This window comes from Mytilus californianus, unplaced genomic scaffold (genome assembly GCF_021869535.1).
Source record: "Mytilus californianus isolate M0D057914Y unplaced genomic scaffold, xbMytCali1.0.p SCAF_5, whole genome shotgun sequence".
NCBI lineage: Eukaryota > Metazoa > Mollusca > Bivalvia > Mytilida > Mytilidae > Mytilus > Mytilus californianus.
In genome coordinates this window covers 120,982,017-121,054,105 of record NW_026262701.1, presented here as the reverse complement: position 1 = coordinate 121,054,105, position 72,089 = coordinate 120,982,017, and the positions used below count along the sequence as shown (strand labels likewise).

Genomic DNA, 72,089 nt, shown 5'->3' with positions numbered 1-72,089 from the left:
AAACAGCACTGGCGGTGGTTTTGACTGTACAATATATCTTCTGTCTCACTGTCGTCAGTATGCTCATCTGGTCTACGATTGATTTCGGCAGGTTGCACTTCTGGTAAAAAAAATGGTCTGACGCTTCAAGTGCATGAACATATGCAACTTTAAGTCTATCTAAATGTGCATCAATTTTTTAGAATTTTGCCGGTAGACGGTTCCCGAAGATTCAAAATGTGAGGTGATTTAATAGCGTGCACAATAAAGGGTCTACTATATTTCTGTTGAAATTTGCGGCCTGCCCGCTTGGGTCTTTAATAATATACCCATAGTCTCCAATAGATAAATCCGCAATATGCATAACCCAATAACTGATTAAGGAGAGATAACACTCTTAAAAGTATGCTTACTTAACCAAACGTCAGAACCATACCAAACTGATATACCATTGATATATTTGACATTCTAAAAAAGTGACCCATACCAGCTGGACTCCTGTGTTTACCTTTATATATAGTGACCTAATTTTGCATGGATGCTATCTTACTATCCCAGATGCATCTGTGTACCAGTTTAAAATACCCTTATCGGAATAATAAGTCTGTGAAATTAAGACTCAAGTTATTTCTCAAAGTTAACTTATTATCCTAACATTTATTTACCATTTACAACCATGTATATCCTTCATTTTTCTGTAAAACTGCTGCTGATAACCTGCTGTTAAAGGATGATGATGCACTATAAGATCTACAATTGATAAGAAATATAATAAAAAAACTTTTTTAGTGTAAAATTGTATAATTATAGGTTTCATAATGAGTGAGACTTTTATATAGCTTGTTATCAACTTGGGTTATTCAATTACAAAATAATGATAAACCAGCCTCTGGAATCTTTTAGTTTATAATTAAACAACAAAAGTTGATAACATGCGATATACAAGTCTCACTAGTTGTGAATTCTATTTCTTTTATGATAAACTATTTTGATTTCTATGGCCTATTTCTTGTTCAACATTTCAATGCAGAGTAATATCTGTTTTTGTGTTGGAAGTTAATAGAGTAATTTAAAACATAATTCTTACAACAATGATCTTTAATTTGAATCAACTTTATCAATCAATTTCGGTTATTTGTCATTTAAATTTTAACACATATTACAAACGTATTCCTTGTGATGAAGACAATGAGACTTTGAATCCGTAATGGGGAATTGAAGAAGTTGTCATATGAAGCCACAGATAAAATTACGAAAACACCAGCATTGCCACATAACAAGTGAAACTGCGAGCTACTGCTCACTGATGATACCCCCGCCGCATCTGGATAATTTTAATAGTGTAAAAATATGTAAGTGTTCGGTAAACAGGGAGTTGTTGAGTGATGAATCTGAAAACGCATCACATGGTATAGCTGACTCATATAAACCCTGAAACCAAATTTCAGAAATCCTTGTAATGTATAGTTCCTGAGAAAATGTGACGAAAATTTTCAACTTGGATGTCATGTGTAAAATGATGTAAGTGTTCGGTAAACAGGCCGTTGTTGAGTGATTAATCTGAAAACGCATCACACGGTATAGCTGACTCATATAAACCCTGAAACAAAATTTCAGAAATCCTTATGATGTAGTTCCTGAGAAAGATGCGACGAAAAATATTCATGGGACGGATGGACGGACTGACGGATGGACAGACGGACGGACGGACAGACAGAGGTAAAACAGTATACCCCACTTTTTTAAAGCAAATATTCATGGGACGGATGGACGGACGGATGGATGGACGGACGGACAGACAGAGGTTAAACAGTATATCCCCACTTTTTTAAAGCGGGAGTATAATAAACAAATATTCATCGCACTCATACCAAAATATATTTATAGGTTGCATTTCTGTAAATATTGACAATGCAATTTCCCATAGGAACTCCTTTTACTGCTAAAACTGTACCACTTTTACTATGAAGTTTTGAAAAAAATCATATCCTAGAATGGAAAGTTCATATGTACTACTATTTTTTTCAAAGGTCAAAATATAGGGCTGTGCGGCATATTTTCAACGTTTATATGCCCCGAACTTCTAAGAGTTTAAACTAACACTAAATTTCTTAACTACCCCTACCTTAACTGTAGGATTACCACATATTTCAATATAAACAATATGCATATGTATATTTACTGGCAACATTCCCCAGTTATGTCTCTATGAGATGAAACATAGAGATCATAACTGGTAACCAGTATGTAAACAAAATTAATTATCTATGAATATTCTATATCTCCTTAAAAGAGGCGTGGTTTGAGAAACAGCTGTATTTACAAAGTGCAACCTATACAGACATTTATTCAAATAGAAAACTCTATAAAAACACTTTTTCTCACATTAATACTTATTTATCAGAATTATAGCCTTTAAGAAATCACTGCATATACTCTAAGTTTTCTTTTAATGTACATGTTATACCCTCTCCCCTGTTTCAATTTATTAAGAATTTGAAAACAAGACTTTAGTTATTGTCAGCTTACCCTATTTGCATGTTTTCTGACATGAAATGCCTAGAACCTGTTTAAAACTGTTCTGATAAGCATTTCAGAATACTGTTAGTGTAATGTTTAGCAGTCAATCATTCCAACATTCAAGATTATATAAAGTATCCAATCCTACATCTGTCTCCAGTCCACATCTTACTGTATGCCTATTTTTCAATGAAAGTTCACAATTTCTGCTTCAAATGGTCAGTTTAGAATTTGTGCCACAACAGTATCATCTCTAACCATATATCTGACATAATTTAGCTAATATATGAACTAGAAGTGTTAAAACAAAGCCATATTTGCAATAGTTGTATGTATGCAGATACCAGTCTGATGTACAAATTCACTTAAAATTTTATAGAAATGACTGCTAACATCTGATTTTTGCATAACTTCCAAGCACAGTTATTGTTTTCAATATAAAAACCTTTAAAATCATAAAATCATAGCATTTACAAGTTAAATTATTTGTTTTATGAACCAGGGGGTCGGCAATTTTCTCTGTTTTTTGCCCCTGGGGCCTCAAATTTTCTAAATTATTCTGCTGTTTCTAGCAATATGGAATATTTAGTGCATTTTCAGGATAGGACACACTATTGTAAGTTTTGTTGAGATATTTTTGTATTTCTAGCTTGTATTTTTTATGTCGCGGTGACAAAAAAGTAGATTTAGGTTGTACGGCTTACTTTTGGGTTAATGACAGGACAAAAACAACACACCAATAATATTCAGGAAGGATCTATGAGTTTCAATGACTGCGAAGAGTAAATATAAGCACTTCTTATCAATTTAACTAACAAATATGCATATATTATGAATTTATTTTGCATTCAGGGCTTTAAGTAAAACTATGCATACTATTAACTGTGAATTTATGCTGAGTCATCATAGTTAAGGCCAGGATTTTCTCAATCTTCATGAAATATTTATAAAACTTCATATTTGAGTTAATTTCATTAAAATCTGTGAGATAAACCAAATTTTGTAAAATTCTGTATGTTCTCTTTTTCCACCCAATATAGTTTTATCACTTTATTAAGATGAGAATTGATGGTGAAAGAATTTTGCTGTTCAATAATGATTGTACTTTGGTGAATAGTTGAATAATAATTGTACTTTGGTGGATAGTTGTCTCATTGGCAATCATACTACATCTATGTTTATGTATGGCATTCTTCATTTGTGCAGTATATATATTTTAAAGACTTAAATAAAAGCATTTTAAGATTTACAAAAATAGGCGATAACTCTGAACGGGGAAATCATACTTTTATGTAACATGAACTCTTTAATAAATTTTTTGTTATGTACTATTTTGTCCAGCCTTTTATGGTTAAACACCTGTAAAGTCTTAAACATTTCTCTAAGTAGTCTTTATACAATTCGATCAACAGAAACCTTTGGCAGCCACCCACTAACCAACCAAACATCACCATTCCAAACAAAAGTTGTTTTATGTATATTTTTTTCGAAAAGGGTGGGGGGGGATCTTGTTTACATATTATGTTTAAGTAATCATTTCTTACCTTGCTTTTAGGCATTTGCTTCCAACAATTTAGTTAAAATTTTCATTGGCTTTTGTAGATCTCATATTTTGTAAACTCTCTGCTCTTCTGTTGTATTGTTGGACCAATTCCCTTAATTCACTGTTTAAGGCATCATTTGACAAGCACTTTCCACCATGCAAACTTTTATACCGATAATAAACCAAGAGACATGCATGTCTGTTTGCAAAAATATTGAGTAGCTACATTTTAGGTGAAATAATAAATAAGTAGTGTTTGAATTATAAAAAAAAAAACACATAAATTTAGAACAAATGCTAAAGAGCAATAGTTCAAAAACCATTTTATAGATTACATGAAAATTTCAGTGTATATAATCCTGAAAGTTTTCCCATTGTCAGGTTTTGTCCATCTTTTTACAGTTTTTTTTTTTTGGTAATCTTATAATCTATATTTAGCACTAACAACCATTTTGTTCATCTGAATGGAACAAAATGTGCATCAGTTGTGCAAAGATTCAAAACATTCTGGCGAATGGTTTCAGGGTAGAAGATTTTTTGGAAAAGTTAAAGAACTGTAAGAAGAAGGATGCAAACAGATGGCTAAAGCTCACACTGACTTTAAGTCAGGTGAGCTAAAAACTGTTCAGGAAAAGTTATCTAATGATTTTGTTTTAACAGAAATTTTTGTATGTTCCTTAGCCCTTACTGAAAAATCAGCCATTCATATAATGGTAAAGGCATGCTATAAAGTTTGCGGCGAAGTTCCAGCAAACTTTGGGCCTGCTGTAAAGTCTGTTAACAAAGTTCCTTCAATTTTAAGAAAGCTGAGAGCTTGCGGCAAACTTGCAGCAAACTTTAATACTTGTTCGCCGAAAGGTTGCTGCTAGCGGCGATCCCTGGTGAACAACTTTCAGGTCTTCTGGCGAAATAAAAAGATTGCCGCAAGGTTGCATCAAACTTTCTCTTTTCATAAGGGAGTTTATTGATTAACGTCTAGTCGCAAATATTCCATGCACATTCAGGTTGAAGGAATTTTGTAGAGTTGTTTATAGTATTAAACACTATTTTTCCAGAGTTTATCGACAGGGTCAGTGCACTCAAAAACCAAATAAACGACTGATTGACTTTTATGTCAAGTTTGTGAGTGCATAGACAACTTCCATACATCAATGAACTTTGGAAAAATAGTGTTAAATCCTTATAATTCTTTTCTTGTGTCATTATAGACGAATTTCTTTTCAAACAGATGTCTCTTAAGATTTTATATTATTGTTGTCTATGAACGTTAATACGACCAGTGGAAGGATAAAAGCGTTCAGCATGTAGTTCCAGAGGAACAGTGTTCATTGAAAAAAATACTGCTGTCTAATTTACGAGAGTATCAAACCAATATGCACAATTTTGGTGATAATTAGAATTATTATAATATTAATCACATAAGTCCAATAAAAAAATGCTTATTTACAGGGTCATCCTTGTAGGTACACCATTCCATATCTGTGCATATAGAGTGGTCCCCTGAAACATGGGGAACTATTCTGTCTAAGCCCTTTCTCATCCGTTGAACCTTCATTCTCCTTGATGGCATACATAAAACATCTGACAAGATAAGGGATGACATCAGGATGTTTCAGTTCCTTATACTTCTTCGAAAGCTCATAAAATATTTTAGAGAATCCTTTTTTCACATGGTTTTTGTCATCTTTCTTTTCTAGGTCTTCAAAATGGACTTTGAGTCTTGAGGTGGTCGTAGAGTCATTATCTGCATGAAGAACATTGATTTGGCACCCTGAATCATTTATTTTGTGTGTCATTTCTACAGCCAATGTCTGGTTCCCATCCTTTGCTGGCACCATTCCAATTACGGCAACAATCATGAGCAGGGACATTTTCCTTTCTCTTCTCATGAATCTCACAGACTTTATAGCTTCTACTTCTGTATGCATAATCCATTACCTTGCCTGTTTTAAGCCTATCATACTAGCATGTCCTTTAAATAAAAATATAACATAGATTAAGAACTTTTCTAAGTTTATTATTGGAATGAAGTATTGACAACAGTGTTAAAACATCTCCATTCCAAGTTTTGTTTCTGTGAATCATACCTGGCAGACATGTACACATTGCAAGGAACTCATATACCAAATATAGTTATTCTACTACTCATAATAATTAGTGAGCATTTCACTTAACAAAAACAATTTTTTTTTCAAGCAGTCACTGAACCATAAAAATTAGGTTAAGGACAGTGGACATATGACAGACAGAAACTTTTTAACATAAGGTATCTGCACATAAGGTATGATCGAAGTATTCAAGGCTTCTACCTTCTGAAATATAAAGCTTTAAACAAATAGTTTACGTCATCGCCACCGGATGGTATTATACCCATGTCTGTCGTACTGCAACAAAACGACTTTCATCGCAGGCGAGACAAACATTTCTTCTACATATATTTTTTTTCCAATAAAAGTATGAGCACTTTTTTTGTGGCGCAACGACAGCCTTTCTCAAAATAACCGTCGTATGAAAACAATTTATCATTAACATAATTAATTAAGGTGTTAGATTACCCCTAATATATATTTTCATTAATTTTTGATTTCTTTTGGTTTTTGGTGATTTTTTTGCGATATATATTTTACCAACATAAATCTTGAGATTGGTAACTGATAATTTTAAAAATTAATATACTTTTTTTTTGTTGCAAAATAAACCATATCAACAGTTTTTAATTTATCACTCACACATATATGTGATCCGCAAGCATAAATATGAAACCACACATATATGTGATCCGCCAGCATAATATGAAATCATACATATATGTGATCCGCTAGCATAAATATGAAAGTCCTTTTTACTATACCTGTATTACTGCCATATTGCCATCCAGTGCAACGTTTTTGCCAGCCTCCATCAAAACTTGCTTCTACTTATACACAAAATAAAAAAAAAAAGATATATTAATTAAACTTTCAAGATTCGAAAAACGTTCCTTGAAAAAAAAATATACATTATCTTGTAATATAAAATTCATTTTCATGAGGCTTAGGAATAAGTAAATTCCAATGCATATTCTGTTTATCCTGTGTCAAAAAAATCTTTTAAAGTTGACCAAATAATTAAAAATTAAGCCAAAAATTAATTGTAACAAAACACCACAATATCAAGGCCTCACAAGTGAAATTCCAATGTTTTTTTTATAGTAAATGCATAACACAGAGTAATAAACTGTCAATGTATTTTACTTGCTCAAATAGCACAGCTGCAGGTTAAAAGCATATAGCTAAGGTGAACTAAAAAAAGTGAGGTGTGCAATATAATAGTATTTTAAGATTTGCTGTGCATTATGATGTACTGACCTCATCAATCTGAAAGTAAAAGGGTTGAACCCATCCCGCAAGTCCACCCGCCCCCCTCCCTTTGTGTACAAGCAGTTTGTATGCAGTATTCAAACCATTTATAAGTAGTGGGAAATCAGGGTTCAGATGACAGTCTTAACACTCAAACACAGACCCAGCAGCATAGACTTGTAAAATTGCTGTCTTGCCTGCATCTCATCAGGCCAATAGAATGTAACTAAAATTTGAGCTCTGGGCCTGTAGATTTTAAAGTGTATTGTAAAGACTGAGATGGAAGAGGGGATAAACCCCCAAATTGGTATGAACACAAGCATAAAATAAATAAATATATTAATTTTACCTTTTGCTCAAATCCTTTTCCTTTATTTGTACAGCTTTGCATGATTCTGTAGCAACTTCCTGTATTTTCTTCCCAATTTCTCTCTCCTTCTTCCTAATGGTAAATGACTAGACAGGAGGCACATTCAAACCAGGTAGGAAATTATTCACATGTGTTGCACCCATTCCTGCATGTATCATACCTAAAAATGTGAAATTTATTCTTTTATAATTATTTTTTATCAAACCCCGACAAAAAGTACATATAGGCCACAGGGCTAGGGTAACTTGTCTCAGTATTAATTTAATTTTTACCTCAAATTCTGGAAGCATATCTTAATCATGTTAACAGGGTTCATACACCCTTTTTGTTCATTTTCAATAACTTTTCTAGGATTTTTTTGAAAATACCCAACCCAACCCAAAGCATAATCCATATCAGACAAACGTGTATTGTTTTACATGTTTAGGAACTTATCAAACTACTTTTAACCTAATCACATTTGTCTGCCTGTACAGGGGCCTGTACCAAGTCAGAATATCAGGAAATAATTTTTTCTGCATGTGTCTAATATATCAAAAGTATTAACTCGAATGTGCGGAACACATCTCTGGAAAAATCTATCTATTGGGATCACTGTTTTATGTTAAATTTTATGTTTGTAAAGCATTTTATGAATTAATCATGATTTACCTTTTTTTATACATCATATGTAAAACTGATATTCTATCTTATGATTCAATCATTTTTTCGGCCCTTAACAAAAAGTAAGTCCAAACATGTGAAAAATTTCGGCAGCACGGCTCCTAGAAAGAGTGGTTTTAAGCACCTACATGTACTACTGTCGAGACCACAAGTTTGGGCTAAAGAAAGAAAGTAAACATAGAAGTGAGGACAGTTCCCCTTATCCTAAAGGAACATACTTCTATGCCAGAAGATAGCTTTTAAAAACATGAAATATGTTCAATCAGACATCTTACCAATAGCGGCCTTGGAATTCACTACAAAGGCTCCATTTGTGTTCCTCTTACCTGTTTCTACACTGTTACTGGTAGTACAACTTCCACAAGAACGCTTCCAAGTCCACATTTCCGTGCACCCACAGTGTCAATCAGATTCAGAGGGCAATTGCACATTTGGCAAAACAAATTTTGAGCCAGCTGAAATAGTTCATCAACACGCCTCCCTTCCTTCCAACTGTCATTGTGAGACGGGTCGGATGATATACTGACGTCTAACATAGAAATAGTGTCTAAATCGTCGTCTGCCTCTGGTATGGCATACTGATGTTCTGAATAATCTGTTTTTACGGTGTTTCTTCTTTTTAAAAATGATGATCGAAAATAATTAACTTTTTTGGTAAACTTTCCACGGTTTCGCGAACGAAACGTCATTGTGGAAGTTGTTTACCAGACGACAGACTGTTCTCGCTTCATGGTTTTATAAGGGGAAAAAACGGTGCGTTCAGCAGGAAACCAGTAAAATAGAGTTACTTCCCTTAGTATCAGAAGTCACCTTAAACCACTGTGCAACATTGCGTTGAACTTACAAAATTGAAGAATTCAGTAAAACTGTCACATGGTGTCTTCTCATGCCGTATTGATAATCCGATTACAATGCATGTTATTGTTCACAGTTCTGAATTAATTTTCACCATCCGTAATAATTATCTAAAATGTAAACTTAGCATGCAATACTTGATAGAAATGCGGACGTGAGAGATTGCACTCTTCTCCAAAGCTTCAACAGAGATTACATTCCACGGATGTTTCATTACGACAATTCAGTTATTTATCAAACAAAAAACATGGAATCTGTAGCTGTTGAGTTTTCCTACGTTCGTCGAAACAGTGTCAAGCTTTAATAGATTTTTATCAAATTCGTCAAGACGACCTAGTTTCTGATCAAGACCGTTCAGTCGGCTAAGTACTTCCGTTAGCAGCCTACTCACATCATTAGGTTGTTGATGAGGTAACAACGGCGGAGACTGATGTGTTTGAAAGGGGCCTTGGAATAGCATCGGTACATGATTAGGCACATTTTGGGGTTGGGGTGGCGGATACTGTAAGTACTGTGCTGGATATATTGGTGTACTAGTAGCAAGCTGATGCGTATAACCGGTAGCTTTGTTCGGGGTTGCATAGGTATGTTCATTTAAACTGTTCATACACGATGAAGCGTAAGACATGGTGTTCGATATTGATTCCTCCTTATTGATATTAGCATCTTCACTGTTGTCAAGACTTAATGCAGATTGGGATGCACTACTATCTGAAACCTCGGCTTTTTTGCGTTTCTTTTGTGGATTTGAAGTGCTACTTATCTTTGTCGTGTCGCTTTTTTTGTGGTAACGTTGCTGTGTCGTTGTTTTGTGGTAACTTTGTAGGTCATTATATTTTGAAGAGTTAATAGTTTTATTTTGACCAGGATGTCTGTTATTTGTCATAACAGTTAACTGTATTGTATTTTGTATATGTCAACACTAACTAAAAACTATAGTTTGAACTATACGCATGTGTCTGTGTATACAATGTTGTTTACCATTTCTCTCGATTCATCTACTCATAACAATGAACACTTCTTTCAGCGACAGTGTTTTTGCTAATATGCACATATAGTAATATAGAATAATCCAAGTTGCACAAGTTAAGTCCAAATATATTTCTGATATATTCCATCATATGATTATTTTAACTACAAGTTGAACAACAGACCCCAGATGAATTGCCTGTAGAGCTCAATGATGAGGTAACACCCGAAAAGCTAGCACAATTACAAAAAGAGGACTTAGTGTAAACATATTTAATTAATCAAATTCAAGTTAAATTATTACACAATTTGGCATTTACATATTAATACAATTGAATAATAAATAGAATCCGGACACAAGCTTATATTAATCCGTTTCCTAATTCAAATAAGAACATTTCATATTGTTATACTCAAGGAGTAGAATATATAAAATTAAACAATGTTACACTAGATGGAAAACAAACAAAACATATAATAAGGTTGTGAAAACAAGAAGAGAGAAAAAAATCGGATACATCGAAAATACAATAATAAAGTGCATGTTTCTGAAAGGACACAATTATTTAAGATATAAATATGCACTGTAGACTTGTTGAACAAGATGTTTGAAATCATATGACAACATTTTTGCTACTGAGTATGAAGGTTTGAACTGCCAAGAATATTTCAATGTTTTATTCGTAGTTGAGTTCCGTTGAACCGTATAGCAAAATTTCTTCTGACAAGAAATGTATGATTCTGATGTTATAAAAATGTTGTTCACGCATGATGTGAAATCGGGGACAGTGCAACAAAAATGCGCTGTTGTTTCTACAGCACCACATAAACCAAGTGGTGAGGCCTCTATATTTTTAACAAACAGATGTTGATTTAGAGAACTGCATTGCATTCGAAGTCTTGAGTGATAATTTGACCTAATCGCTTACCAATGTAATAAAAATTTGGAGGTTTAGTCACCCGAGATTGGACACAATTCCTGAAAACCCCAAAAGAAGTGCTATTCTTAGCTTTCTCAGGGAGGAGATTCCATGAACGTACATTTGCAGGTAAATAATAATTTGAATAAAGAGCTGTTCTTGTTCGAACAGGGGGATTAGTGACGAGTTTCTCGTATTATGATTATGTATAGTTGCATGGGTTTCTGGAACTAAGTTTGAACAATATTCCGGAGTAATGTGATTTTTCATCTTGTAGAAATAAATTAAATTGTGGGCCTCCCTTCGATCTTTAAGCTTTTCCCAACCTGTTTCAAGATATAATCTTTCTAAGGACACCAACCTAGTACCCCCAGTTACGATCCTGGCAGCCTCTGTTTGTACTTAATCAAAAGATCTGTGGTGTTGTCCCAGATAACATCAGCATATTTTAATAATTGTCTTATATATGTTAGGTATATTGTCTCGAGTGTTCGTCTGTCAAAGATGAATTTGAATTTTCGTAGAACATTCAGTCGTTTGTATGCCTTAACGGTTATTACATCAATATGTTTATGCCATGTGCCATCGTTTGAAATATATAATCCTAGGTGTTTATGGGTGGATACCTCAGTTACAGTTACGTTATCCATGTTAAGTTTTGGATGATCAGGTTTGTGAAGTTTCCGTGAAATTGTCATGGTCTCGGTTTTCTGAGGGTTAAGGGTCGCTAGCCAATTTGAAGACCATCTATGAATTTTTGCTAGATCACTATTCAAGTTGTTAGCTGATTCTGGGGGTCATCTACTATCAAATATAAACTTTTATCATCTGCAGACATCTTAATAGTGGACTGAATATCAGATATGATATCATTGATAAATAATAAAAATAACAGAGCTCCCAGGATCGACCCCTGGGGTACTCCAGCCTTTATGTTGCCTCACTCAGAGGATACATTATCAATAACGCCCTTTTGCTTTCTATCAGAAAGAAAAAAAATTACCCATGCCAATAGCTTCTACTTTTCTCAACAACAACTTATGCCAAACTCTGTCAAATGCCTTACTTATGTCGAAAAAAAAATTCTCTAATTTATTTCCCGTCATGTAATGCCTTCCCAAACTCATTTGTAATATTACGCAATTTTAATTAATGGCTGAGTCCCCTTGTGTGAAACCTGATTGGTTGTGTGTAATTATCTGGTTCGACTTTTCCTATAACGCTTATCAATCAGATCGGTCTGTACTTTCTATAGTCACTTGGAGAGTCTTTCTTAAATACAGGGGTAACATTAGCACATTTCCAGTCGGAAGGAAATTTGCTAAGTGATAAAGACAGGTTAAAAAACCTGCACAAATGGTATTTCAAAATTCCAGATGCTTCCTTGAGAAGTCGTGGGCTTATACAATCTGGTCCCGAAGCTTTTGATACTTCCAAAATCTTCAAAACGTCTGCGACATCGTTATCAGATATTACCATATTGCCAAGTCCCTCTGTTCGTGTGTCAGGAATGTCTGGCATTTGTGTGTTAGAGTCATCAAGATTTGATTGACTACAAAAAAATCATTAAATATTCTTGCCTTTTTTGTATCTTCACAGATCAGATCATCGTCTATCTGTAAAGGGGGAATGGCGTTGTCAGTTTGTTTTCGATCTATGAGTTTGACTGGTATCTTCCGTCCCTCTTTTGCGACTGTCACTGGAGTCATATTTCATCAAAGATTTAATAAGACTCCAATATTGTTTACCACCATGAGTATCAGATATAATTTTGACAGTTTTGAAATAATCAGTTTTTGAGTTTAAAACTAATTTATTACATTTATTCCTAATTAATCGAAATTTTGACCAGTCCGGAGCAGAATTTGTTTTTTTTAGCTCTTTTATGGCTACGATTTTTTTACGAATCATTCTTTTGATATCAGCGGTAAGCCATGGTGGTTTATCTTTTCTGACTGTAATAATTCGGTTAGGAATGTTTTTATTTGCATTGTCAATAAGTTTGTCCGTTATAGCACGTGCTATGGCTTCAACGTCATTTGTAATAAATAAAGCGTCCCAGTCAACAAGTGATAGCTGGTGTCTATATGATTTTTAATCACTTCTATCATACATGTATACTTGACGCTTTAAAACTTGGTGTAATTTGCAGGATTGAGCAAGGATACCTATAACAGGTAAATGATATCGTATCTGCTCCAGTAACGGGGCCCCGACATCAGAAAATAGCAGGTTTACTTGTATATTAACTAAAATAAGGTCAAGTTATGAAGAACTTTCTTCTGTAATACAAGTTGGGTCGGAAATAAGTTGGTGTAGACTGAATTGTGCTTTTATCATACTAATTCTATCATTAGTGGTATTCCTTAATTGGTTGGTGTTAAAATCGCCTGTAAATATAATATCTAAATTACAAGGCAAGGTCGATAGACTGTTCTATGTTGTTCCATACCTGTGGACTACTGTTAAGTGGGACGTAAAGGGTCCCATAAAAATATTTTTTGGCCTTGAAACTAGCTTCGAGCCATATGCACTCAAGATCACAGACTACTAAGTCTCGCCTTTCAGAGCAATTCAAATTATGTTTAACATATACTATAACACCTCCCCCTACCTTCACCACCCGATCTTTTTGGAATGGTGTTTTATAACCCGGTAACAAAATGGATTCATTGCTTACTTGCGGGGAAAGCCAGCTTTCAGTAAAAGAGAGTATTTCATGGTAAGAATATTCAGCGGCAATCAACTCAAGCTTCGGAACAATACTCTGAATATTAAGATGCATAAATGAAACAAACAGCATTCTTAAAAACATCATCGAGGATACTATACTATAAGAGCTTGACTCTGCAGTCAACGGACCTGGATTTGGTTCAATGCCGGATATCAATAACAAGATACAAATTATTCTAAACGAGCAAGCTATGATCAGATCACAATGATCATGTAATCGGTCGTGTGTACATTTGGAAATCCTAGTGGCACATTTCTCAACTTGCAGTGAAATGATGCTACGTGTATATGCTTGGTGTAATACAAAATGTAACAGAATAGTAACTGGTAATACACGAATATCGTACTTTGCGAAAAGTGAAATGCAGATTATATCAAGGAACGATAATCTCTTTCCCTTCTTTACAGTATGCGCAGCACATAAAAACCGGACAATACTCTCTCGGTAGCTCGATACGTCAACCCCTCATTAGGTGACTCCCGAGGTATGCACAAAATTGGCGCGAGAGAGCATGACCTGTACATATGAGAGGATCATCCTGTTCGTTAGGCGAAATTCTTCGGTAGCGCATGGTCCGATTTGAAGTGTGTCACAACATTTAAAAAAATGTAAAAAGAATGAGAAAAATCAAGGAACAAAAAATATATGTGATCATGACAAGAACAATATTTTATGAATAATATTGCTCGGGGGTTCTGAATACAAAATAATGTAAAAAGTATGACAATGCATGAATAAGACGTGGATACGTACTTACTAAATTTGTGTGTGTAGGTTTAATAAATTTGACTGTTTTTCAACAATATTGAGATTTGTAAACGTTATATTACTGCACACATTTTGTACTTGTAATGTATACATCTAAATTGTTCACTACATTTTTCTCCTAGAATAATTTGACCGACCCAAATATGATTAGAAAAGAAATACGCATATACCACAACTATAACTATAATGCTATAATTTTATTTCAATTATCATGTTTTGAGATGTAAAATTCTTTTCAGAAAAAAAAAGAAAAGAAAAATCAATGTATACCATAAAAAAAAGAAGTAAACAACGTTTCATCCCCATAACTCTTATATTTCTTTAAATATCTGCATATACGCAGGTAAACAAATTTAAACCATATATACTGAAAATCAATATTCTCATATGAGGTGTAGAAATTGACATTTACAATTGCCGTGTGAATTCAATTGCATATTGGCCAATGAAAAAGAAGTATTTGACATGGTCAACTTGATTGGTTTTAAACAAAATAACCTTCACCTCAATGGAATTTACTATATGTCTATTGTAGTAGTAATTTGTTTGATTTGTTTGTTTACAAAAGAACACATTCAAAATATTAAAAGATATCATCAAAATAGGTTAATCAAGAACAACACAATGAGTTATATTAGACTACCATCAATCTGGTTATTGTAGGCCGGGTCTACCTTGGCGACTGTTTGGACGAATTTAGTTGTTGTAATTACATCATAGAATTGATCTTGTTTGTCAAGCATACAAAGTTTACCATTTGTTGTCCATAACTCTTTAATTTTGTTCTTTTTCAACAGTTTTTCTGCAGTGATAGAGCATACTGTTGCGAGGCATAGTTAGATCTTCATTGATGTAGACTGACTTAAAGTTTGCAGTTTCTTTCAGATTTTTTCTGCATTTGAGTATGCTGAACTTGACAACAGGTTCTGATAATCTAACAATGATTTGACGATGTTTTGGGTTACTATTTTCATCGGGGTTTGATAGTTTACCAATTTGATGTGACCTGAGAATGTCACCTCCCTTAAACTCGGGATCAATATCAGAAATAATTTTGTGAACAACTTCTGTTGTGCTTCTCTCTTCATTTGGTTCAGGGACACCAGATATGCAGATTAAGCTTCAACGCCCATATTGCTCAACTGCATCTACATCTTCTATGAGTTCTTTGTTTTCGTGTTTCAGTTGGTCAATTTGTTCAAGTAGTGGCTCTGTGTGCGACCTGATTAATTTGTAATGTCAGTAATAATATTTGACTTTACAGCATCTGCTATTTTTGTATGTCTTCATCTGAGATGGTAAATTGTGGTAAATAAAGGCAACAGTAGTATCCGCTGTTCAAAAGTCATAAATCGATTGAGAGAAAACAAATCCGGGTTACAAACTATAAGAGGAAAACAACGAAACAACAGAACACTGAAGTGCAACAAAAAACAAACGACAATGCAACATACATAGAAACGAACGTTTAGATAACAACTGCCATATTCCTGACTTGGTACAGGACATTTTTAGAAAAAATGGTGGGTTGAACCTCGTTTTGTGGCTTACCAAAACTCGCGCTTTATGGCAATGTTAAATATGCCGCTAAATGACAACATTTCATGACGGGAATACAGTACAAATAAATGCAAAAACACTCAAGACAGAGAAATTGTACATTTCGACATGTTAAACACAGAATAACAACGAATAACTAAAATTAATTTAGAACAGTACACAAAAACAGCATAATAGAATAACGAAAAGTGAATGTACCGCATCAGCAGTATGAGAACTAACGTCTAAGTAATTTTGATCCATTACTTCTGTACGTGATCTTTTGTCTTCACGTTTTTGTGGGGTAGGATTACTTGTGCGCATACGCCTTTTATTTGTGGTCGAACTAGGACATCAATTTATGTTGTGAAACAGTTCAATGAAATTGCGTAAATTGAGTATGGATTACTCAGTATTGTTAATGGTTTGCGTACTTGTGTGTGTAGTGCTTGCAATATATAATGTCAAATGTAAACAATCTACCTTTAACTATGTTTTAAAAGTCCTCCATTTTGAATGATTGTCCGAACTAAGTCGATGACCACAACACAGTATTAACCAACAGGATGGCAAGACATCAAGGTATGGAAATAAAGTCAAGACATATTGGAATCAGTGACATTCGTTAAAAAATAAGTTTAAAAATTATATTTTGTGCAGAAAATTTTAAAGTTATTGAGGAGATGAAATGATATGACAAATAGTCCTACCAAAGCGCTTATAAGGACTGTAATGGAACAGCTTCATAACAATATCACAAATGGTCACCTTCAGATAAAGAAAACACTGGTAAGAATAATAAACTGATTTTATTGGTATGGTTTAAGGTTCGATGTTGAACAATGTTGTAAGGCTTGCGACATTTGCGCAAGTAGAAAGACTCCACAGCGAAAGGCCATAGCTCCTATGAAGCAATATAATGTCGCAGCACCATTAGAGAGGTTTGCTATTGATATAATGCGGCCATTACCGCAAATAAAGAAGGCCAACAAATATATAATGATCGTAGGCGATTGTTTTACGAGGACGACCCAGGCAATAGCAATAAAGAAAATAGATGCAGTAACAGTCACGCGTAAACTTATCAACCATTTCATAAGTGTAGTAGGAGTATCATTACAAATACATTCGGATCAAGGCACAAGTTTTGAGTCTGAAGTATTTCAGCAGATGTGTAAAGTTCTAGGTATTGAGAAAACAAGAACAACATCAATGCATCCATCGTCAAATGGCATGATAGAAAAGGTCAACAAAACAATACAAAATATGCTGTCTGCATTTGTATCATCACACCAAAAAGACTGGGATGAATATTTACAACCACTTATGATGGCATATAGATCCTCAGAGCATGCAACAACAGGAGTTTTGCCATGCAAGATGATGTTTGGCAGGGTGATTACGATGCCCTGGATTTATTGATAGGTAGACCTAAAGAAGACAGTGTTGATGATATGAATTATTCTACTTACGCAAAAGATTTGCAAGAAAAATTAGAAATTATACACAGCTTTGCTAGAAAACGAATTCATAAATCAAGTGATTTAATGAAAAAGTGTCATGACAGAATCAGAGACATATTGGAATCAGTGACATTCGTTAAAAAATTAGTATACAAATTACGTTTTGTGCAGAAAATTTTAAAGTAATCGAGGAGATGAAATGATATGACAAATAGTCCTACCAAAGCGACGCCGTATGGTTGTACGAACCTCGACGCAGAGTAGGATTTTGTCCGAAATTACATAGACCATGGAATGGTCCTTTAATTATAACAAAGAAATTAAACGATGTCATTTACAGAATCCAAAAAGGATTGAAGACCAAACCAAAAGTTATACATCATAATCATTTGAAAAGGTATAACGAGAAAGAGAGAGAGAGAGACCTAAATGGTTTCAAATTACATAATTGTTATATTCATTTTAATCCCCTATAAAAATGAAATATCCGTCAGTTGCCGTAAAACACAGTTATTTATTATATGTTTGCTGTGTTGTTGATGTTTACTTATTGCATATAATTGATTTGAACATATTTGTAATTTTAGGGACTGTAAAATCATTCCTTCAATGTCAAAATACATAGATGGTAGAGTAGCTTTAGATATATATTTATAGTACAAGTATAAGTATACATTCTCAAAAACTTAGAAATCAGGCAATTTTAAGAAAATTTCAAGCAAAGAATCTGACAGAAAATCCCTGACAACAAGTTTGGTATGAATTTGTTTAAGATAAAACAAATACAGAAGGAGAACGAAAGCAAAATTCAAATTAAGTTAAAGGCTATTGACTGAAGTTTGACGTCATACTAAGCTTTAAGAGGAACGTCAATTCAGTACTGATTTAACGTTCGATACTAGCAGCATGAATTTAATAAAGGAGAAACAGATGCTCGTTTGTAAGATTTGCGTTGATAGAGAGTTCACATTTAAATGGCAGATAGAGAAACACATTATGTAACTCCACAGTCCATATGGATTTAAGTACACAGTGTGCAAAAAGATTTTCGAGAAAACGACGCCAAGGCATGGGGCATGTGAAGCAGGAGATGCCAACCAAATACTTATTAACAAACAGACGGGGAAAATAGGACTCAAGATTAGGGAGGAGTACACAAAATTCAAAGATGAGCAGGTTCAGCGGAAAGGTAGGAACACCTACGAAAAAGAAGTCCATTTGTATCCGCTGATAGGGGACGTTCCCCAAGGAGAAGCTTTGCCAATATGGACAGAAGACAAAGTAAGTCGCCCTTAAAAAGAAGAAGAAAGGAGTCCGGGCCGTCGGTGGTGAGGAAGGTGGACGCGCCCACCAGCACTAGTCGGACTCGTAGCTGTTCACCAACCGAAAAAGGACGGGACGGTCAAGACGCCAGGATTGTCCTTAGTGAATCCCCTAGAGCCGATATAGCCATTAATCAATCTAATGCTTTTTGAATTTTCCTCGGAGTTCAGTATTTTTGTGATTTTACTTTTTATGCTACCATCACAGTGAGAGCAAGGTCTGTACCATCCAGTTCATCATCGAGCAGTAGCTCATCAGAAAGCTCGCCACTGTCGATCCATGCCAAAGATGGGGGCGTTTCCCCTCCGGCAGAGGTACAACAAGGTTTGGTCCCGTCAGTACTAACCCAATCCGTGGCAGACGAGATGAAAAGAAGAATGCAACAGGTGCGCCGTTCACATGAGAATAAGATTATTTTTAACATAGGGGGAATGAAAATTGAAACGTCTAGGAAGACTTCAACTACAGTACCTAGGGTTCTGTATTCCTGGATAGAGACCCCACACACTTTAAGATGGTCTTAAATTTCTTGCGCAATAAAGACAAAGGTGACTATGTTCAACTTGAGATAAAGGATTCAACAGATACAGTTAAGTCTGCCTCATATCTTGACTTACATCTAGAAATTGAAAATGAGGGTCGGTTGAAAACAAAACTTTATGACAAAAGAGAGGATTTCAGGTTCCCAATCGTGAACTTTCCATTTTTATGTAACAAACATTCCAGCACCGCCTGCATACGGAGTATATATCTACCAGTTGATTCGATACTCCAGGGCTTGTATTTCTTATCATTGATAGAGGGTTGCTGCTCACAAGGACGCTATTAAACCAAGAGTTCCAAGTGGTGAAGTTGAAATCATCCCTTCGTAAATTTTACGGACGCCATTACGAGTTGGTTGACCGTTACGGAATATCCGTTTCATAGATGATAGCGGATATGTTCCTAATGTCGTAACTACAATCCCGCCCCCTTTTCCCGAATGTAACCTACCGAATAAGACTTATTACCGTTTTTGTACTAACATGAGCAACACGACGGGTGCCCCTAAATAATCTTGTTGTCTTCGTATAAATCCGTGGTAAGTTCTTGCGGTGTAAAATGGCTTTTCATCAGAAATTCTAATAAAACAAAGCCTTTTTCACTCAGTAAGATATATATATATACGAATCCGTAAACTAAATAGTCGCATATTCCAACAACAATAGTCTAATTGTACAACCATTTGTGGTTCAAATGCCGAATGTTGAAGGAGGCAGTGTCACGGTCAGGTACCTTACGCTCACTATTCATAATTCAGATAACGTACACATAAAACAAAGACCCTGTGGAGTTCGAAAAGTAATTTATGTAGAAAATATAAAAACACATTAGGACAGATAGGTTGTTTATGTTTATTTTCGTAACAATACACATTATATATGATTGCAGTTGAGGAAATTCACGATAAGAGAGGTTATGTTACTACAATTTAATGTATACAGGGTATTGTGTAATTTTACACAAGTCTATGTCATTGTCATTCTTTGGAATGTGACGTAAACAAACACTTTTTAGGACATTGGCAGATAGAGGCCGTAATCGTTGTTATCAGCTTACACAAGTCTTACCAGCTTAAAGGGATAGTCCATAGAATCATCATAATCCATAGTATGACTTCGTTACAATTTTAATAAACGACGATGTCTGAATAAAGAAATATGTTGTCTTATGTTGATAACAAACTACGTTATGTTGATCTAAATTGAGACGGCACAATTCATAGCTTTTTCATGAGGTTCTCCACTTATAAAAAATGAAAACAACATGTTATAAATATCATGCCTCCGAAGCGCTTTTCTTGATTTACCTACATCAGGAACGCTCAAAGCCGAATATTTGAAAGCCAAGGATGTATAAGAACCGAAACACTTGAAGAGCTATATTACCAAAAAGGACATAAAAATTAGCCAAATCCATCTAAAGTCAACTTTGCCAGAGGAGTTGAAACTTTAGTTTCTAATAATTTCTAAATTTATTAACGGACAAATGTAGAAAGGTTTGTTATAAATTATGTTAATACCGAAGAAATGACTACTGGGCTGATGATACCCTCGGGGACTGATAGTCCACCAGCAGAGGTATCGACCCAGTGCTGTAAAAAATGAAAACAACACCTTATAAAGTTCATGCGTCCGAAACGCTTTTCTGGATTTACCTTCATCAGGAACGGTCAAAGCCGAATATTTGAAAGCCAATGATGTCAAAGAACCGAAATAGTTGAAGAGCTATATTACCAAAAATGACCCCAAAAAAATGGCCAAATCTATCTAAGGTCAACTTTATACAAGTGAGAGGTTTAGCTAGCTATAAAACCAGGTTTAATCCACCATTTTCTACATGACAGTTGTTATCCATTCGTTTGATTACGGACTTTCCGTTTTGAATTTTCCTCGGAGTTCGGTATTTTCGTGATTTTACTTTTTTATAAAACTCGCATCATGGTAAACAAGTAATGTTGAGATTCCTATCAATGTCTAGTATTAAATTATACAGGTTTTACAAAGAAGTAAATGCGGAATAAAGCCATATTTACGAAAATCTGTTCAGGTAGGAAACAGAAATATGACGTTTCCCGTAAAAATCGATTTCTGATTGGATGACTGGTTATTGAGGTAACTATAGGGGACGTCGGGAAAATGCACGAGGACAGAGCACGAGAAAATGAGGTATAAAACAACCTGCACATGGGTGTTAGTCAGTTTAGCTGCAGGGCTCAAATCGGAAACGTAGCGAGAAATAAAAAGAACTGCTAGGCGGAAGGCAAGAGCAGTTTTTAAATACTTGTTAAAAAGAGAAACAAAGAAAGGTTTTAAAATATAGAATATTTCTGAAGAAAAAATTAATATAATAGAACAAAAAGAGAGGCTTTACGTCGTTAGTTGTGAACGGAAGTTTACACACAATTATTCGGGTTCAGAAGTACATAAGTTGAATTCAAGGATATTTACTAAAACAAATAAGTAATATTTAAAGAAATATATATATATATATGTTTCTTTCTCGTAACGGAGAGTTCGTAAATAAGAATATGTTTATTGTTTTGATTGAGACATTGTTAAAATTATTGTCAAGTTCTTTGCACTTTAACGACAAATTTGAATACATGAATGGAGTAGTATAATTGCAAAACATACTAAAAAATATTTGCGTTGATAAGTGTTGATTGAAATATAAGAATATTGTAACACTTTTATATGTTGTGTAACATTTTTATATGTTAGGTCAAGTGTGTTACGTAATTGTATCAGGTTTACATACATTTGTATTTTCACAAATAGCCATTTAATACAGTTAGAGATCATCAGAGATATTAATTAAGATTTATATTTAGATTTCTTTGTTTGACTAGTGAGCCCTAATGATTTGCATATGGTGCCCTAGTAAATTTATGTAAGGAGCACGGAACACTAGGAGCCCGGATAACCGGAGCACCCGGATTACCGGAGCACGCAATACACGGAGCCCGGTTGCCCTAGTAGTTTATATTTGTATCCGGGCTTGTAGGAGTGATATAAATGAGAGGACGAGCGTGAGAAATGGGTGGGGAGAGAGAATTATAGTGAGGAGAGGACAGTTACGTTTATAGTAGAGAGGAGAACCGTATTGTTGAGCTTGAAGTTAGATGTACATTTTGTTATACTTGTAACTTTGTTATAGTCGTGTGATTTTGATAATACAGTATTGAACTTTTATTCGACTTCATTTTTATGTTCACTTACAAGACTTCGTTCAGACTACGCCAGGATCCATTTATTTATTTATGTAACCAGGATTCCCTTAATCACGCTACCAGTAGGTTTCTAGGGTAACCCTGTTAAAGAGTATACTTGGCATTTGTCATCCGTGTACAAGTGAAAGGCACGACCTGAAACTTATACACCCAACAACACAGCACAAACACACGGATACGCGCTTTAGTTAAGTTGTTAAACGGCAACTTTTTCGTCGCATTGGTGGCAGCGGTGGGATCTACTGTGTGTGACTTCAACGAACTTGTAATAATATAATGGAAACACCAAGAAGAACAATAAGGACATCAACTCAGGCTCCAAAGCTCTCTCATTTAAGGCAGATTTGCTTAAGTAACCAGATATTTTCCCCAGCAGATTCTGGGTTAGGTAGTTCGCCTGCCACTGGTACTCTCCATGATGTTCACACGGAGACTATGCCAGATATCCGGTTTCGCCGGAGAATCGGGCATTGTTCACCAAGGAACAATCAGGATAGAGCTGTCCAGGAGATGAGCGATACGCAAAGTGGAAAAGGAAATGGCTGGAAGAAATTTTGGCAAATATGGGTTAGTTTGCTTATTTTCAGTAGCGGCCTCGTCGCAACAGCATTTATTTTTCTAACAACCGGGTTGTACAGAAGTCTCAGGAATACGTTATGACTTCTCTTGAACTGAATTTTAATGTGCGTATTGTTATGCGTTTACTTTTCTACATTGGCTAGAGGTAAAGGGGGAGGGTTGAGATCTCATAAACATGTTTAACCCCGCCGCATTTTTGCGCCTGTCCCAAGTCAGGAGCCTCTAGCCTTTGTCAGTCTTGTATTATTTTTAATTTTAGTTTCTTGTGTACAATTTGGAGTTTAGTATGGCGTTCATTATCACTGAACTAGTATATATATTTGTTTAGGGGCCAGCTGAAGGACGCATCCGGGTGCGGGAATTTCTTGCTGCATTGAAAACCTGTTGGTGACCTTCTGCTGTTGTCTGTTCTATGGTCGGGTTGTTGTCTCTTTGACACATTCCCCATTTCCATTCTCAATTTTATTAATAGGAATATTAATTTGTACAATTGTTCTGAAATTAATATGGAACTCCGTTCTAAATGGTCAGAAAATAGACAACGCTCCACAAACATGGTCCGGGAAGAGACGAAGCTCTGATGACAGTCGTAAAAAGTATATTTATAGGACTCCGGCTCGCACCATAATAGATGAAAGCGATACGCCCTATGATTCAGATGAAATGCCCTCTTACTCCTGTCCTAGTCCTAATAGCCCTGTTATTAACGGGCAAAGGCACACGGAAATGGAGTTATCTGGGCACGAATCGGAAAACATGGGCACATTGACAAAACAAATTCAATCGCCAAATTTTCATAATCGGGCAAATGAATTAACTACGGATATGCCGAAAACCAGGTGTTTTCGTGTGAGAAATGTTCGACCAGCAAACGAATATCCTGTCCGTAGAACGTTTTCCGGAGTTAGCGATGACGTTTGGAATGAATTTATCCAATACTTTGAGAATATATCCGAGCTAAATGTTTGGAATAACGAAAAGGCACGTAGGGTATTCCTTAGTACTTTAAGAGGACAAGCCGAGACCTTTTCATACGGGATTCCATTAATTATTCAAAGAGATTATGAACGCCTGAAACAAAAGATGGAAGAGAGATTTGGACATACGGCGATGAAAGAAAGATATGTAACAGAGGCAAAGCTGAGACAGAGAAAACCGGAAGAATCTTTAAGAGATTTCGGTCAAGCCATAGAGGATTTGTACCGTAGAGCGTATCCGGGCAATCCTGAGATTGTAGAGGAGAACTCTATTAAAGCGTTCCTTGACAAGTGCGGACAGTCAGAGGATTTTCGCCTTGCTGTTAAGCGAACCAGACCCAATACCCTGCAAGAGGCGGTAATTAATTCAATGCAGGAAGAATGCTTAAGAGTTGGAGAAAGGACCTCGCCAAGCATTTTAAACCAGTTCAGCGGCCGATATTTGAAGTCGCAGACGGGGATAGTGACGAAGATGTACCTGCAGTAGCAGAAGAAACACAAAGAGAAAATGTCGACAAGAGTGAAGTTCCTGATAGGTATCCACGGCATAATGGGATAGAGTCCCGAGGGCGATTCTATAACCGTGATAGATGGCGTGGAGAAGCAGATCCCCGATGTTTAAAAATCGTCCATCAGAATTTCCGGAACCGAGAAGGGGACCGTAGAGATTCTCGAGAGACAGATTTACACAGAGGAGATCGACACCGGAGGCCAGGTGTCGGTCACCCATGGACGGCCTCATGAAAAGAAAAGAAAAAAACACAAGTAAACGGCGGAAGAATTGAAATATAGTGATTAAATCAAGTGACTTTATTACAGTTTTTTTTATTGTTTTAACTATGTTGTTTTTGTTTTTGTTTGTTCATGAGTAGAAATTTAAACTTTATTTGGTGCTGGAAATCCTAAATACAATTTTATGGTGTCTCGAAGCCCTTTAAAAGTACAACTTGGTGCTTGAACCCATTCATTCATGGTGTCTCAATGCCCTTTAAACAATGATTAACTACATTTTTTTCTTTAAGACAAGTAAACTCTATTGTTAAGTCTTGGATCCTAATTATTTCGTAGACTTAAATATCATTGTCAGCACTAGTTAACACATATAATTTTTATATTTTTGTGATATTTCTTATTTTGTTAAGTGGTGCTTATTTTTACATAGACTTCAATTTTGTTCGCAAAAATTAGTTAAAAGTTGTTATGTTAATTTGGAGCCTGTGATCCTCATTATTTGATTGGTGTCACTCGGCCCAAATTATTTTTTTTAGTCTTTTATTAGTTACTCTAGATCTTGAATACCTAAATTTTTGGTGTTCCAAGAATAAAGATGAGTTATTTTATAGTTTTGTTATTAAGAGATGCAATATACTTAAAGCCTAGTCAGTCCAAGTTTATTTTTATGAACAAGACTTAGTGTGATTATTATTTTTATAATGAAACATGATATGTCTCAGGGTTTCTTTGTTTTATATAATAATTTATTGTGTGTACCGAAGGAATAAATAACGGTGAAAAATGAATTGTTTTGATAATACATTTTTTTATATACTTTTTGGCTACATGTGTATTTGTTATAAGGTGCTGAAGAACAGTATTTAATTGATTTTTTTATATATGGTGCTATATATTGAACAGTGGAAGTTCATAATTAAGGGGGGGGGGGGGCTGTGTAACACTTTTATATGTTGTGTAACATTTGTATATGTTAGGTCAAGTGTGTTACGTAATTATATCAGGTTTACATACATTTGTATTTTCACAAATAGCCATTTAATACAGTTAGAGATCATCAGAGATATTAATTAAGAGTTATATTTAGATTTCTTTGTTTGACTAGTGTGCCCTAATGATTTGTATATGGTGCCCTAGTAAATTTATGTAAGGAGCACGGAACACTAGGAGCCCGGATAACCGGAGCACCCGGATTACCGGAGCACGCAATACACGGAGCCCGGTTGCCCTAGTAGTCTATATTTGTATCCGAGCTTGTAGGAGTGATATAAATGAGAGAAAGAGCGTGAGATATGAGGGTGAGAGAGAATTTGTAGTGAGGAGAGGACAGTTACGTTTATAGTAGAGAGGAGAACCGTATTATTGAGCCTGAAGTTAGATGTACATTTTGTTATACTTGTAACTTTGTTATAGTCGTGTGATTTTGATAATACAGTATTGAACTTTTATTCGACTTCGTTTTAATGTTCACTTACAAGACTTCGTTCAGACTACACCAGGATCCATTTATTTATTTATGTGACCAGGATTCCCTTAATCACTCTACCAGTAGGTTTCTAGGCTAACCCTGTTAAAGAGTATACTTGGCATTTGTCGTCCGTGTACGAGTGAAAGGCACGACCTGAAACTTATACACCCAATAACACAGCACAAACACACGGATACGCACTTTAGTCAAGCTGTATACCCAACTTTTCGTCGCAATATTTTTTAAAATAATCGAAGCAACAATACGACCCTTAATTCCTATACAATACAAAAATATACAAGTTACTAAAATACTTGTACTCGCCAGCTGATTCCATTATACGGAAGAACTGAAAATTTAGATACCTTGCTTTTTGGTATGGTGTAATGCACTTATATCATTCTACAGTTTCTAAAACTACACAATAAAAATATTTACCACTTTGTAACGACCTTTAATAAAAAGAAGATTACTGTCCGTTAAAGGATATATATGGTAAATCCACAAGAAGATTAACCGTTTTATTCCCTTATATGGTTCCCAATATTTTCCGCAGTGAAATACATTGTGCAAGAGGACCAGACAGCTAACCAGAAAACATATTGACTATAATAAGACATTTTAATGTATAACAAATATATTTGTTTCTGATACATCTTTAATAAATAATATATTTATATTGTATATCCAACTTTCTCATTTATATTGAACAAAACCCAGAGACTTGACGATCCCCTATATGTAACATAGTGCTGTGGTTATAGTAATAGTTCTTCCCATATTAAGTTTCCTTGTCTTGATAGTCTAGTCCTTTCCTTTCCTTTAAAAAAATTTAAATTGATGATTAGCTCAATTTTGTAAGAATTTCATAATATACTTAATTTGAAAAGATGAAAAGTTTCTTTACTGGTATTTCTGTTACAAGTTTGGTGGTGCTTGTACACTGCTTTTCCGTCGTTGTGGTTCTTTGTACTATTGTCTCAGGTCTCTGTACTGCCGTTACGGTTTTTGGCTTAATTTTTTTGCTGTGGGTACAAATTTTTGTTGAAACGTTTCATTTTTACGTAGGAAATTACAAATTTCTGCATTGGGAGTGACATAATTCGAATCCTGCTTAAAGAAGTAATCCACTTCTTTTCCAATTTGTAAGGAAGAATTGATTGATACACAAATACAATTGTCATACTTAAGACAACAATTGACACGCCCATTTGCAAAAATTACAATCAGGTTGGCAAATAAAAAAGATTTTGTTGCGGACATTCATTCTTTTTTGCAGCTTATGTATTTTTCAACATGAATAATGGATTTTAATTGTTTCACAAGTAATAATAAAAGTGAGGCGAAAGATACCAAAGGGACACTCAAACTCACAAGTCGAAAATAAACTAACAACGCCATGGCTAAAAATGGAAAAGACAAACAACAGTACACAACATACAACATAGAAAACTAAACACTGAGCAACACGAACCCCACCAAAAACTGGGGGTGATCTCAGGTGCTCCTGAAGGGTAAGCAGATCCTTTAAATTGTAACTTTTTTTACGAATTACGCACGTGATTTATTATTTGCGTAATATGTAAATAATTGATAAAATCTGTTTAAATAATGCAAATTGACCAAAGTATTATTTTGATTACCTCAGATCGTCTTTTCCATTTGGTGAGTGTGCATTGCTTAATCAGTAGCTTTGTGAAGAATTGTTTGTCATTTAAGCTGTTTTTTCCAAGATTTTGTCTACCCTTCTTAGACTAAGTTGATGCCTTTTTTCATCAACGTTTTCGGCTTCCAGATGTAGGTTGTGTTAATTAAAAGGATCTGTAATTTTTTGACTGAGTGTTGATTCACATGGTAGCTGATGCATGCATAGCAGGAAGACCCCATCGTTTGTCGTTTGTGACAATACTTCAAACCACCTCGCTTCTTTGCTTGAAGGCTCGATTAAAATTATATTTAGAAAAAACGAAATTCAACATAATTCTATTGTTCAATGCTTTGTTTAATAAGATTCTATATTTAGATATAGGAAGATGTGGTATGAGTGCCAATGAGACAACTCTCCATTTAAGTTACAATTTATAAAAGTAAACCATTATAGGTCAAGGTACGGCCTTCAACACGGAGCATTGGCTCACACCGAACAGCAAGCTATAAAGGGCCCCAAAAAATTACTAGTGTAAAACCATTTAAACGGGAAAACCAACGGTCTAATCTATATAAAAACGAGAAACGAGAAACACGTATGAAATACATAAACAGACGACAACTACTGTAATCAGATTCCTGACTTAGGACAGGTGCAAACATTTGCAGCGGGATTAAACGTTTTAATGGTACCAAACCTTCTCCCTTTTCTGAAACAATAGTATAACATCACAACATAGAAAAACACACATTTGAATTTCACATTTATGTATTGTTAGATAACATATGTCGCTATTTCAGATTGTTTGCCGAAGAATTAATTCATAGTGATTGAAATAGATCATTTCATTGGTGACGATAACACCCACACGGTCTATTCAATCTATACAAACGTTGCTCTTATATTTTAAAATTAGGGTATTTTGCTTGTGAGAGAGCTGTTTAAATATTCCATTAGTTTTGTGGAGTGTCGTCTCATTGGCAATTATATCTCATTTTTTAGTTAAAACAAATGTTGTTTTATTCCAATATAATCTTTTTTTGTCTATAATACTTATACATCCTATCATTTCCATTGAATGGTTTGAGGTGCTACTTAATTACATTTTAATATTGATCTTATGTTTGATTTGCATTAATACTATTCATCATGGGCGCAAACTTTGAAGAATTTCAGCAAGATTCCATCTAAATGTGATTAGATAATTTTGCAATCAAAATAAGATTATGAACACTAAGCTTCTTAATTTCGCTTGTAATCTGCTGATTAAGAAACGATGTTACATCCTGTGTTAGATGCATATCTTTTTAAGACTAAATGAACTACGTCTTTTTACCAAATATAAAACCTGTTCATTTTATAAATAATATTTCAATTCATTTCAATATACAGACCTCTAGTGTGGTGAGGAGTATAGGGTTTATTATGACAGTTTTCTTGAATATTCAGTCTTGTCCCTGTATACATAAAGCTTCTTTTGAATAAAATACCTACCGAAAGTAGTTAACTAAATTATCATGCTTTTAATCATATCGAAAATGTATCTATCAAACGCAGTGATGAAATCGCTTAATTTAGACCAAGTTTAGAGAGTGTAACCATTACGGTATACGTATAGAATAGATAATCATAAAAATTACCGAACACCAAGGCCAATTAGAAAAAGGGGAAGTCCATAAAAGCTGACAAAATCAAACGCTATTAATCAAGTGAACAAGTGAAAAACAACTGCCATATTTCTCACTTGGTACAAACATTTCCGAAGTAAATGGCAGGTTAAACCATCCAAAAAATCAATCCAGGGCAACTTATCCGTTTCATAGTAAGTAATTATACATTTGTATTAAGTGTATGAATAACAACTAAGCACAATAATCGTATCAAAGAGTTAAGGAACAACGGCGAAGTCATGATACATTGTTCTTCCGAACACCAATGATAAATTTATTTCCACTAGTTCAATATGAAAAAGTATTGCATGCTAACGTTAGGATACGTTCTGTATGATAAAAATATTGCTGCTTTACAATAATGTAATTTTTTTGTCATCTAGATTTTATTCATCTTCTTTATCACTGACAATCTTTACCATGTTTACAGTATTTTGAGTTAAAACCTTAAATAATTTAACGACAAGGAACATATTGTTTTAACATACTGTTAATTTATCAGTACCATATTACTACAACAAAACATTGCAGGCAGTATGAAGCTGGTTACAGAATCATTTTCACTTAATAAATAAACTTTTGTCATATTTCACATTACTTTGAATAATTGAAAGGTTGGTTATCCTAAAAAATCATATTTTAGGATAACCAACCTTTTACTTATACAAAGTAATGGGTTTATCCTGTAAAAATAAGTTGCTGACTTTAAAAATAAAGATATGAATTGAACAGTCGTGGGGGGTAATCATAATAAGCAAGTGTCATAAATCACAACCTATCTAATTTATACAATATCAGGTAATATTTCATTACGGATATCTATGGAATAGAAATAAATCCATATCAGTCATATTACAAGGCAAAAGAGTACTGATAATCTGACATTTGACCTTTCAATTACAATCATAAAGAATTACCGCTATTAACGTTACAACTGAAACTTAGAAAAATATATTGATTTTCTTTTTCTTTGACATTTTATGTTCAACCAACATTGATTTCACTCTCAGAACTATAGTTTGTTTACTCTTTTTTTACTGAAAACCTCATCCAGCATGCATTGACGTTGATAATTTGACGATTATGAAATTAAAAAAAACAGACTATTTTGTAAACAAACCAAGAAGCAAGCATACACGCCTTCTCGTCCTGTACATATTTTGTCTGCAGATCGATCATAAATTTAAATTTAATTTATTTTATGAACATCTTCTATCGACTTTTTCTCCTTATCTTTCTTTAATAAGTTTAGATCAGAGATATGTTTATCGTAATCTGAAATCTTAATTTATTACATTTTTCCATTTAATCGACAGTAATATGTAATCGTCAAAATTTTTTATTACATGTAATCGCACTTAATCGATTACAGCAAAAAAAAATTAAGTAGATATCGATTACTTTTCGATTACATTTCGAATACTTTAGTAAAAGAGTTTGATGAAATAAACATAGTTGAAATTAGAAAAGACAATTGCATGTATTATTAAGTTTCTGGAACAGATGAAATAGAAAGTATAAGTATAACTTGAGAGTTCTATCAAATGTCTTATTCATATCTGTTGCTGTCTTAAAGCTGTCGTCTGTTAAGGCAGATTTCATGACAAATTGAACTGTATTTCCAAGCTTTTGAATCAAAAGACTTTCGACGCTCGACAATACTTTAAAGCCTTTTATGTTGAAAATAAAAATTAAGGGCTAAGTTTAGTTGTTTACTTTATCAAATTCAAAATCTAATTGCATTAAAATTTCTTAAGATTATTTCTCAGAATAGACAAACCTTTGATTTATTATGATTTTATCATAGTTTTATAAAGATAAAATGAGGATACAAAGTCTTCTTGACAATGATCCAACGTTTTTAAATTCTAGCTCAGTACACTACAAAAGTCCAAAAGTCTGAAAAGACCAATTTTTGCATGAACAATTACTCGACATTCTCTAAAAGTATGACTTATGTCTTAATTTTTCTTGACAAATTCTGACTTATATTAAATTTGTATGAAATTTACTCGACATATTCTCGACATTTTGAATATGGTTTTAAAATTTCTTGACAAATTCTCGACATTTGAATACTGTCTTGAAATTTCTTGACAGGTTCTCGACATTCTTTTTTTTTCTCAGTATGGCTTGACATATTCTGAACATTTTGAATTGTGTCTTGAATTTACTTGACCAATATAAATGATATATATTTTGCTTTATTTCTCTTTATAGAATATACTGTTATTTCAGGTTACATTTATCACAAAAACACCAAAAATTGAGCATGCAAATATTTTTATAAATACAAATATGGGTATCAAAATATTAACAAATACGAATGTGAGTATGTTAATATAAACCAATTCAATATGTAGGTTTGTAAATAATTACAAATGTTGATTTATAAATATTATAAATAACTGCTAAGACATATTTCATTTTTCATGCAAACATTGCCAAATAAAAAATTATTGTGCCAAAATGTTGTTTTTTATAATAAGCAATGTATTATTGTTTCCTAATTCTTCTAAGTTTAGTTTAGCGGTAATAAAAATGAGTATAAAACAGCATAAGAAAGTGTTTAGACTGTCAGGAATGTGTCGATACACAATTCAAACGAAATTTATACTGTCGAGATAGTGTTGAGACATCTTTAAGACCGTCAATAATGTGTCGAGATATTTTCAGACATCTTTAAGACTGTCAAGAATGTGTCGAGACATATTAGACAGCATTAAGAATGTCAAGAATATGTCAAGACTTATCGAGACAAATTTAAGACAGTCGTGAAATTGGTCGAGACTAATCAAGACACTTTTCAGACTGTCGAGAAAGTGTCGAGAAGTATTTAGACAATTTTAATACTTTCAAGACATATGTCGAGAATCTAGGTACTTATTTAAGACAAATTTGGACTTTGTCAAGACTTTTTGCAAAACTTTTAGACAAAAAGAGAATGTCGAGTAAAAATTAATGCAAACTCAGACAAAAATTGGTCTTTTCAGACTTTTGGACTTTTGTAGTGGTAATACATATAGGTAACTCATTTATATACAATGAAAAGAAATATTGTTTATAGATTTAAATAAATAATAAAGATTTCTCGACTACCTTCTTTTTTTAACTCATCAGATGACATATTTTGATTCCAATTATGTCCAATTAAGTGTAAGATGCATATCATATTGCCCTTAGTTAATACAGTTTTACATCCTGTAGCTTAGAAGGTTATCAAATCAAATAAAGGCAACAGTAGTATACCGCTGTTCAAAAGTCATAATTTGATTAAGCGAAAACAAATCCGGGTAACAAACTAAAACCTAGGGAAACACATCAACTATAAGAGATAAACAACGAAACAACAGAAACACTAAACTACAACAAAAGCAACCGCCAACATACATAGAAACAGACTGTCTGATAACAACTGCCATATTCTTGAATTAGTATAGGACCTTTTAAGAGAAATGGTGGGTTGATCCTGGTTTTTTGGCTAGCCAAACCTCCCGCTTATATGGCAATGTTTAAAATATCAAAAAAGATAAATCTGTGTGTACTAGAAGATTTAATAGTCCGTCTTGAAAATTAGCTGGTCAAATTCATGCATCTTTTTGTCAGTTTGCAGAGGAAACTTTAACAATTGTAATGAAATACAGTCAAATATATCTGTCAATAATGAATACGAAAACAACAAAACTTAAAGCAGTATGTCATTAAAAATGTGCCAAATATGTAGTAAATGATTAAAAATAAAAATATAGAAGACTGATGCAATGATCCATGTCTTTGGAAGAAATATTTCTTGTTTAAAAATTGTCAACTATAAATATGTCGAACAGCATAAGTGTGCCTACATTTCTTTTGTTTTTGTTTTTTGCTTATTTTGAAGCATGTAATTGACAGTAATCAAACAGTTACTGTACTTTTGATAGAGCGACCGATTGTAACCGAACAAATACTTAAATCAGAGTAATCGATGTTTAATCAATCACAGAAAAATCCTTCAAGGAATCGATATCTATTGACTGTTAACTTGCCTATCCCTGGTTTAGAAATTATTAAATGTTCAATCAGCGAATAATTTATTTTTTACATGGACAGCTGTACAGATATGAACATCCTGTACAAATGAGATGAACACATAACGTCCCATTAAACCGAACCTTAACAGTTGAACCTTTTGTCATTTCTGTAGCAGTTTAATATTGTCAATGACAAACGAAGTTTTAATTTGTTCATTATATGACGCAAATACAAAAGAACAAGATACCAAAGATAATAGTGCATTTTTGCAAAAATATCTTAAAACCATATATCGGATTTAAACGCGTCTTACCCTAAAGAGCAATAAACCAAAGATAATATTAAAACATATATTGGCCATGGTGCTGCTTGTCTTTCTCCGACTCATAATTTGTATTGCCTCTTAATATCGTGCTATTTACGACCAATACATCTCACACTTGCTCTTCAGTGATAAAAAATCTATAGTGCAAAATATTGTTTACTTGATAATACATTTCTTTTCAGATATTGTTGATACATTATTCTATCCCATTTCACCTCCAACTTTTGTAATAGTCCTTAATAGTTCATTATAGTGGATTTATAACAACAAAAACATAAAAAAGAGTACCCTCCCAGTACATAAAGTTCAAAAACCTTGACACCCACGATGATCTTTAGTGTAAATTTTGAAATAAGTTCTTTATTAGTCTTTTATAGATAATAAGCCCCAATGGAAAAACTAAAGAAATCTTTTGAACAATAAGAATTGAAAATAAGAGATAAACAGTTTATAATAAAACATTCATCATGGGAAAGAAAAATATTGAAACTCTTAAGATAATCTCTCGTAAGTATTTCCCTTCGATGAATGATTTTGGTCACGAAGTAAACAATGTCATTATTATAAAAAAAATCTTGTTTTATACGATTAATACAATGGACAAATATCAATTATATACTAATTATGGTATGCAAGGTTGTTTCAAGGTCAACAACATCATTAATATTGGAAACCTCATTCTTCCACAATTTATAATAAATTATTATATTTTTCATCATAGATACAAATGCAAATGTCAAGAGAGCACGACATGTTTGTATTTATTTAATGAAAACAAAATAAAAAAGTGTTAAAGACTTATTTAGACAAAACAATGAAAACAACACGTTAAAAATTGTATACGTCCGAAGCGCTTTCTGGATTTACCGTCATCAGGAACGCCCAAAGCCGAATACTCGTTTAATGTAACATAAAAAATGTAATAACAAAAATACAAGTGATCCAATTTCGATTCCTAACTTCACTGAAGAGACATTAATTGTCGAAATCCGTATATGGTGTACTAATTTTTGCACCTTTTGTTTGCGGTATACCATCTTTTCCGCAAGTTTATTGTTTTCTGTTTGGTAATAAATTGATAATAAGATCTATTTTGTTACATCTTGTGATCCGTTTATTTGGCAATCGCCAATGACAGTCAGCAGGGTTTAAGAACATCAGTTGTTCGACCTGCTAGTCAAATGCGTTTTGTTAAAATATACTTTTTCACTCATTTTGGTTTTTTGGAAAATGTTGTTTGTGCTGTATTTAGACCCCTCTACCAAGAAATTTGTTTTGCATGCACACGTATAAAAATTGCGGTTTTTATCCAACGCAATCATAGGTTTGAATGATGTTTTCAATTTAGACTTGTTTATATATATATTTATTTATCTACCAACGGAACGACTGACAAACAATTGTCATATTCCTGACTTGTTTAAGGCATTTTCTGAAGAAATGAAAAAAACGTGTCTGTTGTGACGTTTTTGATTTTAACGAACGTAATCTATGTATTACTGGTAAATTATTAAGCCAGGGATTTCGTTACCACAAATTACTTAAAACCTTTACTAAATTCTTCCACAGATATAAAGATTTGGTTTTGAAGTTTGGTTGTACCTGTAGAAAACTTATTTTAAACGGGATTGCACATCCTCATTTTTACGGCAATATTGTTTACCGTGCCCGGAAATTTAGAAACGATCTTGGTAAACTTATCGATCCTTTAAATATACTTACTCTAAAAGGTTACCAATTCAACACTGTAATTAGATCATTAAATATTGTTTTTATTGGTACTGATATTGATTTTGTTATTTAGTAAATTAAAAGCAAACTAAATATTATTGTTATATACATATACACATTCATGGATCTACAATCTGTCGATACTTGTATCTTGGCATTGCACAAGGTCATGTTTTTCTCTGACTGTTTATGACGTCTTTACACTAAATCCATTGGATGTTGGATGTGTACGGATTGATGATTTAGTCTTAGATGCATGATTTTTTTATTAGTTGTCAGTGGCTTTGAACTAGCTGTCAGTAACTGCGAGTACTCCCAGATCTGTACTTAGTGTCTTTTTGTTGTTTGGATGTACAAGTACCCGGCCACGTCCACTTGTATTTGTAGTATTTGTATTTTTATCCATATGATGAGTTAAGCCTCTTTCAACTGATTTTTATAGTTCGTTCTTATGTTGTACTGTTATCCACTATCCCAGGTTAGGGGAAGATTGGGATCCCGCTAACATGTTTAACCCCGCCACATTCTGTATCTATGTGCCTGTCCCAAGTCAGGAGCCTGCAATTCAGTGGTTGTCGTTTGTTTATGTGTTACATATTTGTTTTTCGTTCATTTTTTGTACATAAATTAGGCCGTTAGTTTTCTCGTTTGAATTGTTTTACATTGTCATTTCGAGGCCTTTTATAGCTGACTGTGCGGTATGGTCTTTGCTCATTATTGAAGGCCGTACGGTGACCTATAGTTGTTAATTTCTGTGTCATTTGGTCTCTTGTGGAGAGTTGTCTCATTGGCAATCATACCACATCTTCTTTTTTATATATACTAGGTTTTATAGCAAGCAAAGTTCTGTACAAGTTTCTAAATGAAATTGTATTTCAAAACCATATGTTTGAAATAATTTCCGCGCGAACGCCACGTGTTTCTGGAACAACCTAAAGACGATACCCTCGAGACCATTTTGGACAGCCATAAAAACGTGATAATAGGACAACCAAAATGGGCTAAACATAACTGCCAAATCCGTCTATGGTAAATTTTTTAAACAAAAGAGGCAATCTTCGTTTTAGTACAGTTAGAAACCTTTTAGGTTTCGGGCTCGGGGATCTCAACATCCCTTTTTGTTCGGAGGTCTCATAATATCAATATTAACTTATCATTGAACTTTTACTTTTACTTAAATAATTCATGAGCTTGAAAGTTAGACACAGTCATGCCAATACTGAATCACTAGCTACAAGGTGGTTGGTATCGTCAAAACCCAAGGATAGCAAAAATCTTAAATGAGAAGAACCGCAATGATTGAAAAAAAAACTGCAACGTAGATGACATCACCAATATACTGGCAACTTATTTGGTGGATTGGTATTTCAACATTCATTCGGTTTAATGTGACCTACTTGTGCACGCCTTCTTGCCGACTTGTTTGTGTACTGATATGAAGCGGAATCCATACAAAACCCTTAATATACACCTTGCAAAGTTTTTAAGATTACTTTAAGATATATTTTTGATGTCCTGTCACTCATTAACCCTAATTCACTTCTAGAGAAATTGCGATTAAGGATACTATCATAATAGTCAAATAATAAATTTAGAAAATAATCGTGTCACTACCTCAACTCAGCCTAAGGTTTTTTTGTAGAAATTTGAAGGTCCCTTTTATATATTGGCTTCCGAAACTACGCATTACAAAACTTCAAATTTCGTTTAATTTTGGCTTCCTTTAAGTATTCTACGACTTATATATCTCTGTTGTTACCTAGTTCCCGTACTTCCATTAACTGTTGTAATATGTAAATGAAAATAATGTAATTAATTATTTTTTGGATGTTTTGAATAAATTACGTAGTTCCGTTTAATCAGGTTGACAGTTAGGACTTTTTGACTCTGTACACTACACTACAAGACAATGTTAACAAAAGTTCTCTTTTTCAATTAAATGGTCCTTTGATAAATATGATTTCAAATTTATTTGCTGCAAGGTCCGTGTGTATTTGCGGCCATTCGTTTTTCATTTTGAAATATCAAAAAAAAAAAAAAAAAACGAGAGTGTTTTCATTTTTCGTTTTAGATTTCTCAAAAACCAAAACGAAAAACAAATGTGTTTTCATTTTTCGTTTTTGATTTCTCTAATACCAAAATGAAAATCTAAAGTGTTTCCGTTTTTCGTTTTTGATTTCACTAAACAAGAATTTTGTATTTAATTTTAATTATTTTCGTTTTATAATGTACAATGTTTTCCTTTCTTGTTTCACAGTCATTGATAGTAAATAATGTCAATGTAAACACCCCGGTGTTCTTTCAACATAATGTAGACAAAATAGACCGCCTGACTTATGAATTGAACTACGGTGATAAATGAATCAAAGCCTTTCAAATTACCTTGTTTATATCTTTAATAAAAAATAAATTATTATATTTAAATATTAAACGAATCATAAATTTAAATTGTACAATACAATATTATATAAAGATGGTACAAATAAATAGATTGATTACAACATCACATAAACAAGGGAGGTTACTTCTTTTTAAAACTTATAAGAAAACTACCCCGGTCGTTAAAGTATACATGCACAGTCACTGTGGTTATCATATCTTTAATCGAAGATAATGTCGACGGATGCAAAAGTCTTTATCAATCTGAACAATGAGGGTGCGTGATCTTTACTTTTAAATTTAGAAAGGTTGATCTCAGATGATTAGAATTCATGACCAAGGTCCATTATACGAACATTCACGACGATAATGTGTTTTGCTTGATCAATTGATTGAAAAATAAATTTCCGCAATTTCACAATTCAACCGGGGATTAGCATTCAATCATTTTGCCATTCGGAGCCTACTCGGTATTAGTTTTGCTTATTTTTGAAAGCTATATGGTGACCTTAACTAGAGCCTGTGTGTGGATGGGGGTTTACGGAATATAGAATATAGGGCAAAAAATATGAATAATAGAGACAATGGACCAAGAAATAAAAAAAAATAGAATAATGAGGTGTTAAAATATAAAGAGAACAGAATAATTAGCAAAAAGTATAAACAAACAAAGAATAGAGAAAAATGGCCTGAAACACTGATTAAAGAATAGAGAAAATCGGCATAGAATATCAAAGAATACAAAAAATGAAGAACCCCGTATCCAGACCATCATCCTAGTTGCCTAAACCAACGTTATTTCGTCTCCGGTAGATTGTTATTGGTTATCATACGTTTTCTTTTTATATCTATGCCTATCAATTAAGACATGAGCTTTCATAATTTGCCAGCTTATTACATTATAAAAAAAGACTAAGCCGAACATCACTCTGGATTTTTTCTCAAGTAGACCTCAGCTACCCACCCTACCACACCATTACCGAAAAGTTAGTAAAAAAATCTACGGCAATACTAGGTGCAAAGGGAAGTTGGGTAGCTGAGGTCTACTGGAGAAAAAAATCCAGGGTGTTATTCGTCTTAGTTTTTTTTTAAGTAGGTCCAAAGTTGGGGTCCTCGGACACCCAATCCCACCCTTACCGAAAATTTAATAAAATAAATTCTAAGGCAATACTTTTGTCCGCACTAAGACAAAGTGAAGCTTAGTAGCTGAGGTCTACAGTAGAAAAAACACAGGGTATTTTTCGGCTTAGTTTTTTTTTCTAAAGTAGGTCCACAGTTGAGGTCAGATACCCTACCCAACCCTTACCGAAAAGTTAACAAACAAAAATTATATGGCAATACTTTTTTCCGCACTAGATGCAAACGTAAGCTAGAGACCTAGCGCCTACTTGATCAAAATTCCCAGTTTGGGTATAGCACGGATTATTTTTTAAAGTTAATAAATAATTTCCTTGCCCACCATACTTTGAGTACAAAAAATAAACCTTTCGTCGAATCATAAGTAAGCGAAATCCACTGTTTCAGAAGTAGAATGTTTTGTCAAAACAGTTTTGTGTGGCAAAAAAAAAGTTAAAGCACGAGTGCAACTTTTTTTTCTTCTAATGCAGAACAATTGTTATTTTTCATGAACTATTTGACAGGATGCCGAGAATATGGAAAGCTATTTCACACAATAGTGCAATTTTTCCAACATTTAAATAATTTCATAATTATTTACGATTCTATATACACTCAAAAGTGTTGACTATTTGAAATGTAAAGCGTGCAGCACGCTGTGTGATGTATTGAAAGCGATTTCTATTGTATTTATATAATTAATGAACAAGAAATGAAATTTTGAAATTCATTGAATAGTGTCTTTGACTGCTTGATTATATATTAAAAACTGATAATATAGTGGTTATATATTAATAAAAACATTTGAAGTACGTTTGAATCTTATGCAACATTCGGGTTTATATAAACATCTGAAAACTGGCTGCTAGCGAAGTGGCTGCTAGCGAGTGGCTGCTTGCTTGAACCTGGTCTCACAAACTCCGCATTTTCATTCACGTCTTCACATTACAGGTTTCAATAAACGTTTAGTAAATTATGTCAATGTGAAGAAAATGACCCGTATTATGCCAACAACTGGTTTTAGAATTAATTAGTTTATTTCCGATGCAAAGACCTTATAAGTGAATCAATATTAATACAAAAATATGTCATCTTTAATGATTCCTCATGGGGTTTTTGATTGTGTGATTACTTGGCCGTTTTTTTAGTGATTATTTGATTACTAGACCAAATATTTCATGATTATTTGATTATCTAGGACTGTATTTTAGATTAATTGATTACCAAGTTTAAACAATAAATTTGTGTGTATAGCATGCATGTAAAATTTGGCTTGAAAGACGTTATTTTTTTTCGCCTCGCTCCGCTCGGTAAAATTGTTAAGAATTAAGTCCGAAGATTGAACGCGTTTGTCCAGTAATCTTATTAAAATTCATACAAAAAAGTTATATAAGTATAACGAAATCAGAGATATATCTTTTAATTAGATTGGTTCGTCTAATTTAGTATTTTTATCTGAAGTAAATTTACTAACTTCTTTAATAAAGGATTTGAACAAGAATGTGTCCATAGTACATGAATGCCCCACTCGCACTTTCATTTTCTATGTCCAGTGGACTGTAAATTGCGGTCAGAACTCTAATTTGGCATTAAAATTAGAAAGATAATATCATATGGAACATGTGTACTGAGTTTCAAGTTGATTGGACTTCAACTTCATCAAAAACTACTTTGACCAAAAACATTAACATGAAGCGGAACAGACGGATGAACGGAAGAACAAACGGACGGACAGACCGAAAAACATAATGCCTATAAATGGGACATACATTCACAAAATGTGCTGAAATTGAATGAAGGTCTTGTAAATCTCAATTAGACCATAACAGGCATATCCAAATCAAGTTCCCTGAAGTCACAAACAACTTCCCTCACTTGTAGATCTATTTCCACTACTTCTGCAATATTCTATTTATCAATAATAATATAAATAGAAATTGAATGCATGTAAATTAAAAACGATCAGGGTAAACTTATCAATCCTTTAAATAAACTTATTTTAAAAGGTTACCAATTGAACACTGTAAATAGATCTTTGAATATTGTTTTTATTGGTATAAATATTAATTTTGTTATTAGTAACTTAAAATTATACTACATATTATTGTTATACACATCAAGGTACTACAATCTGTTGATACCTATGATTTGGCATTGCACAAGGTCATGTCTTTCTCTGACTATTAATGACGTCTTTACACTAAATCCATTGGATGTTGGATGTGTACTGATTGATATTTTAGTCTTAGATACATGATTTTTGTATTAGTTGTTATTGTCTTTAAACTAGCTGTCAGTACTGCGATTACTCTCAGATCTGTACTTTGCGTCCTTTTTTGTTTGTTAAGGATGTATAAATACCCTGCCACGTCCGGTCTGTGCTTTTGTTAGATGTTTTTTTCTGTTTTGTATCGATCTGACATGTTAAGCCCTTTTCAACTGATTTTTATAGTTTGTTCTTATGTTCCTCTGTAACAAAAGTCGTCCCAGGTTAAGGGGGGGAGGGGGTGAAATTTGTATTTCTTAGGAAAGTTCCAATGTTTTCCTCCCAGGTCACCCAGTTTTAATTGGATATTTTCTCATTTTGCTGTGCCCTTGGATTTGTGTTTAAGGCCAACCAGAGCTTACTGCCTGTTGGTGGGTAGTTGAAGACCATATGGTAAGCTCTAGGTATCTTTTTGTGTATTGTATATGGTGATTTGGTGATGTCTTCATGCCATTGTCACATTACTTTATATAGACAGCTTATCAGTCAACCATATCTATCAAAGACGACAAATGATGGCCAAAGCTCTCCTGGCCTTTTGTATAGTCAGGCGAGAAACAAGATATAAACGGACTTGGCTTGGTATAAACATGTATATTTAGTAAATTCGTATAAATTCAAGTCAAATTAATATTTCAAAACAACATAAAAATATAAATGTGTAAAAATTTTTTTTTTTTAATAAATCTTGAAAATATTATTATGTTTGTGTGTAGCCATGGATAAAGGCATGTTTTTCAGTCTGGGTTAAAAATATTGACTTCAGGTACAAATCCCTGCCCCACCCCAGAGAATCAAATGGTTGCTTCCTTGGGAACAATAGAGATTGAAGATGTTGAGAATGAAGATCAGTTAATAATTTTATGTTCTGCGGCGACTTTAAAGGAACACCAATCAGTCAATCGATCTTTATGACTATGGCTTCAGTTGTGTAATATTCCTTGTTATAAAAGTTCCTTTTCTGCTTTGTGTAGACTTATTAAGACCTGGAATAGATCTACGATGACTAATGAACGGTCATGTATGGTTTGGCAATTTTACATGCCTACCGATAATAAAATTGACAATGGAAATGGGGAATATGTCAAAGAGACAACAACCCGACCAAAGAGCAGACAACAGCCGATGTCCAGATATGATACGATGCTACCGGACATAGAAAAAACTGTCCTTTTTTCATGGAAAATTAAATTGTTACCGTATATTAAAGAATACAAAACTAGCTCTCTTTTCTGTAAATACAAATAAAAAAGCTGACATGGGTGAGATTAAAGCTAGAAATCCCAATCTCCCAATTCACTTAAAAAGACCATATATAGATGTGGTATGAGTGCCAATGAGACATTTCTCCATCCAAGTCACAATTTGTAAAAGAAAAAACATTGTAGGTCAAAGTACGATCTTCAGCACGGAGCCTTGGCTCACACCGAACAGCAAGCAACAAAGGGCCCCAAAATGACCAGTGCAAAACCATTCAAACGGGAAAACTATGCAACGGTATAATCTATATAATGAACAAGAAACGATAAATTGAGAATGGAAATGGGGAATGTGTCAAAGAGACAACAACCCGACCATAGAACAGACAACAGCAGAAGGTCACCAACAGGTCTTCAATGCAGCGAGAAATTCCCGCACCCGGAGGCGTCCTTCAGCTGGCCCCTAAACAAATATATATACTAGTTCAGTGATAATGAACGACATACTAAACTCCAAATTGTACACAAGAAACTAAAATTAAAAATAATACAAGACTAACAAAGGCTAGAGGCTAGAGAGAACACTTATGAATCGAACCACATCAACAAACGGCAACTACTGAACATCAGGTTCCTGACTTAGAACAGGTGCAAACAAATGCAGCGGGTTTAAACGTTTCAATAGGTACCAAATTCACTCTTATCCGAAACAAAAATGTAACATATGACCTTTAATATTTTATAAGGGCTAAACTTGCATTGAGCCGTGTTTAGGCCCTAAAATAGAAAATAAAGAGATGTGCATGGGACAAAATCGCACACAATACATAGAAAAAATACAAATTATCAATGAATATGGCTTTTATTCCTGTTCTTCATCTTGAAAGTAGCTGGAGGGTCTTCAACGAGGAAAAGAACCATTCATACCCTGAAAACAACAACCACACACTTCCCTATGTGGATTACAATGTTTTGCTTTATCCTTCACCCTGGATTTTTTCTCCAGAAGACCTTAGGTACCCAGCTTCCCTTTGCACCTAGTGCGGACAAAAGTATTGCCGTAGATTTTTTTTATTAACTTTTCGGTAATGGTGTGGTAGGGTGGGTAGCTGAGGTCTACTTGAGAAAAAATCCAGAGTGATGTTCTACTTAGTCTTTTTTTTTATTATGTAATAAGCTGGCAAATTATGAAAGCTCATGTCTTAATTGATAGGCATAGAAATAAAAAGAAAACGTATGAAAACCAATAACAATCTACCGGAGACGAAATAACGTTGGTTTAGGCAACTAGGATGATGGTCTGGATACGGGGTTCTTCATTTTTTGTATTCTTTGATATTCTATGCCGATTTTCTCCATTCTTTAATCAGTGTTTCAGGCCATTTTTCTCTATTCTTTATCATGTTTATTTCTTTATACTTTTTGCCAATTATCCTATTCTTTCTATATTTTAACACCTCATTATTCTATTTTTTTTATTTCTTGGTCCATTGTCTCTATTATTTATATTTTTTGCCCACTATTCTCTATTCCGTAAACCCCCATCCACACACAGGCTCTAGTTAAGGTCACCATATAGCTTTCAAGAATAAGCAAAACTAATACCGAGTAGGCTCCGAATGGCAAAATGATTGAATGCTAATCCCCGTTTGAATTGTGAAATTGCGGAAATTTGTTTTTCAATCAACTGATCAAGCAAAACACATTATCGTCCTGAATGTTCGTATAATGGACCTTGGTTATGAATTCTAATCATCTGAGATCAACCTTTCTAAATTTAAAAGTAAAGATCACGCACCCTTATTGTTCAGATTGATAAAGACTTTTGCATCCGTCGACATTATCTTCGATTAAAGATCTGATAACCACAGTGACTGTGCATGTATACTTTAACGACCGGGATAGTTTTCTTATAAGTTTTTAAAAGTAGTAACCTCCCTTGTTAATGTGATGTTGTAATCAATCTATTTATTTGTACCATCTTTATATAATATTATATTGTACAATTTAAATTTATGATTCGTTTAATATTTAAATATAATAATTTATTTTTTTATTAAAGATATAAACAAGGTAATTTGAAAGGCTTTGATTCATTTATCACCGTAGTTCAATTCATAAGTCAGGAGGTCTATTTTGTCTACATTATGTTGAAAGAACACCGGGGTGTTTACATTGGCATTATTTACTATCAATGACTGTGAAACAAGAAAGGAATACATTGTACATTATAAAACGAGAAATAATTAAAATTAAATACAAAATTCTTGTTTAGTGAAATCAAAAACGACAATCGGAAACACTTTTGATTTTCATTTTGGTTTTAGAGAAATCAAAAACAAAAAATGAAAACACTTTCGTTTTCCGTTTTGGTTTTAGAGAAATCAAAAACGAAAAATGAAAACACTTCTGTTTTTCGTTTTGGTTTTTGAGAAATTAAAAACGAAAAATGAAAACACTCTCGTTTTTTGTTTTTTGTTTTTGATATATTCAAAATGAAAAACGAATGGACGCAAATATACACGGACCCTGCAACTCATATAAAGCCTTCTTCTGTATTGGAAAAAGGAAATATGCTAAATTTACTTACTGAAACTGTGATGAGATGATTAAAGAGGCATTAGCTACGACAAATAAAAAAAAAATTATAATATATTTTTTTTGTTCATTCATTAGTGAAAGTGATAGAGTGAAATAATAATATGCTTTTAGCAACCAATTTGATTGAATTTTGTCAAAATAAGCAAAGAAACATCGCTGATGAATTATTCACTTTCAAATGAATAATTCGACCTAATTGAATCCGTATTCGTAAGACCTTTGATTAACCACTTAGCTGGAGATGAGTTACGCATGTATTCAGCTATTAAAAGGAAAGAAATGTCAACATTGAAAGTGAAACAATGATGAACCGTTTGGTTGACTGATTTGATCCACAAAAAAATCATTCTTATACGGATAAAAACAATGATAAACTTACTTTTTAACCCCAAATATGAATTCAAACAGACCTAGAAAAATCCAATTGCACGTGGTCGCTATCTGTTTATATTTATATTTATGTTTATATCGGTTTTTATTACCGTCGGCAGTCTTCGGAGGTCATCTCGATGGTTAATTAGATGACGTCTAGACAAAAATACACACGAAATGTTGATACATATTATCGAGCCCATGCATGGTTAATTGTTTCTTTTAGACTTTTTGTAATTTTGATATGCGTTTAAGTATGTTATAAATCAAATATGAGAATCTGAGTCAAATCGGTGAACATACATTTGACAGCTAATGCCCCTTTAAAGCTGTAAATCGTCTCCTTGACAACGTCTATGTGCGTTACTGTAATAAAGTTTATCGACAGGTTGTAGGCATTCCTATTGGCAGCAGGTTGTGCCCCTTCATTATCAGACTTGTTCCTGTATTGTTATGAATCATAGTTTATGGTCAAATTTAGTTATGGTCCGTCTAATTTGTATTTAATTGATAAATTCTAAAACACTAACCGTTACCTTGATGATATTTTTGCTTTAAACTAATTCATGAATTTTCTAATTTTATTGCAGGAATTTACCCAAAGGAATTTATTTCTAATAAATCTTATACAGACAGCAATTGATGTCCATTTCTAGATTGGATACGTGTATTTTTAGTTTCGAACGGTAAACTTTGTATAAACATTAAGGAAACAAGAGACGATTTTTCGTCCACAAGTATGGACAGTGACGTTCCGTTGGTCATTCTTACGATGAGTAAATTTAAAAACGTGTTCGCTATGCCCGTGTCTGTAGTCCCGTATAAGACTTCAATGAACGTAATTTGTATATAACTAGTAAATTACTAAGTCAGCACTTTTGTAACCACTAATTGATTAACACTTTTATCATTTTTTTTTAATAAAGATTTGGTTAGCAAGTTTGTCTATAGAATAAAAAAACGGGAAATCACATCCTAAATTTTACAGTGATGTTGTTTATTGAGACATTAAATTTAGAATCATTCCATTACCACTTATTGATCCATTTAATAAGTTATTCTTAAAGGTGATCAATTTAACACAGTGGCGAAATCGTTAAAAATTGTTTTCATCGGTAATTACATTGATTTTTTTTGTTGAAAAATTGAACCATTGCTAAATACACGCATTTTTGCGCCGGTCCCAAGTCAGGATCCTCTGGCCTTTGTTAGTCTTGTATGTTTTTTTAATTTTAGTTCATTTATATGTTTTGAAGTTTAGTGTGACGTCCATTTTCACTGAACTAGTACACAATTTCATTTAGGGGCCAGCTGAGGACCACCTCCGGGTGTGGGATTTTCTCGCTGCGTTGAAGACCCATTGGTGGTCTTCGGCTGTTGTCTGCTCTTTGGTCGGGTTGTTGTCTCTTTGACATATTCCCCATTTCCATTCTCAATTTTATTGTTCTGTATGTATACTTCTAAGAATTCATGATTATACTTTATGTCAATAATAGAATAGAGGATGGTTACTTATAGTTTGGTATTGCACGAATGCATGCGTTTCACGCACGGTTTATGACATAATTACATCTGTTTACAAAGTAATGACTTATACATCATTTTTTAATAACTGTGAAAATTTTAGCACTGAATTATTACGTCCCCATTTCACGAAACTGACCTACCGAATTAGACTTATTACCGGGTTTGTACTAACATGAGCAACACAACGGGTTCTGCTTACCCTTCCGGAGCACCTTAAATCACCCCCAGTTTTAGGAGGGGTTCGTGTTGCCCTTTAGTCTTTAGTTTTCTATGTTGTGTTTTTGTACCATTGTTTGTCTGTTGGTCTTTTTCTTTTTTAGCCATGGCGTTGTCAGTTTTTTTTTCTGGTATCTTTCGCCTCTTTTTTACGTCCATTCAAATCTAAGAATTTTTTGCGAACGCAAGCACATCGAACCAACTTTTAAAAATATGTTGCAAATGCAAGCACATCGAAAAAACTGTTAAAAATGTTTTGCAAACGCAAGCACATCGAACCAACTGTGAAAAATGTTTTGCAAACGCATGTACATCTAACCAACTGTTAAAAGAGTTATATGTTCTAATCGATTTTGTGGTTTGAACTAGTTTTATAACTAGTTTTGCCTTAATATGTCTACCTCTATAAAAAAAAATACAACAGTCAAGGTTTCAATCGTAATGCAAAAATAACGTTAACGGTTCTAAATGTATTATTATGAAAACCTTTTTATCAATAACCGTCAACCGGTTGGACCTTCAGCATTAACCTTCATCAGCTGGAACATATATGATGAAATTACCGTTATTATTTCAAATATGCTTGTCTTTATTCTAATTATCAATTTGACCCTGACATGTTGGTTTCTTCTTTCAGTATTTATCCCTCTATTTATGTAAGCAATTAGTGTCTTCGTATTTCTTTTAGGTCCCTTTTTTCTTGTGTACGAAAATATTTAAACATTTTCGGGTCATCTACACAATTTATGTCAAACTACATAAAGAATAAAGTATATGATAATCACAATACAAATGGCGACAGGAGCGGGAAATTAAATGCAAGTTAATATCACACTGAAGCGTAAATCATGTTATTCCAAATACACAAATTACATCACATGTAAATTTGCCGCGCATAAATTGAAAGGGTTTCAACTGAGGAGCATTTTATTTTGAAATCTTAGAGTTGCCATATTGAATACAAAATGTATAACTAATTATGAACGTGGGGTGGGGATTTGGGCTCTGGTATCATCATGTCTTGTCTTGAATATAAACGTAATATTTGCTTTCAACAAATAATACTCGTAATACTTTCAAGAATATGATTTATATTTTATTTATGAATAAAATATGAACACAACCACAGTAATTTATTTCTCTTTTTTTTTTTTTTTTTTATCTAATTGCAGTTGGAGACATATCCTTCAAGTTTAAGCTGAGATGGCAGAGAAGTGGCTTTTAAAGTTCAGAGTTACTGGTAAGCATTTTATCTCATCAAGCATGCTATTTATTGTATATTACTAGTAATAATGCACTTGACTTTTTAAATTTGTCGATATAAAATCTGTTCTAAGGACTTGATATCATTTAAAAATGCTTTATTACAGGTCTTTTCGACTCGGCATATTTAATTTCACCCTTCGACAACTGTTATGTTACACGGTAAACTATGTGTATCGGTATTTTATAAGCAGTCGTTAATTAATGGCTTTAAGATTCATAACCAATTGTGCATTTCTCAGTATTAAAGGTTTAACACTAAAAAACGCGGAAAACTAAATTTTTATGAAGATTTATGTGTAAGCACATAATTTCAAAATTGGCACTACCTTGCGCTTTTAATCACCTGATACCGGTAATGTTCACAACAATTATTTAGATGATTTTTGATGGTTTGCATAACATCTCATTTCAAAAGCACTTTTAGGCATAAAACAAATTTAATTAAATGCATTAACGGGGTATAATATTGAGATAGAAAGTTATCATCAGACGTTTAAGCCATATTGTGACATGTGAAGATAGACTGGAAGAAATCAATTATACTTTCACATTGTATTCAGAATTAATGAATATAGTGATATCAGGGACGTTGCCTTACACATGTGAAAGTCCCCAAAAAGATAACACTAGATGAATATATATTACCTCGAAAACGCACATAACATAGGCTTTTCAGGGTATGACAAATTACTCGGGAAATGAATCTCACTTCGAACCCCGAAACTTTAAAAATATATGTGAAAATGTACCGTTATGCTTATCCAATTTTGCTATATAGGCAGAGGAATCGAAGAAATAGATACCATTACCGCCAAAATAGAACATATGACAAACGTGACGATTTCTACTTTCCAGTCGTCAACTTCCTATTTCTCGGCAGTAAAATAACCTCTGTTAATCTCATTTTTATACGTTACGCTCGTTCCCACTATACGGACTTCATCAACACGGATGTTCATCTTACACTACAACTGTTCCAGCAGAGTTATGAGGAAGAATGACTGAAATCGATACTTCATTTTTTTTACGGTCTCCATCACGAATTAGTTAGCCGATACTATGTGTCTATATCTAAACTCACTAAACAATGCAAACAACATTTTATAAATTTCAATGGCGACAAATGTTTTTGATCTTAGATCTGAAGATACCAGTAAATGGTCTGATGTTTAATTTATCTGAATGTTTGATATTCCCGATTATGAAATTTTGACTGAGTGTGGATTCGGAAAGCGTGTGATTCATACAAAGCATAAGACCCGTATCCTGTCATCGCAACATGTATCACTCTTTTTTAGTTCATGCTCTTTCCTTATTTTGTTTTTGTTACCTTGATAAGTGTCTTCTTAATTGATATATTAGTTTGAACATCGGTGAACTACTATTGATTAAATTTTACAATCATTTTCAGTGTACCTGTTAGTTTCAACAGTATATATTATTGAACATTATAACAACGGAACAGTACAGTTTTACATAGCAGTCAAATATGGGATTCGAAAACAAGTTTTGAAAAAAAAAATTAGAAATTCGTCTCCCGACAGATTTACCTGTTCTCCTCCATGCATTGCCGACCGTACTAAAAATCAATTTATTTTTTCGAGGGAGATAGGAGTCTTTACATCTATATATTCATCATTTTTGTTTTGTTTTATTTTTTGTAATGCTTCTGTTTTTGTTCGAATATGTATGGTGTGTTTTTTATCAAATTAATATTGCTAGTCTGGTTTCAGACAATTTAGCGAATACCTGGAATTCACTTTTCCTGTGCATAATATATTTAATTCGTGTTGCTCAGTCTTTAGTGTTCTGTGTTGTGATTTGTGTACTGTTGTTTAATTGTCTTTTTCTTTTTAAGCCATGGCGTTGTCAGTTTATTTTCGACTTATGAGTTTAAATGTCCCGTTGGTATCTTTCGCCTCCCATTTAAATTTCCTAAACAGCAATATTTATTGTATAATTTGGTTGCTTTCATCCGGTTTGATTTGCATTTATTTATTCGACTGTGAAGAAAGGCCAAGGGCATATGTAGTAATAACACACGTCCTTCGAATAATCTAACCAACGATCTGCTAATCAAGCTGTCAAAATGATTAACCTTTCAAAGTTTCTCTATCATATAATGGAGAACTTCGAATCAGATAAAATTGAGAATGATACTTAATTCTATTCATTACGACATTGCAAATAATTACAATTGAACCAAATTACTTTAAACTGTACTTTTTCGTATTTAAGCATTGGAGTGTGGATTCACATGGCCTATAATGCATGCATGGCATGGGACGCTTGCCATATCGACTCATCCGGTCTCACGTGCACTCCCTTGAGAGTTCATGCGATCAATTCAGTTTTTTGTGTTATCCTTGAAGTGCATCTACTGTATCGAGTTATGAGATTTGAATATCGGTAAACTACTATTGACTAAATTACACTACTAACGGTGGTTTCCTTGGTTACTTTTCATCAAACTACAGTGGTTGCAACCCAGTCATAGTAAATCAACGCTACACTTACGGTGTAAGTCGACTGAATACTCAGGTACCTTGAATATGGTTTGTTTATTCCTTTTTATTCATCGAGCCGCCAATTTATTTAAAAGAATACATTAGCTTTCAGAAAGGTTGTAATGAATCAAAACAGTATCGGTGTCGTTTTGTCAGTGGGCAATTATAGAACACATTTCTGTTTGGGATGAGCTTTTATAATTGTAAAATTACAGTGGTTTGTTTTGTTTACTGTTTTGGTTTTTTTATTGTTTGGTTTTTTAAGGGTGTGTGGTTTATTTGAAGGGGGTGACGAAAAGTTGTTTTTTGAGAATAAATTTAATACTATCGTGTATAGTTTTATGTTTTTTGTAATTCTAATAAGATTAACGATACAAATGTTACTGCACCAGGTGTTATATTCTCCTTAATCTAAAATAATTTCTAAAATCTTGATAGCAAATTTGAATTAAACAAAATCCGTATTTTCATGCCATTTACAAAGTACTGACTACTGGGCTGGTGATACCCTCGACGACAAACAGTCCACCAGCAAAAATATCGGCCCAGTGGTAGCATACTTTAAACGGTACCAAATTTAAAGCACCAAATTGCGCATTCAAAACTTATTTAAAAATAAAGAGCTCATAAACCAAAAGGACAAAAAGTATAGCCAAAGCCTGACAAGGAGCTTTGCATAGGGGAGATATACTCCTTGATTTAGAATAACTGTGCAAAAATGTGTAACAACAAATTTTAATAACACAATATCCGTATTGTCATGCTATTTAGTCGCCTATCTCATTCTTTCTTCGTCTTATTTTTATCAAACAAACAGTAAAGTTTTGATTACCATAATGTACATTAAATTTTTATCTAAGTTGCATAATTTCCAACAGACAGACGTCTTTTCTGATGTTTCCTCTTTTGGATAGAAATCCTAGTGATGTTAAGTACCTCACCATCACAAAATGAACAATTGTCACGTTTTGTCATATACTTTACACTTGGGACCATTGTCTGTTTTGATTTGTGTAATCTATTTATTGTAATTTTCTGCGTTTATAATGGCATTAATAACGTCATTAGACAAATCCAAAAGGAATCGTTAACTGATAATTTTACCGATAGTATAAGGTTAAAAATCATTCATTGGTCACAAAGGTGAAGATATAAAGGAAAATTTAGTCATAAACTGCCACAAAACAAAAAGAACAGTCCAACAGTAGGAAGAAAATTCTTCAAGGACTTAAGGTAGGAATAGTTAATTCTGTTTCTTGTTTTTATTACATTAAAATAATTTTATTACTTTTTTTTATTTACAAACTAATGAAAGATATTGTTTGGTATGTACTTACGAAAACTTCAACTTAAAATTGCGCTTTTGTTCTTGTTTTTTATTTCTTGTTTTAGTTATGAGAAAAACATCATTTTCTTTTCTTTTTTGTGGAGGGATGGGGTTTTCAAACATAATGTTTACTTTGATTCTTAACATTTTTCATTGCTTATTTAGAATGAACTAAAATTCTTTGTGACAAATAAAAATATAATGTTAAAACAAATAAATTCAAAGAGAAAATACGTAATAGCAGAATGAATTAATAAACTTAATATTATACAATCATAAATTGAAACAGGACAAACTAGGGTAACTAACGCTAGAACGTTGTACAATTACTACATTGTTAGTTTCCGTTTATAGGAAATTACTGTTAAAATGTAGATTTTGTCTGCTACACTGCGAGGATCCGGTTTCATTTTCAATTAATAAATGGAGGCACTCCTCTGAATTGGTTTCTCTTTTATTTTCGGAGATTTAAAATCCGAATTTTGAAAAGATTGACCTTTTTGACCACAAGTGTGGCATGATACTTTCTAGATTTACAGATTTGGTAGTTTTCAAACAATACATGTATTAACTATATATTGACGATTAAGTCTTTTTCTGTCCGCAACTATCAATTACCATTGTCAAATTTGGCATGATTTTCCGGAAATTGTGGTTAGTAATGCTTTTCAACTACGTAATATTTGATTTGTCTTTGCAACTATATTAATTCGAGCGTTACTGGTGAGTTCTATTAAGACAAAACGAAAAAGACACATATAGTATGAACCTGAAAAAAAGACACCGAAGTTCATATGAATAACGTTTCGATCATTATATACGGAGACATCATCATCCTTCTTCAGAAAAATCTTGAAAAGGAACGGAAGCATAATATATTTTGCAAACTAGGTTTAATTTAATTAGTACAGTCATACATTATCTTTTCAGATAGTAAAAAAAATCCATTGTTTAAACTACAATATCTGTACAGGGAAACTTTTTGTATTGATTTACCTAATATATGCAATGATCGTAATGTTCAAAACGTACTGCCTCGAGATTGTGAAAGTATTGAATTGCAAATTATATCTTTTACCTACAAAACGGCGAGTAGATATCAATTGTTTAACATTGAATCCATTAATTTCTTTATGGAAAAATAGTCTTCCCATTATTTTGAGTGTTGTAGTCGTCACAATTCCTTTTTCAATCATAAAACCTACAATATTTGGACATGCAAAGAAATGATTAAATACATTTGTTTCCTGCTTGATGATATTTGTTTTCTTTTTTGAGATTTTACTAATGGTATTCAAAGTGGAACTAACTGTGCCTCCCTTATCACAGTTTATTGTCAATAATACATGCTCATAATCAGACAACCCGCGCTTACTTACAGGTTCTGCTTACCCTTCCGGAGCACCTGAGATCTCCCCCACTTTTTGGTGGGGTTCGTGTTGCTCAGTCTTTGGTTTTCTATGTTGTGTTTTGTGTACTATTGTTTGTTTGTTTGTCATTTTCTTTTTTGGCCATGGTGTTGTCAGTTTATATTCGACTTATGAGTTTGAATGTCCCTTTGGTATCTTTCGCCCCTCTTTTTAAGCAAGCGTTAATAGTGTACATTGTCCTTTTTACTCCCGCGCTTACTTAAACAAGTGTTAATAGTGTACATTGTCATTTTTACTCCCGTGCTTACTTAAACAAGCGTTTATAGTGACCATTGTCCGTTTTACTCCCAAGCTTACCTAAACACACGTTAATAGTGACCATTGTGCTTTTTACTCCCGCGCTTACTAAACAAGCGTTTATAGTGACCATTGTCCTTTTTACACCTTGGTAATACAATCTCTTATGAAAACCTCCTAACCAAACGTTATGAGAAACGGAGCGACATTTCTTTTATCCTGATAATTCTTATTTTTTTGTGGTAATGTTTTGTTTACGTCTTTCTTATGTTTTATTTCTTTGAGTGGTTGATATCACTTCAAAATTTACAGTAGAAATATACTTGGTTTAAAATATTAAGTTTGGTTATAAATATTTTATGTTGAATTTCATGCTTCGTTGTCAACGCTTTCAAGTAAAATCCGTCATTTTGAGAGTAGAATATTTGCTAGGCATTTTATAAATAATTTGAAGAAGAGAGAGAAGATACCAAGGGCATTTCAAAATCACAACTCCAATAAAAACAAACAACACAATGGTCAAAAAATAAAAACAAACAACACAATGGTCAAAAAATAAAAACAAACAACACAATGGTCAAAAAATTAAAACAAACAACACAATGGTCAAAAAATAAAAACAAACAACACAATGTTCAAAAAATAAAAACAAACAAAACAATGGTCAAAAAATAAAAACAAACAACACAATGGTCAAAAAATAAAAACAAACAACACAATGGTCAAAAAATAAAAACAAACAACACAATGGTCAAAAAATAAAAACAAACAACACAATGGTCAAAAAATAAAAACAAACAACACAATGGTCAAAAAATAAAAACAAACAAAACAATGTTCAAAAAATAAAAACAAACAACACAATGATAAAAAAATAAAAAGGACGAAAGGACAAACAAATACAACACATTACACGAAATTAAATGACCAAGCAACATGAACTCCGTTTAAAACAAGGGGTCAACTCAGGAGCTCCGGTAGAGAAGACTTGTTCAACACGTGACATCCGTCGTGTTGAACATGCAAGTACAAATCTAGTGATAATTCGCATTCGATAATGTCACAATTAAGGATAAGAGATCGAGATTAGCGTTTATACAAGTGGAACAACCCGTTGTCATTATTGACCAAGTTCTCAAGCGGTCAACCAAATCATAATGGTGCCCATAAAACTGTCGAAGGGATGACTTAAACTTTAAGTTTTGATATAAATATTTGATTTTAACAACTGTCATACAAGTGGGAATTTAGCTAGCTGCAAAACCAGGTTAACACCCATTTTACTGCGGAAAATGCCTGTACCAAGTCAGGAATATGGCAGTTGTTTTCCATCCGATCCTTTGGTCGATATAGTCTAGCGTTTGTTTTTGTTAGGTTTTATGGACATAGAATTTACCTCCAAGTACTTTTGTTAATACTTTTTTACCACTTGAAACCCTTGGTTGAATTGCTTCAGTGTAGACGGCAATCCCTACTATGATCTGCTTGTATCAACTGGGAGTTATTTACTCCATATGCAGTTTCTGATGAATGTAACTAAATATAAATAGAAAGTTCACAATTAGAAAATTGGAGTCATCTCTCTTGTTGCAAGGTTTAGTTCAAAACCGACCCACTTTCTCAATTTCTAGATGTAATTCACGATAAGAGGCAGAACTTAACTGTATTGTTAGTATCGTTTATTTCATGTTAATTTAAGAGATGCAGCCAAACGATTTACCAAACTTCGAATTATTCAATGGAAGGACATTATCTATATAGCGGAAAATGAAGTTTAAGAATAATGGATAATTCCAACTTATTTTCGTTTTTCTTGAGAAGCTACTGTGTGACGTCTACCTCATTAAAAAGAATGAACAAGTCTGTAAGAAAAGAGGCACAGCGTGTTCACATAGAAATGTCAATTTTGTGTCTAAAACAAATTATCAAAACGTAACAAAAAAAATGTCAATAAAAATAATCCATAATTTTTTTTTTGCAGTTTACTTTTTACTCGAAATAGGGTGGTATTTTACAAAGAATGTTTTGTCTCTTTTTTAAATAAAAAAATATTTGTATCTCTGTTGGCCTTTCTGGTTATGAAACTAAGTTAGACTAGTTCTTTCAATCAGAATTCAAACAAGAGGCGGGGTATACCAAGGGGACATTCAAATCGCATTTTACGAAGGGAAACGGACAACGACATAGTTAAGAATGTAAGAATGCAAAATACAAACAAAATACTACATAGAGAAAAAAAAAACTGAACACCATGAAACCCATAAAAAACTGATAATAAACGCAGGTGCTCCAGAGGTGAGAAACACTAATGAAAAAGTAGAGAAGTCAAAAGTATTTTTTATACTACTTCATGAGGAAACGGAATTTGACTGTAAGTTCTCAAGTGATTTTTTTTATATCCAAATCTGATTCACTTCCCTAGAGTAGATAGTTTAACAGTTACTCTGAAGCCCGATTTAATTGCTGATAAAATAGGTGATAATAATTTGGAAAGATGTTTCATGGCGCATTTTGGCAGACCCAGCAATACAACGTTCTTGTTAAGACATTTATAAATGTGATTTGGCTATCCAGTAGATTGAAGGAAAATCTATTAAGCTTATCTAATGTCTTACTTGTTAATTAACTAAAATATTGCGTTTTATTGTGAAAAAAATCATTATAGCTTAATTTGTGTCATTACTATGACTTCTCTCGCCCCTTACCTATATTTCAGGCTAATTGTCTTCCATCTTTCTATTGTATTATATATTTATAACTTAATATAGAGTTAATGACGTATTTGTCTTTATAACTATGCTAGCGTTCCACTGTTCATTGTACTGTTAAATATATATCTTAAAATAAATGACTTCAAATGATCACATATTGTGTCATATTTGTTTGAAAAATGTATCTTGTTTGAGTCAGATCAGCTTGAGGGCATATGACAATGTCTATGCTGAACGTATTTTCTACGTCATGTCTCTCTTAAATTCATTTATTTAAAACTTTTTTTAAAATGACATTTCCAAGAAACAGAAAGTATATCTTACAGCTAAGATCCTAACGATCATATTTTGAAATATACCGACGAAATTTGAAAAAAAGAAAGTCATTATGCAAGTTAATTTAAAATAATGTCAGCGAAGTAAATTCAGACTCAAGATGAGTTAATTTTATACAATCGATTATTTATATTCTTTCTTATAAAACACAATTTAAAGTTCGTACTTCTTCAGACAGAGATGCGGTTTTAACTATTTTCTAGACTTTGTCACTTTTAATTTGAAAGATTCCTTTTGAGTGTACATTTTCAGTTATTTAAATAAGTTGACGACTTCTTCTGGCGAACCAAGACAATATGTTGCCTCTTTTTTTTAATGCTATTGAAAGGATAATTTATTTTGCCATCATTTTCGTTTCTTGTTATTAAGATCCTAGTTATCTTTACACTTCCAAACTTTTGATTCTGAGAGTTTCACATTAAGTTAAACCTAAGATAGTCTTGATTTCTATTTTTAGAAATTTACCTGTGACGTCACTTTTTGTGGCGTTGATACATTCGTGTGACGCACAGTTCATTATTCTATTGTGTATTTGTATTCTGTCTAATTTTAGGTGTTCGTTGTTATTCTGTGGTTTACATGTTGAAATGTACTATTATATTATTCATTTATGTATTTCTCTGTCCTGAATGTTATTTTTTAACATTGCCATATAAGCGGAAGATTTGGTTAGCCATAAAACCAGGTTCAACCCACCATCTTTTCTTAAAATGTCCTGTACCAAGTCAGGAATATGGCAGTTGTTATCACATAGTCCGTTTCTATGTATGTTGACGTTTGTTTTTGTAGCAGTTCAGTGTTTCTGTTGTTCCATTTTGTTTCCTCTTATAGTTGATGTGTTTCCCTCAGTTTTGGTTTGTGACCCGGATTCGTTTCAGTTAAATCGATTGATGACTATTGAACAGCGGTATACTACTATTGCTTTTATTTCTTATTAGTTGTTACTGGCTTTGAACTAGCTTTCTGTTACTGCGAGTACTCTCAAATCTGATGTGTTTTTGTTGGGGTTTTTATTTGCTTTGTATCGATCTGATGAGTTAAGCCCTTTTCAAGTGATTTTTTAAAGTTTGTTTTTATGTCATGCTATTGCACCACTGTCCCAGTTTAGGGAGAGGGTTTGGCGCCCGTAAACAAATTTAACCCCGCCACATTCTGTATGTGAATGTTTCGTATCTTTCGCGTCTCTTTTTGTTCTTGTGTTGTGATGTTGAACCACTGTCCCATGTTAGGTGGATGGTTGAACGCCCGCTAACATGTTTGAACCCGCCACATTCTTTATGTGCTTGATCCAAGTCAGGAGCCTGTGATACAGTCGTTTGTTGCTGTATATCATATTTGTTTTTCGTTCATTGTTTTTTTACATAAATCAGGCCGTAAGTTTTCTCGTGTTAATAGTTTTACATTTGCCATTTCGGGGCCTTTTATAGCAGACTATGCGGTATGGGTTTCGCTCATTTTTGAAGGCCGTACTGTGACCTATAGTTGTAAACTTCTATACTGACGGACTTCAAAACGCAACACTAAATTATTCTTTTTAATTCTTATTTTCAAATATGTAATTCTTGTAAAATAAATGGATATATTTTAATTAATCATGTGCTATGCACTAGAACCCGGGTTTTCTTATCAATGGATGTGTCACCGTCGAAGGCAATAACTGCCTGTAACCAACGTCTAAATAATTGACAGAAAAGTAAACCAGTTCAGTTCGGCATGTTTTAGTTCTGTTTTGTTCCTTCTGATTTGACCTCTGTCCCACCCATTACAGTGTGTCTTGGTTATTTTGCGGTTTAAACTTTAAGGCTCAAAATGGGTTTTTTTTCGCAGTCGATTCTTTGGAATTTCAGTATATGGGAACATTTATGGCGTGAATCTGTCAGCCATGACATTCGACGACTTGATTAACATTTGACGTTATTTTGCAAATGACGTTGCGAAATCAAATCTTATCGACGTGGTGTTGTCACTAAATATTGATCTGGTCTTTTGTGATCATGAACTAATCCCGTCTGCCTGTACCGTTGTTGAAAGGACAGAAAGAATAGTTTCTGACGTGAAATTGTCTAGCAACAGCACGTTCACTTATTCCTGCCTGCAATATTCTTATGGCCTGTTTCAGATTTTCATTGCTCAGTCTCGGCATTATGGAAATGCAACATGTTTTACTGATTTAAGAATGTACTTAGGTCATGTTTAGGAATTTTTGTCAGATGTTCGGACTCCTTGGTTTTTTTCCCTACGATACAAGGTAAAATATATTGCCCCATCACACCCATTTTTCTTTTCATATAAGACTTCAATAGCTCATTAAAGGTCATTTACCAAAATTTAAGCAGATTGTAGTTTTCTTTTCTTTTGATTTGAGACTCAAATAATACCAATGCAAATATAAAGTATAAATCCGAGTCAGCCTTTTCCCGCCATTTTTTGAAAACTAAATATCTTGAAAAGGAGCTCCATGACCTATCAATATTTTTAGCTTATTTTGTTCCTTAACTAATGCTCTTCTGACTTATAGTATCAATTTTATATTCTAGACTTTTTTAACTTCACCTTAAGTGTGGGTATGGATTGAAAGGTTTGTGTCACAAAAAAAAAAACCTTAAAGAAATTTGATTTAAATCAAATTCGCTTTAGAAAATTCGTGCGACTTCAATAATCCGGTATGTTCAATTACCTCAGGTAAGTCAGGCATTGATTTTTTTCTAAAGAGAAAGAAGTATGATAAGAACGAATAGTAGTTATATCAGGATCAATCTTGATTTGGTAAAAAAAAATCACCAAAATTTGTGATGCGTTTTTTAAAGTCTGTCAGTATATGTAATTTGGTCTCTAGTGGAGAGTTTTCTCAATGGCAATCATACCACATCTTCTTATTTTTATATTGACTAGCTTTGGAAACCATATTTTTTATTCTACTTCCATAATCATGCGTTGACTACTCAACGATTACCACGATATGACAAATTGAATTTATGCTTTATGCCTGTATTGCTTCCTCAAATAAAACCTGTATCTTATCAAAACATAACGATATATATAAATATTTTTTTTACAATTATCAACGCTTACGGTTCTACATCTTGTCGATACTTATAATTTGGCATTGCACAAGGTCATGTTTTCTCTGATTTTTTATGACGTCTTTACACTAAATCCATTGAATGTGAACTGATTGATATTTTGTCTTAGATATATATTTTTTTTTAGTTTTTATTGGCTCGGAACTAGTTTTTAATAAACGTGAGTACTCTCAGATCGGTACTTTGTGTCTTGAGTTTTTTTGTTTTTTGTTATTTGTTTTATTTCCTTTGTATCGATCTGATGAGTCAACCCCTTTTCAATGGATATTTATAGTTCATTCTAATGTTGCGCTGTTACTTTAACTGTCCCAGGTTAGTTGGGCGCCCGCAAACATGTTAAACCGGGCGTATTTTGTATGTCCAGGTAGGAACCTGTAAATCAGAGGTAGACTTTTGATGTTGTATATCATATATGTTTTTCGTGTACTGTTTTGTACAGTCTGTTCTTGTGTTGTGCTGTTCCGGCACTGTCAAAAGTAAGGTGAGCCCAAACATTTTTAACTCGCCAGATTCTGTATGTGTCTGCCTCAAGTCAGGAGCCTGTATTTCTGTGGTTGTCGTTTGTTAATGTATATCATATTTGTTGTTCGTTTTTTGTTTTGTACATAAATCAGGCCGTTTGATTTTGCATTTAAATTGTTTTACATTTTGTTGAGTCGGGACCTTTTATACCTTGATATGCTCATTGTTGCCATTATGGCTACGTATTGTTGCTAACCTCTTCGTCATTTGGTCTCAGGTGGTTAGTTGTCTCATTTGCAATCATATCACATCTCCTTATTTGATACTTATTGTAAACAATAAAAAACTAATAAAAAACTAATAGAATTTAGTGCAGTTGATGTTTTTGCATTTAGTGGGACGCTTTTAAACCAGCTCCATTTTTTGATGTATGTTTTTGCGTACTCCACCAATTGACAGAATTGAAAACGGAATCGCTCTATTGGTGATGCATGTAAAGCAAGAGATGTTTTATACCGTGTTTGGCACATTTGATTTTACTCTATTTGATATTCCTGTGATTCCTTTTTATTTTTCACCCCCATTTTTGTCTATTTTATACACGGATTTCTATGAATTTCTTAATATTGGTATACTACTTATATGATTAATGACAAATCCAAAAACTAAATCTAAATTACATCAATACAAAAGGTGTATGGCATTATTTATTTAAAATGAGAAAACAGTTATTACAGTTAAATTAAGATATCCGCAATATTCAATATAGTAGGCTGTTATTACTTTTAACCTTATTAAGCAAATGTCACTGTGTCAAGGTTGTCTTAGAATAGTAAATTATTGTCAACCGTTTTAACATAGATTTGTAAATTGCTTTCATCATCAAGATACTTCTCTGATAACATGATATACAACATTGTTTGTATCCAGTTTCAAAGTTAAAATACGTTATTAAGGTCTAATGCATCGAGTTCATTACTATTCCTGGCCATTTCAGTAATACGGTAAATGTTTAGAAATATTCCTTTTAAATGATTTATAAATTAACAAGAAAAAAACGTCAAACGAATTAATCAATTTATTTTATCTCAAATAAATTAACCTAGTAAATACTTATAAAAACATTTGGTAATAACAAACTTGTTTAACAAAAGATTTGTTGTTGGGTAGCTCTCTCAATTATGTGTACCGTATCTTCTTGTTTGGTTATTTCCATGGATAGATTCTGGTGTCGGGTTTTGTTTATAAAAGGTTGTCTTTGTTTAAATGTATGATGGTTTTTAGAGGAGTCGGGGTAAAAGTAATCGGAGTCATGTCAAAAACACATGACGTTAAAAAGTGGTGATATGATATATAATGAAGACCTCAGCAGATGTGGTGATACAGAAAGACAAATGAATTAATATATTCTTCAACTTATGTTTTTCAAAGATCTAATCGGGGCTTTTGGCAAAAATATTTAAACGAGTCCTTAGTCTAGATTTTATAGTTGGACAAACACTCTCAACTACTTAGCCGAGTTATTTCTATTTCTATTTTTACTTCTTTTTATATTTCTTTTCTTCCAGTTTTGTTTTTGGCTCTACAAATGTCAACCCGCTCGTTTAATATTCAATCTTATTTGGTTTGAAAGGACTTATTGAAACACAAATAAGAATACTAGCAACGAGATAGTTGCATTTCTATTCAAACAACAACAACAACAAAATAAAAAGTTTCAAATCAAACTGCAACAAAAACCACGATTTGTGAAAAATGTGATCATCACTTGTATGCATTTCTCTCTCTCTCTCTCTCTCTCTCTCTCTCTCTCTCTCTCTCTCTCTCTGAAGGTCTACCTGCTATTCTCGACAGAGTTCTTATCGATCAAAACCTTCTGTATTCTCTAACAATTACAAATATTATATGATGGTTTTGAAGTATATATTCTAGGTACTGACGTTGTTTATCACTTAATTACGTGTTATAGTGTTCTTATATTTGTCCTTGTACATTTTTAACTTTTACTGTTTAGTCCATTTTTGGTAATATACTTTTGGCGTGGCTCGGTACTTATACATCCCGCCATTTTGTTATTGTGCTATGGTCAATTTTGTATTCTTGTCTTTCATTTTTGCTTGTGTACTGTGTCTATATGCCATTTTTGTTTTCTTTGTTGAAATAGTTTTTTTTTTTTTTTTTGTGATTAAGATTATATTACAAAGTTGACTGCTGTACCCTAATTTTTGACATGTTTTACTTATTATGTCTGTTTTGTTCACACATTGTTGTCAATATAATGGAATTCTATGCGACTGTCATACAAGTGAGAGGTTTTACCTAGATATAAAACGAGGTTTAATCCATCATTTTCTACTTAAGAAATTCCTGTACCTAGTCAGGAATATGACAGTTGTTTTCCATTCGTTTGATGTGTTTGAGCTTTTGATTTTGCCATTTTATGAAGGACTTTCCGTTTTGAATTTCCCTTGGAATTAGGTATTTTTGATATGTTACGTTCTAATATCTTTCTCCAAGTACTCTTTGTTTTTATGAGTGGATCCATACAAACAAAATTTGTTGTCTTTCTTTAACCAATTATTCACGCTTTCTTCTGTCGTATTTTTTCTCAAAACAAACGATCTATAAAATATTGATGCAATCTTTTTATTTGTGATGATGGATGGGACATCTAGAGGTGACTTTTACCGAACTTCATTATGAATACTGCCAGGATGACAGCTGATTTGTTCGCATGTGTGATTTGCTATCTGTATATGTACCTATAATCCGGTTATTGAATAACAAATAATGCACTTGAAAGACGACTTCAATATATTATTACCGCCCCCTTCCTGCTTCGTTGTCCCCTGAGCTGTTTTAATGGCCATTAAGTGAGAAATGTATGTAAAACAAACTTTACCATTAAGAACCCTTGTCCAATAGCTTCCTTGTAAGTAGCAATCCTGTATGAAGGAAATCATGATAGGAATCGTAGATCATACGACCTTTTAGAACAGACAAATGTATATACATCAACGGTTTTCAGTCTCATTATCGCCCTGTGTTATAAATCAGTTCTTAAGACTACCAAAGATCTACCATTCATACTTGTCGGCTTAAAGAAAAAAAAGCATAAAAATATCAACAAGAATACCACTGACGAGGATTTTAAGTGTCGATTGGCACATGATTTATGGCGAGGTTAAACAATTATTCTGTTTTTTATGTTGATTTTCATGTTTCTATTTACTTCTGTTAAATTTAAATACATTTCATAATTACTCGATGTATAGTCTGTTTGATGTGTTTATTACACACCTTCTCTCTGTTTCTTACGCTTGAACGTCGTATGGTAATTCTATAAATGTTCTTTACTTCAAAGATCTCAGAGCCCTTTGTCATACAACTAGTACTCAGTAATCAGACTACAAAATATGTGCTCGAAACACCAAATCCAGCTTTTTGATTGGTTGAAATCTAAGTCTGAGTACGTTAATCGTATTCTAAATTTTAATGACCCTAATGTCTGTTGACTTGTTCCATTGACGTTCTTCACATATTATATGTTTCCAATGTACTGTAAAGATGTTGGTGTACTATATGCTTCATTTGATACAAGTCAACATTTAAGCAGATAGCATTTAACTGCTAATTAATTGCATATTAAGTAAAAATACCGACAATGTTTTCACTAATCCGAGGTTTATTAGACTAGGGTGTCAGTTTGGAATTTTTTATCTTATTATTTCAAAATGACCATCCCGATAATAATAATTGAACAAATAAACAAATATTTAAATGAAGATTTATTGGTTGTTTCCCATGATACTTTATACTAGTGAAGCTGTCAAATAGCATTCTTACTTTCCTATACTTGTTAAAATAATGTTCAATTAATACAATTATGTCAAAGTGACAGTAAACAACTTGATAGACCTCTATGCAGTCTTTTGACGTCAATATCTATATTGTCTCTAAGGACGGTTGATAACTTGACACACTGCATAAACACACGTCAAATTATAAAGATCGTATGTTAACCTTTATCATGTCTTTTACTTTTATTTTTTAATTTTTTTAAATTTTTCTTGTTTTATTTCTCTTTCCTCTTATTGGCGTATATATACCCCACCGCCACATATTAATTCATATGAAACGTAATTGTTAATGTTAATGATGTTATTTATAGTCAATCTTTTTACATTTATTTTTGAAGAGGATCGTAGTACAATGCTGTTACAAAAAACGGAGGGAATAAAAACAATAGAATATAATGTCTTCTGTCTAGTACTTTGTATTTTTATGTCTTACCTTGTTTGTCAAGATTTCAGGTTTAATGGTCGCAGCACTGTTGAGTTTCGTTTCCTTATATGCTTTTTTTTTATTTAAATTTTATTTCATTTTTGATAAGGTTGGTTATGAACAGAATATATTTAACACATCTGGGTGTTTCTTCTGATGATGCTGGTATTTTAAGTAAGCTAACGCATCATACAAATCTAGTCCCATATTCACTAAAGATACGATGCAACATGTCGTATCGCAATTACTGATGGTATCTATACGACATGCATTACACATGTCGTAATTTGTATTATTATACTTCACATTAAAATGCAATATTTTGATTGGCTAATACGAGGGTGTTAATTTACTCTATTACCCTTCATGGAGACGCTTGATCAAGTGTGCGCTTTATTAAATACGGATGGTTGTTATGTACAAGACGTCATAGTTTATTACTTTGAATTTGAAATTTAATTGACAGTAATAACAGAACATTCAGTATAATAAATTAAATAGATAAAGACAACAGTAGTATACCGCTGTTCGAAATTCATAAATCGACTGTGAAAAAAACAAATCCGGGTTACAAACTAAAACTGAGGGAAACACATCAAATATAAGAGAACTACGACACAACAGAAACACAACATTAAAATGTAACACACACAGAAACAAACTATAATATAACAATGGCCATTTTCCTGAATTGGTACAGGACATTTTAAAATAAAAATGGTGGGTTGAACCTGGTTTTGTGGCTAGCCAAACCTCCCGCTTTTATGGCAATGTTAAATATAACATTAAAATGACAACATTACATGACAGGACTACAATACAAATAAATGGGAGAACACATAGGACAGAGAAACATACGAAAAATAGCTACCAAAAGGTATCAGTTGACAATGTTTTCTCGGGGTAACAATCTGCTCTATCACCCTCTCAGCTATGTGTTATTTATATATTATGCAACGTTATCATAGCATTGTTGCAATTTCTCGTAGTTGGGAATGTCGTAAATCCGCAGAATAATTATTCCAAGTAACAGAGGACTATTTTGTTCTGCAACTGTCTGACTTAATCGCAAAATGAAATTCTAATTCAAATTCTCGCAATATTGAATGCCATATCAAATGCATTCAGAATGATGATAATTTTTTTTTTTTGACCCACACTAACATTTCCAGTTTTTTTAGGTATAAATTCCGTTATCTATGAAAGTCTTTGTCAAATTATAAAAGGGAACATATGCGTTAATTTAAGCATTACATATGAAATATAATTCAAAGTTTAACGCTGAAACATGATAATTGTTTAAATTCGGTAACATGAATTTGTGACATTTTGCTTTTTTACATCTATGTCTCAAAAACGTGGAAATTATTTTAAAGCGCTCGTCTTTCGTAGTTTTTTTCACTGTTACATTGTATATCATATCTTCTTAAATACATTTATTGAATAACAAGCATTTATTGCCAAAATACTAAATTATTTCCAAATCGATTTTTGTTTGTATCTTCCATTATGTTCAACGATTTAATATTACACCATTCATGTGATATTTGTCGCTGGGGCATTTATGTGCAGACACTAGTTAAATTACATTAATCAATGAATAGGCACTATCTTGTATCTTATAAATTTATGAGAGGTTATTTGGTATGTGTTCTCTTGAATAAATATTCAGGTTTAATAAGGACATGTATATTATATTTTACTGATAAATGGAGTTAATATTACAGTTAAAGTTTTTTGAGACATAAATAACTTTGTCAAACCTTCACTGAATTTTATGAAACTTTATTATGATAGAAATACAGTATCCGCGTCAACATTTTGAAAATATATCGGTCCAAAACATATTTGATAAGTCCAAGGCCATCATGGAAGAAGAGACAATAACGTTAGTCCTAACCTTAGTGTTTATGCTTCGTTGTTTATCATGCATCTTTTCTTTGAAGGTCATACTTAATTATTATTAATTCAATTATCATGATTAAGATACCAGTAACATTACGCCCCCATCTCATTTCAGAATCCCTAAAGTGTAAATCAATGATTATTATATGTGAAAGATAAGCATAATGTTAACAAGTTTAACTCATAAATATATAATTCCACTGAAAATGTCAATTCTTCCAAAGAGGATAAATGTCATGTTATCGAAAATAAAGCCGAATAATTTCTTCTATTGAACTTGAAATACAATATTAATAGAATAGCTTTGTGTTAGCATTGACTTTACAAAAATAGTAGCAAGGTGAAAAACGTAGTGTACGACCCGAAGGGAAGTTTATTACGTCATACACTAAGGTTCCTATTTCGCATGGTCAATGATAAAACACAACATTATTGCTAGTATTGTAATGACTGTCAATTTTTAACCAGACCAGAATAAAAATAATTTCAAATTGTCCAATTTGAACACGAAACGTCTTCGGGATTTGAGTGCATTTCAAAAATTGCAATGAAGAAATTTAGTCGCATGTCAAAATAAGCTAGTGTTTTTATTTTTATTTCTGACTGATTGAGTTATTCCTTCATTATGCAGACAACATTGTGCTAGGCTCCGCGTACTCACGTGAACATATTTTTAAATATGAATAACAGCTATACTGACTGTTACGCTAAGCTATACGAACTCACATGAAATACTTTTTACTAACAGCTATAATCGATTTATGACTTTTGAACAGCGGTATACTACTGTTGCCTTTAACTATATACATCCACTTCCTTTGAACTTTGGTGGATAGTTGTGTTATTGGCAATCATACCACATCCTTATTTTTATATATAATGACTATCAGACAACAGTACACTTTTCCCGAAATATCTAAGTGTATTAAATTTTAACTCTATATCAAAGAAAGAGTTTTAACTACATTCTTACAAATACTGTAATAATCGACATATTAGTGCTACTCATTTACAGAAACAGTGCTTTACACAAATCAATGAATAAATGGTCAACACGAATTTGTCTTTTACATGCAGTAGCTGATAAATGAAATAAAACAAAAGAGCACACTTGTAAACAAACGACTGATGAACATGAGAGGTATAAACGATGTAAATTGAATGGAGTTTGGAAGACATTCATATTGCGACTGGATATTGTGTTCAAAGTTAATTTTAATTTTTGTTGACGACGGAAAGTAAAAATTTTAAAAAAGAGGAAAATATTGTAATGTTAGAAAATTTTCTGAACACAAACATTTATTAAATTTTTTAACTTAATTGAAATATTTAGTATAAAAAATAAGGAGATGAGGTATGATTGCCAATGAGACAACTATCTGCCAGAGTTCAAATGACGTGGATATAAGCATTTATAGGTCATTGTACTGCCTTCAACAATGAGAAATGCCCTTATCTTGTAATCAGTTATAAAAGTCTTCGATGAAAAAAATAACGGGAAACAATTCAAACGAGAGTATTACATTTTAAATTCGTCAATTGTAATTAATGCACATGTATAAAAGAATATGGTTGTGCGTTCTGAAAACATACCATAGGTTTTTTCGCATTTCTCTAGGAATAGCTGCACTTTTCCACAGTTTTTGGCTGCTTTTCATTGTGCTCTTCCCTGGCTTTGGCTTTACTTTTTGTCCTGTTTCGTTTATAAGCTCTTCATTTTTTTTCCAAAGTTTTGGATTTTCAAATATTTTGGCCTGGAAGAGACATTTATTGCCGAAATGAGCAGCTGGTGCAGAAAAATTGGTACCGTTAATGTTATTGTAATTTTGACAAATGTAGATTAAATGGTGATTTTGGACAGATCCTTAGTTTGTAATTTAATATGTATCTGCGATCTCAATGACAGAATCGTGCAATTCAAAATTGGAATGTGTAGTTATAAACTATTATAAAAAGTACAGAACAGTAATTCGTTTTACATTTATATTATTATATATAGGTCAGAATTCCAATTTCTACTAGTAGACATTTGAATTCCAATTTGTACTAGGGGAAATTGGATCCTACTGAATTTCAATTTGTACTGTAACATATGCATAATGAAATTATTTATTTCCAGATACCTGAAACATGTCAAAAGTACTGACTTCCGTTTTGGTAGTTTTTGGTTTCACTGTAGTCTTAAGTCTACCTGCCAAACGGTCACCATTTACAATGGGTCTAGGTGACCTTGAACACACTCGACAATTACCAGGCAGAGTACGAGAATTTGACATGAATGGTGATGGAGCATTAGACATGAAAGAATTAGAATTTTATTTCAAATCCACATTTGATGACGTGGACCACATATCACAAAATGTAAGAGAAGTCTTCTATGTTCTTGACACCAATGGCGATCGGTTAATTGATGGTCAAGGTAGGTAGTCTTTTAATCTTTAAGTATGTAATACCATTTTCACTTTTCAAATATTTTATAGAATTCTATTATTCTCCCAGTATAAGTCAAAAATATTAACAACATCACATGTACATCCAAATTGAAAAGGTAAGGTATTACATAAATATTGATGGTCGAGTAAACCGTCAATGTCGTGTCGCAACCATATAAACAACATCGGAACGTTTACAACGGTTAATTAAATTGTATATAGCAGACCACATACATAGGCCTATTAAGATGTTTTAACGAAACTGGCAGCATTCTGAACAAACTTTTCATTCGGATACATAAATAATGTCATCTCACTTCACATCTCAATGACTGATTCCAAGTTTGTGAACTACATGTATATGTTTTCTGTGAAGTGTTTTGGGATCTGTTGTTTGGTTTTCTGTGAAGTGTTTTGGGATCTGTTGTTTGGTTTTCTTTTTTTTTACCATGTTGTTTTCTGCTTTTCCTCGACTTGCGGTTCCTGATTGCCCCCATGGTATCGTATGACGTCATCATGTCTTTGTTGACCGTTGCAAAAACAATGTGTTAATATCGCATGATATAATTGATGGTAAAAATGTATAGCAGAATTCTACGAATCATTTTCTTACGTTTTTTATAATATCTATAATTTTATAAAAAGAGTTATTACAATCATATCTTTTTCTTTGCTATACGATGAATTTCTTATGTGATTTTTTCACCTTTTTCAGAAATTGAACCATTACACAACCTGTAACAGGATAGAAAATTGCAGGATAGAACCTGAAGGATGCTCGTGGCATACATTTGACATTTTCATTTTTTTCAATCATTTTTCATTAAAATTCATTTTTTAACTGTGTGTTTATAAATTTGTTATAAAAGGGAAGAATATACTAAGAGGGCAAACCAAAATATCAGTCAAAGAAAGCCAGATAAAACCATGACCAAAACAAGAAATGATTTTAACAGGATGCTGTTACAAAGTCTTACAAACAAAGTCCCATATAGATTTTCGAATTTTCATATTTTTTTAGTGTAAATGAGTTAGTCTAGCATATTATGGAATCCTAAGTAAATCTGACTAGAGGTTTTGGAGAACTGCTGCGGACAATTTCAAATACGAAGCAGCAGAAGAAGAAAAAGTAAAAGATTTGGGAAGAATAATAATATGAAGAAGAAGAACTGAGCAAAACCAATCGGTCTCCAAACTTTGTTTGGGAGATTTAATAAAATATGAAACAAAAACAGCAGTTTAAAGACACTTACCATAAAATAAAGATTAAACAAAACAAACCCACCAAATACTGATGGTAACCTCGAGTGCTATGGAAAAAAGTAAAATAGTAAAAATACCGAACTCAAAGGAAAATTCATAAGCCCTTTGGCAAAATCAAAAGTTCAAACACATTAAACGAACGGCGAACAACTGTCATATTCCTGACTTGGAACAGGCATTTCCATATGTAGAAAATGGTGGATTAAAACTGGTTTTATAGCTAGCTACACCTCTCACTTGTATGAAAGAGGGACGAAAGATACCAGAGGGACAGTCACACTCATAGATCGAAAACAAACTGACAACGCCATGGCCAAAAATAAAAAGACAAACAGATAAATAATAGTACAGATGACACAACATAGAAAACTAAAGACTAAGCAACACGAACCCTACCAGTCTTATAGAATTCCATTATATTGACAGCAATGTGTGAGCAAATCAAACAGACATAATAGGTAAAATTGTCAAAAATTAGGCTACAGCAGTCAACATTGTGTTATAATCTTAATCACTCTAAACACAAATAACTATTTCAACAATGAAAAACAAAATGGCACATAGACACTCTATAGACAAAGTTTATCAGCAAAAATGAGAGACAAGAATACGAAAAATTACCATAGCACAATAACGCAATGGCGTGATGTATAAATACCGAGCCACGCCAAAAGTATATTACCAAAAATGGACTAAACAGTAAAGTTTTAAAATATACAAAGACAAATAAAAAGAACAGTATAACACGTATTTAAGATGATAAACAACGTCAGTACCTAAAATCTATACTACGGGACCATCATGTATTATTTGTGAAGTTGATACGGAATATTCATCAACTTGGTATCTTCCGATGATCTTTTTTAGAAAAAGGACGAGACGTTCTTTGACATAACCCTGGTTCATCAACTTTCTGCTCAGACACTGGTGACGTTTTATAAATTCTGAGTAGCAGCTGCAAGCTCTTGAATACCGAATGAATTTCGGAAATGTATATCCCATATGCAGGTGAAGTTGGTATACTGCTGCTAAGGTGGGGGAAATTTTTAATTTCAAAATTAAAATCGTCTCGTTTGTCATACATTCTGGTACTGAGATGACCGCTTATGTCAAGTTCCAGGTATAAGTCTAATAATGAGGAGGAGGAGGAGGAAGCCGTGTCTGTTGTTTCCTTAATTTCTAGTTCTGGAGGATATATTAATGTAACCCAATCAGAAAAGTTTGGATTGTTAATGGAAAGAACATCATCAATATGTCTCAATGTGAAACTAAA

The 72,089-nt window shown here is 33.1% G+C and overlaps 1 long non-coding RNA gene across 1 annotated transcript; it reads left to right on the top strand.

Moving 5' to 3' along the window:
• The first annotated feature begins 52,496 nt into the window (after positions 1-52,496).
• On the top strand, positions 52,497-70,394 carry LOC127700930 (uncharacterized). The gene is made up of 3 exons (XR_007981776.1): positions 52,497-52,579; positions 69,241-69,540; positions 70,269-70,394. It is a non-coding gene; the product is annotated as an uncharacterized LOC127700930 (long non-coding RNA).
• The last annotated feature ends 1,695 nt before the right edge of the window (positions 70,395-72,089 follow it).